Source organism: Triticum aestivum, chromosome 3D (genome assembly GCF_018294505.1).
Source record: "Triticum aestivum cultivar Chinese Spring chromosome 3D, IWGSC CS RefSeq v2.1, whole genome shotgun sequence".
NCBI classification, from domain to species: Eukaryota; Viridiplantae; Streptophyta; class Magnoliopsida; order Poales; family Poaceae; genus Triticum; species Triticum aestivum.
In genome coordinates this window covers 608,249,357-608,321,445 of record NC_057802.1, presented here as the reverse complement: position 1 = coordinate 608,321,445, position 72,089 = coordinate 608,249,357, and the positions used below count along the sequence as shown (strand labels likewise).

Genomic DNA, 72,089 nt, shown 5'->3' with positions numbered 1-72,089 from the left:
GAAGATACCTCACCTATAAAGGGAAAATGATTTTACTGTGTGCTTGTGTGATTAGTATTCCTGCTTATTTGATGTCTGTGATCAAATTTCCTAAGTGGGCAATTAATGCAATTAACTCCCAGATGGCTCATCTTTTGGGGAAATCTAGGAGACCAACACAAATACCACCTAGCTAACTGGGGCTTAATCACTAGAATGAAGGAATTTGGAGGTTTGAGGGTTCCCAATATCAAAGAGTATAATACGGCCTTGTTAGCTTCCTGGGGTAAAAGATTTTTTAATAATCCTGATTCAGATTGGTCTAAGCTTCTCCTGTATAAGTATCGAGTTAATTCTCCAAATCTCCTCTGGGCTAAAAGTGAAGGGGGCTCTACCTTTTGGAAGAGCATTACTTGGGCAATGGCAGCTGCAAAAACTTTTTATAGATGGAGACCGGGGAATGGAAAACTCATTAGTTTTTGGCATGATGTGTGGATAGGGGATTGTTCGCTTAAGGTACAATTCTGGGATTTATTTTGTATCTGTCACCAGACTAACAACACTATAGCCCAAGTTTGGGATGGAAATGATTTGAAACTAACATTTAGGAGATGTGTTGATCACCTTGGTATGAAACGTTGGGATCTACTTGTCTGTGTGGTCAAACAACATCCTCCAGTAGATGAAGTGGGCACCCCAATCTGGGGCTTAGAACCCAATGGGTCTTTCTCAGTTAAATCCTTTTATAAGCAAATCAATTTTGGTGGTGTAGTTCCTGGCATTAGTCCTAAGATGTGGAAAATCTTATGTCCACAGAACATTCATATCTTCTTGTGGCTATGCGTTCACAACAAGATACTTACTAGAGATAATCTTGCGAAGAGGAGGGAAGTGGAAGACCCTTCCTGTTTATTTTGTTCGGAATTTGAAACTGTTCAACACTTGTTGTTTGACTATGTGGTGGCCCAGCAAGTTTGGAACCTTATTGCAGAAATTTTTAATATTGATAGAATATCGTGCTTTGAAAAAATTATGTCCTTTTGGCATATGCATAAAGAAAAAGCTGTTTTGAATCTGGTAACAACTGCTACCTTGTGGAGCTTGTGGAGACTAAGGAATGAATTTTGCTTTAAGGGGCGCAAGTGGAAAAGTGTGAAATGCATTCTAGCAAAACTAAGCTGCTTTTTACACCAATGGAAAGTTCTCTGCGACGATGGGCAAGCAAATCTTCTGCAACGATGCATTCTCCTGCTGGACAAACGGCGTGGGGAACTCCTCTGGATTGCATGGAGGTGAGGCTGGGGGGACCAACTGAAAATCAGGGCGCTGGAGATGGTGGATCATCCCTGAAGATCTGATTTGGACCCATTCTTCTTCGTTTTCTGTATTCCTGTTGGACCTCTGTAATAATTCAGTTTGGGCAACGCTTTGTGTCCTAGCCATTAACTACTATGTTGGTTGTAGGCTTTTTTCGGCGAGTTAGATGCTTTGTGGTAGTCGGTTCGTTCAAACATTGTATTACCTGTGACTGGTTGCGGTCTGCTTCATTCTATAAAATGGGGCAGGGGGGCAACCCCCTTTTTTCAAAATAAAAATAAAAAATAGTTAATTCAAAAAGTTCACGGTTTTAAAAAAAGTTCACAAACTTCAAAAACGTTAACGAAATTGAAAACAGTTCACCTATTTTGAAAAAAGTTTACCGAAATAGAAAAAAGTTCATCAAATTTTTAAAAACGTTCATCCAATTTGAAAAAAAACATCAAATTTCAAAAAAAAGTTTGATTTAGAAAAATAGTTCATCGAATTAGATAAAAGTTCATTGGATTTGAAAGAAAGTTCATCAATTTCGAAAAAAGTTGACGAAAATTGATAAAAGTTTATCGAGTTGAAGAAAAGTTTGTTGTTGTTTTTAAATAACCAATAAAAGCAAAGAAAATAAAAAACCAAACTAAACCGGAACAGAAAAAGAATCGAAAACAAAAAAAGGCTTCAGAGAACTACAGAATAAGAGGGAAAAAACACGGAATATCAACACAAGGGGTGAAGTAGTCCAAGTGGTTACCGCCTTACTAGCGGAAGAAAGAGGTCTCTATTTCGAATCTTCATGTCGCACTTTTTTGGAAATTATACAGAAAAAGACGTAAACATGTAAAAATTGGCCGGCCCATGAAGCAGGGAGGGGTGTGCCATATCGTAGCCTTATTGCCAGCACAAGTGTTATATCAGGCATGACTATATCTCACGTATAGTGTGAAGTAGCGCAACTTTCCCTCAAGCAGTGTCCGAAGGGGCCAGCCAAGCAAGGACCGCAGCACTTGTGATTTTTTATTTTTTTTCTACATTTCTCCTTTATTTCATATTTATTTTTACTTTTTCTTAAATTTCATAATATGCTAAATATATAATAATAATAATAATAATAATAATAAAACTCTTTAAATACAAATTTTAAAACAATATGAACCATGCATTTGAAAATATTGCAGATCATGCATTGCATTTGCTTGTGAGAGAATTTCTGATTTTGGAGAGCCCGCTCCACCACTATTTACAGGAGGAGCAAGGGGTGAAAAGACCAAAAGGGGTTTCGATATTCCACCATGGCCCATAAGGAGGGCTTGTTCTTATCCAACAAATGGTGGAAGGAAGCCCCATGGGGGGCCCTCCAAGGCCCATGGACGAAATTGGCTGCCCCTTGAGGGGGGTGGGGGCACCACCTTTCCATCCACCATATCCTCTCTCCATAAATAGGGAATTCCATCTAGAAGAAAACCCCATTAAAAACAAGAAAAAAAACTGAAGAAAATAGGTGAAGAAACCTAGAAAACTGAAAGATAAAATAAATGAAAACAGAAAACCTAGAAAACGGGACCTAATCAATACGTCAATCGATCAAGCGACAACCAGCAAACGAGTGAACCCGTTACACAGGCCGGGGCAAAATGACGTGCGAGGAAAATAGCTTCACGCGCGCGGAGCGCACATCTTACTGTAAGGGAGATATAGCTCTAGCGGTGTTACACTGTCCAGATCGCTGGTAAATGGACTGTAATAGATGCAGCCCATTGAAAATTATAAAAATTTCCTTTATTTTTTAATAGTTGATCAATTAATAAATTTGAAAAAATATAAGTGTTATATATAATTAATTGGAAAAAATATATATCGAATATAATTACTTGATTTTGAAAATCTTTTATTTAAGAACTTTGTTCGTATATTATAAATTTCTTATTATGAAAATTGTTCATGTTTTTCAATTATAAACTTCATATTTTTACAAAAAATATTTTTCTAACTATGCATATTTTAATCATTCTTTTCTGATAAAGTTATCAAATCATTTTAGGAAATATTCATGTAAATCGAAACGTAGTTACATCTTAAAATATATACTTGTAGTTTCAAGAAGTCCTCTTTCAAGAAAAAGACATGTAACTAAAAAGTTTTGAACTATTTTAAAATATATCCAGGCCATTTTAAAAAGTTTTAAATTCCTTTAAAAATGTTAGTGTTGTTATTAAAAGAAGTCATGAATTTATCAAAAAAATTAACTTGTTTTACTGAATATTTTGCTCAACTAATTTGAAAATAATACTATCAAAAAAAGTTTTGTAAATGCTGAAAGGAATATTCCAAAAAAATATCCACATACATGCACATATATGTTCATGCATATGAAATAAAATATTCATCACTTTAAAAAAAATTGTTCAAAGCATGTATGTGAAATTTTCATATATATCTTTTGAAGTTCGTAGTTTTCGTAAAAATTGATCCATACATGTGTGAATATTTGTTACTATATTGTGGACAAATATTCAAGATTTAAATAAAATAAAATAACAAAAAACACAAATAAATTGCGAAAAGTATAGCAAAACGACAAAAGAGGAGTTGGAAACATAAAAGAAAAGGGAAAATGGAATTGAAAATGTGTAGAGAAGTAAACACAAAAGAAAAAAGAAAGTACAGTGAAAACAAAAATGAGCAAGAATAATGGCGCGAGGTACTCATTTGTTTGTTTGTACGATGCTTTCGGCGTCAGTAGGACTTCCCACCACGAGGTGGCATTACTGACCAAAGCGGAGCAAAATATTGTCGACACAGAGCTAGAGGAGTGCGATCAGGACAGAGGTGGAGAGCAGCATGACAGTGGCTGCCCTTGAGCTACGTCTGGATGACCACGACTTCATTGTTGAATACGGGGTCTATTGGCATCATAGAGATTATGGTGAGGATGAACCCCTTTGGAGTTGGCATAGATCGCCAAGCTTGTTGTTTTCCAAGACTGATTCATGACCATGCTAATTTGGCTGACCATGTGTAGTGCATGGGCTTGTTATAGAGCCAATATGTAGTAGTGTTTTGAACTGGGCTTGCTCCTTTCATTTAAAATACATTACAAAAATAGATGTTGTTGTTGTTGTTGTTGTTGTTGTTGTTGCTGTTGCTGCTGCTGTTGTTGTTCCCCGTCTCTCAATAAAAATTCCAGACAAATTTGGTCTTTCGTATCCCACGCTCCTATAAAAAAAATCCAAATTATACTTTTGACCTTGTAACTAGTCATTTTTTGTTATGAAAAAGTCATAAGTTTTAAGGTTTACAAATAAGTATTCATATTACTCTAATTGACAGTAAAATGGAGTATGATGTTCAATTGTATACTATCCCGTTTCTAATCGTCGCTCAAATCATCCACTATCCATCATCGACCGCCGCGGAAAAAAGACATCTGTCTTGGGACACATCGCACCACATCCTAAGCCCATGAATGCAACTCTATATAGTAAAGTATCGCCTGCGAGTTCAGGCCGACAGTAAACTCTTTTCAAAATTGGAATACTTATAAAATCTTATTTATACTACAAATTTTGACTCATCTATTAAAGGAAATCTTAATCAATATTTTCTATTATATACATCAAATGTCTCAATATTTAAATTATACAATTTCGACTATGTTACCATGGGAAATATTTTTGCGCGGTAGTTAATCCATATTTTTTTGTAGTGAAGAGGTATTAGTTTTTCTTTATGGGTTCACCCTTGAAACTTCATGTAGTTAAATCGAATTTCTATAGATTAGAGAAAATATAAAAGAACCAAATACTTAACCTTTTGGATTAATTTGTGCTATTTATATGAATTGTGTGTGTGTTTGCGTGTGTGCGCCCGCGCGCGTGTATGTGTGTGTGTGTGTTTGTGTGCCAATATTACTACCCAAAGCTTGGGGGAAATATCTGGTACTCCCACCCCTAGGGTGCTCCCAATGCTCCAAAATCGCTAGCACATTTTAAAATGTTCAAAAAATTCTGAAAAAATTCCAGCACATTGACACAACATCAATATATGTTGTTAGAAAAATTCAAATCAAAATTTGAAACATTGCTCGAGATACAAAAATGACAAAATGTACACCAATGTGATAATGGGCCTAATCTAAAGCCCAACTTATGTTGTGTACTATTTACTGTCGAATTTGTCATTTATGTTTCTCAAGCTATGTTTTGAATTTTGATTTCATATTTTTTGACAACATACTTTGATGTTGTGTCAATGTGCTGGATTTTTTTCAGAATTTTTCAAACATTTAAATATGTGCTACCGAGTTTTGGAGCACCGGGAGCACCCTAGGGGTGGGAGTACTAGATATTTCCCCCCAAAGCTCGGATCCTAACAAATAACTTGGTAGAGGTTTCAAGACTGTGTGATTGCCTACGAACTGACAACTAAGTGTAAGAGCAATAAGTTTATTCATAAACGGACTTGTCCTGACTGTCAATTTCTTGGTGAAAATCTTAAGAATAAGAAACACTTGCAACATGCAAATAGGTCAGTATTTCTGTATAACATCAATATCTACAACCCTTGGTTTTAGGGTGATGGTACAATAAATGCTCCTACTGATATCGACCATCTCTCCACAAAACAGAAAATTGCAATGGCTAGCTACTTGATAAGGTGCATGATCAAACATGTTCTTGAAAATGTCAGCAACATGCTTCAATAAATTAGCTCTACCTGGATCACTTCATCCCCTTGTTGGGGAGAAAAGATCTACCCCCCCCCCCCCCCCCCCCCATTCTAATCAAGTTTGGGTTGCAAACCACCCACGAAATAAAGTTGTGTTATTCTTAACCAGGTTTTTTGACCTTGTAACTTATCATTTTTGTGTGACATAAAAGCCATAAATTATATGTTCAAAAATATTTCTACTCTAATTGTTGGTAAAATCAAGTGTTGAAAAAGTGGAAGACGTACAATGTACGTACGGCATACATAGTACCACATATGTGAAGATGGCACACCCCTTGTCGAAAATCATATATGTTGATGAAACTCAAATGCCAGCTATATATGGGCATGGAATATGACTGGCATTTCATGACCAAGTTGTTTCTTTCTTTAATTTTTTCCCGCTCTGACAGCCACTACCCCTTCATTGGAAGCGAAGATACGCCGCGAGTTGGCGTAGTGGTGCAACCCACGTCGTCCCACAACCACTGCTACGTACCCCTCGCACCCAACCACCTCCTCCACGTCCTCCTCCTCCTCTTCTTCTAGGTGGTCTCCATCGGGTCTCCCACCTCCCCTCCGTCCCATCGTGTACGCTACGTACGAGAAACCACCAGCCAATACCGCGTCCTCTCCTCTCCTCATCGCTGCCACCTCAAGGGGCGCGCGCGCGTGCTCCTGCTAAGTAGGTACATAGGGGACCGGACGGATCGGACCAACAGGATGGACGTCGGCGGCGGCAGCAGCGGCGGTGGCGAGGAGGAGGAGGTGGACCGGGCCGCCGGCGCCGGCAGCAGCCAGCCGCAGCGGATGAAGATCGGCTGGCCCACCGACGTGCGCCACGTCGCGCACGTCACCTTCGACCGCTTCCACGGCTTCCGCGGCGTCCCCGCCGAGCTCCAGCCCGAGCCCGCCCTCGCCAAGGCCCCCAGCGCCAGGTACACGCATCTTCCTCCCTCCTCTCGCCGTCTGTCCCAATCCATCTTCCTCCTCGGCATTCAATCATCGATGATCGTCTCCGTGTCCGGCGTGCGTGTGTGCAGCAAGACGGCGTTCGGCGTGTCGACGGAGTCGATGCAGTGCGCGCACGACGCGCGGGGGAACAGCGTGCCCACCATCCTGCTCCTCCTGCAGCGCCGCCTGTACGAGCAGGGCGGGCTCAAGACGGAGGGCATCTTCCGCGTGGCCGCCGACGGCGCGCAGGAGCAGCGCGTCAGGGACCAGCTCGACCTCGCCGCCTCCGTGCCGGAGGACGCCGACGTGCACTGCCTCGCGGGGCTCATCAAGGCCTGGTTCAGGGAGCTGCCGGGCGGCCTGCTGGACGCGCTGCCGGAGGAGGAGGTGGCGGGCTGCGCCACGGAGGAGGCGGCGGCGAGGCTGATCGGTAAGCTGCCGGCGGCCAAGGCGGCGCTGCTCGACTGGGCCGTGCAGCTCATGGCGGACGTGGCGAGCGAGGAGGCGCGGAACCGGATGGGCACCCGCAACGTCGCCATGGTCTTCGCGCCCAACATGACGGAGGTAATTAGTGATGCAGAGTACGAGCTTAATTTTGATCATCTCTTCCTCTGCGGATCTAATTTTGTTCATTTTACTTTACTTTACGACCATTTACATTTGAACGCCCGAGCAATATTCCTATTTCCTAATGAAATCTCACCAAAAAATGTGGGAAAATTCAGTCATTTTACTTGGTATACTGTACACAGATATCTTGCATGCCAACGTGAGTCAATCGGGATTCGAATTTCTTCAAACTTATATTGGATTCCTTTTAAAGTCAAGTGTAATCTCTACTGGAAAACAAGCACATCTCATTTCCAATCAAATCCACCAAAAGATGTTGAACACTGCAGACGTTTCAATATTTGTCAAAATATCTGGTATTTCGATCAAGATACTTGTCAGACTTCAAAACGTTTGTCAAGTTCAGACATACTTGAAAACTGTTGTTAAAAAATTCACAGGCTAGATGGTTGGATTTTCGGCCAAAATTTAGTGAAGATATCCACCCTCTGGTCGAATTCAGAACTGCAATTTCCTCTGACTAACATGATCAATGTAACTTTAACTTACCGGGTGCGTGTATTGCAGGAGGTGGATCCTCTGACAGCGCTCAAGTACGCGGTGCAGGTGATGAACTTCCTCAACCTGCTCATCGAGCGGGCGCTCCGACAAAGGCAGCAAGATCAGAAGAAGAAGCAACCTAAATAGTTAATTGATGGTTTGATTGACGCTTTGGTTAATCGATTAGTCCCGTGGTTAGTTAATTTCGTTCAGTTGGGTGTCCATCGACTAAGCTGACTTTGTATGTACCTGAGCCTAGCTAGGACCCAGCAAATCAGCTAGATGTGTGTGTGCGTCTGTTAATCATGTCGGATTTCTCCTTTGAATACTTGTGCTCTTTGAATGGTTAATTCGGCTTTACTTTTGATTGTGTATTTGTCATCCCACCCGCTTGTTTTCCGATCTTTTTTTTTTGCGAAGTTCGATTTTGCTACTGAGGGCTGAGGTCGATCCACGTCACCCGCTATCCACTAAGGTTGTTCTATAGACCATGGCCCCTGCAGAAAAACAAAGTTGTTCCCATTCTCCCGAAAAAATTAGAATGTGTATTTTCCTTTTGTGGGTAAACTGAGCAACATCGCCCTTGCCTATTGGCCTTACGCCCTTACATCCACACCTTGTTTAGGGTTAGATAAAATACAACATTTCAGCAGTGACTAAAGTACGAGGAGAGGTTGCATTTACATTGTAAACAACATTTATGAACAATAACCAATCTTTTGGCACAAAAGATCTAGTGAAAGGTGGCTTCTCAAAGGTGGCAAAAACATATAACACAATTATTTTTCATAGGGTTTGCTGGTGAGGGGAAATATGCAATATCATCTTGTAGAAATTGTAGGATCCCTAACATTCGTTGTATTGATCTGATCCTTGTGTAGGATATATGTAGAAGTACATGTGAGGGAGAGAGACTTAGAGTTGAGGACAAGTCATACATGATTTAATATGTTCTATCTCTAACTCCAATCTCTATCTTAAACACAATATACTTCTAACATCCCCCCTCAGTCGTAGCGGTTGTGAAGCAGACGATTACGACTGAATTTGAAGTCTTGCACTTCTGTTGTCTTCTCCGCTGCGCCATCATCAACTATGTCTCTGATGGGTCGGCAATTAGGGCTGTGATTGTGTCCCTTTCTAGTGCCTTCCTGTCTTCTCCTCTATTCCCTCCCGCAGTCACAACGGGAGTGGCGTAGACGCTAGTGACGACACAGACGGTGTTGACTGGAGTTGTTGCCGATGAGTTGTTGCAGACGTAGCCATTAATGTCAATGTCGAGGTAGCCGATCATGATGATGTATTAACCGGAAACATAATACATGTGTGAATACATAGACAAACATAGTGTCACTAGTATGCCTCTACTTGACTAGCTCGTTAATCGAAGATGGTTGAGTTTCCTAGCCATGGACATGAGTTGTCATTTGATTAACGGGATCACATCATTAGAAGAATGATGTGATTGACTTGACCCATTCCGTTAGCTTAGCACTTGATCGTTTAGTATGTTGCTATTGCTTTCTTCATGACTTATACATGTTCCTATGACTATGAGATTATGCAACTCCCGTTTACCGGAGGAACACTTTGTGTGCTACCAAACTTTACAACGTAACTGGGTGATTATAAAGGTGCTCTACAGCTGTCTCGAAAGGTACTTGTTGAGTTGGCGTATTTCGAGATTAGGATTTGTCACTCCGATTGTCGGAGAGGTATCTCTGGGCCCTCTCGGTAATGCACATCACTATAAGCCTTGCAAGCAATGTGACTAATGAGTTAGTTGCGGGATGATGCATTACAGAACGAGTAAAGAGACTTGCCGGTAACGAGATTGAACTAGGTATTGAGATACCGACGATCGAATCTCGGGCAAGTAACATACCGATGACAAAGGGAACAACATATGTTGTTATGCGGTTTGACCGATAAAGATCTTCGTAGAATATGTAGGAGCCAATATGAGCATCCAGGTTCCGCTATTGGTTATTGACCAGAGACGTGTCGCGGTCATGTCTACATAGTTCTTGAACCCGTAGGGTCCGCACGCTTAAAGTTTGGTGACGATCGGTATTATGAGTTTTTGTGTTTTGATGTACCGAAGGTAGTTCGGAGTTCCGGATATGATCACGGACATGACGAGGAGTCTCGAAATGGTCGAGACGTAAAGATCGATATATTGGAAAACTATATTCGGACACCGGAAGTGTTCCGAGTGGTTTCGGAGAAAAACCGGAGTACCGGGGGGTTACCGGACCCCCCCCCCCGGGGGAGTTAATTGGGCCTCATGGGCCTTAGTGGGAGAAGAGGAGGGCGGCCAGGGCAGCCGCGCGCCCCCTCCCCCTCTAGTCCGAATTGGACAAGGAGGGGGGCGGCGCCCCCCTTTTTCCTTCTTCTCCTCTCTCCCTTCCTTCCCTCTCCTACTCCAACAAGGAAAAGGAGGAGTCCTACTCCCGGTGGGAGTAGGACTCCCCCCTTTGCGCGCCCTCCTCCTGGCCGACCGCCTCCCCCCTTGCTCCTTTATATACGGGGGCAGGGGGGCACCTCTAGACACACAAGTTGATCTGTTGATCTATTCCAGCCGTGTGTGGTGCCCCCCTCCACCACATTCCACCTCGGTCATATCCTAGCGGTGCTTAGGCGAAGCCCTGCGTCGGTAGCAACATCATCACCGTCATCATGCCGTCGTGCTGACGGAACTCTCCCGTGAAGCTCTGCTAGATCGGAGTTCGCGGGACGTCATCGAGCTGAACGTGTGCTAAACTCGGAGGTGCCGTACGTTCGGTACTTGGATCGGTCGGATCGTGAAGACGTACGACTACATCAACCGCGTTGTGCTAACGCTTCCGCTTTCGGTCTACGAGGGTACGTGGACAACACTCTCCCCTCTCGTTGCTATGCATCACCATGATCCTGCGTGTGAGTAGGAATTTTTTTGAAATTACTACATTCCCCAACAGTGGCATCTGAGCCTGGTTTTATGCGTAGATGTTATATGCATGAGTAGAACACAAGTGAGTTGTGGGTGATACAAGTCATACTGCTTACCAGCATGTCATACTTTGGTTCGGCAGTATTGTTGGATGAAGCGGCCCGGGCCGACATTACGCGTACGCTTACGCGAGACTGGTTCTACCGATGTGCTTTGCACATATGTGGCTGGCGGGTATCAGTTTCTCCAACTTTAGTTAAACTGAGTGTGGCTACGCCCGGTCTTTGAGAAGGTTAAAACAGCACTAACTTGACGAACTATCGTTGTGGTTTTGATGCGTAGGTAAGAACGGTTCTTGCTCAGCCTGTAGCAGCCACGTAAAACTTGCAACAACAAAGTAGAGGACGTCTAACTTGTTTTTGCAGGGCATGTTGTGATGTGATATGGTCAAGGCATGATGCTATATTTTATTGTATGAGATGATCATGTTTTGGAACCGAGTTATCGGCAACTGGCAGGAGCCATATGGTTGTCGCTTTATTGTATGCAATGCAATCGCTCTGTAATTGCTTTACTTTATCACTAAGCGGTAGCGATAGTCGTAAAAGCAATAGTTGGCGAGACGACAACAATGCTACGATGGAGATCAAGGTGTCGCGCCGGTGACGATGGTGATCATGACGGTGCTTCGGAGATGGAGATCACAAGCACAAGATGATGATGGCCATATCATATCACTTATATTGATTGCATCTGATGTTTATCTTTTATGCATCTTATTTTGCTTTGATTGACAGTAGCATTATAAGATGATTTCTCACTAAATTTCAAGATAAAAGTGTTCTCCCGGAGTAGGCACCGTTGCCAAAGTTCGTCGTGCCGAGACACCACGTGATGATCGGGTGTGATAAGCTCTACGTTCATCTACAACGGGTGCAAGCCATTTTTTGCACACGCAGAATACTCGGGTTAAACTTGACGAGCCTAGCATGTGCAGATATCGCCTCGGAACACTGACACCGAAAGGTCGAGCGTGAATCATATAGTAGATATGATCAAGATAGTGATGTACACCATTGAAAACTACTCCATCTCACGTGATGATCGGACATGGTTTAGTTGATTTGGATCACGTGATCACTTAGATGATTAGAGGGATGTCTATCTAAGTGGGAGTTCTTAAGTAATATGATTAATTGAACTTAAATTTATCATGTCCTGATAGTATTTTGCTTGTCTATGTTGATTGTAGATAGATGGCCCGTGTTGATGTTCCATTGAATTTTAATGCGTTCCTTGAGAAAGCAAAGTTGAAATATGATAGTAGCAATTACACGGACTGGGTCCGTAACTTTAGGATTATCCCCATTGTTGCACAGAAGAATTACGTCCTGGAAGCACCGCTGGGTGCCAGGCCTGCTGCAGATGCAACTGACGACGTTAAGAACGTCTGGCAGAGCAAAGCTGATGACTACTCGATAGTTCAGTGTGCCATGCTTTACGGCTTAGAACCGGGGCTTCAACGACGTTCTGAACGTCATGGAGCATATGAGATGTTCCAGGAGTTGAAGTTAATATTTCAAGCAAATGCCCAGATTGAGAGATATTACAGCTGCAAGATGGAGGAGAATAGTTCTGTCAGTGAACATATACTCAAAATGTGTGGGTATAACAATCACTTGATTCAACTGGGAGTTAATCTTCCGGATGATAGTGTCATTGACAGAATTCTTCAATCACTGCCACCAAGCTACAAGAGCTTCATGATGAACTATAATATGCAAGGGATGGATAAGACAATTCCCGAGCTCTTCGCAATGCTAAAGGTTGCGGAGGTAGAAATCAAGAAGGAGCATCAAGTGTTGATGGTCAACAAGACCACCAGTTTCAAGAAAAAGGGCAAAGGGAAGAAGAAGGGGAACTTCAAGAAGAACAGCAAACAAGTTGCTGCTCAAGAGAAGAAACCCAAGTCTGGACCTAAGCCTAAGACTGAGTGCTTCTACTGCAAGCAGACTGGACACTGGAAGCGGAACTGCCCCAAGTATTTGGCGAATAAGAAGGATGGCAAGGTGAACAAAGGTATATGTGATATACATGTTATTGATGTGTACCTTACTAGAGCTCGCAGTAGCACCTGGGTATTTGATACTGGTTCAGTTGCTAATATTTGCAACTCGAAACAGGGACTACGGATTAAGCGAAGACTGGCTAAGGACGAGGTGACGATGCGCGTGGGAAATGGTTCCAAAGTCGACGTGATCGCCGTCGGCAAGCTACCTCTACATCTACCTTCGGGATTAGTTTTAGACCTAAATAATTGTTATTTGGTGCCAGCGTTAAGCATGAACATTATATCTGGATCTTGTTTGATGTGGGACGGTTATTCATTAAAATCTGAGAATAATGGTTGTTCTATTTATATGAGTAATATCTTTTATGGTCATGCACACTTGAAGAGTGGTCTATTTTTGTTGAATCTCGATAGTAGTGATACACATATTCATAATGTTGAAGCCAAAAGATGAAGAGTTGATAATGATAGTGCAACTTATTTGTGGCACTGTCGTTTGGGTCATTTGTAAAGCGCATGAAGAAACTCCATACTGATGGACTTTTGGAATCACTTGATTATGAATCACTTGGTACTTGCGAACCATGCCTTATGGGCAAGATGACTAAGACGCCGTTCTCCGGAACAATGGAGCGAGCAACAGATTTGTTGGAGATCATACATACTGATGTATGTGGTCCGATGAATGTTGAGGCTCGCAGCGGGTATCGTTATTTTCTCACCTTCACAGATGATTTGAGCAGATATGGGTATATCTACTTAATGAAACATAAGTCTGAAACATTTGAAAAGTTCAAAGAATTTCAGAGTGAAGTGGAAAATAATCGTCACAAGAAAATAAAGTTTCTACGATCTGATCGTGGAGGAGAATATTTGAGTTACGAGTTTGGCCTACATTTGAAACAATGCGGAATAGTTTCGCAACTCACGCCACCCGGAACACCACAGGGTAATGGTGTCCGAACGTCGTAATCGTACTTTACTAGATATGGTGCGATCTATGATGTCTCTTACTGATTTACCGCTATCGTTTTGGGGTTATGCTTTAGAGACGGTTGCATTCACGTTAAATAGGGCACCATCGCAATCCATTGAGACGACGTCTTATGAACTGTGGTTTGGCAAGAAACCAAAGTTATCATTTCTTAAAGTTTGGGGCTGTGATGCTTATGTGAAAAAGCTTCAACCTGATAAGCTCGAACCCAAATCGGAGAAATGTGTCTTCATAGGATACCCAGAGGAAACTATTGGGTACACCTTCTATCACAGATCCGAAGGCAAGACATTCGTTGCTAAGAATGGATCCTTTCTAGAGAAGGAGTTTCTCTCGAAAGAAGTGAGTGGGAGGAAAGTAGAACTTGATGAGGTAACTGTACCTGCTCCCTTATTGGAAAGTAGTTCATCACAGAAACCGGTTCCTGTGACACCTACGCCAATTAGTGAGGAAGCTAATGATATTGATCATGAAACTTCAGATCAAGTTACTACTGAACCTCGTAGGTCAACCAGAGTAAGATCCGCACCAGAGTGGTACGGTAATCCTATTCTGGAGGTCATGTTACTTGACCAAGGCGAACCTACGAACTATGAAGAAGCGATGGTGAGCCCAGATTCCGCAAAATGGCTTGAGGCCATGAAATCTGAGATGGGATCCATGTATGAGAACAAAGTGTGGACTTTGGTTGACTTGCCCGATGATCGGCAAGCCATTGAGAATAAATGGATCTTCAAGAAGAAGACCGACACTGACGGTAATGTTACTGTCTATAAAGCACGACTTGTTGCGAAAGGTTTTCGACAAGTTCAAGGGATTGACTACGATGAGACTTTCTCACCCGTAGCGATGCTTAAGTCTGTCAGAATCATGTTAGCAATTGCCGCATTTTATGATTATGAAATTTGGCAAATGGATGTCAAAACTGCATTCCTGAATGGATTTCTGGTAGAAGAGTTGTATATGATGCAACCAGAAGGTTTTGTCGATCCAAAGGGAGCTAACAAAGTATGCAAGCTCCAGCGATCCGTTTATGGACTGGTGCAAGCCTCTCGGAAGTGGAATAAACGTTTTGATAGTGTGATCAAAGCATATGGTTTTATACAGACTTTTGGAGAAGCCTGTATTTACAAGAAAGTGTGTGGGAGCTCTGTAGCATTTCTGATATTATATGTGGATGACATATTGCTGATTGGAAATGATATAGAATTTCTGGATATCATAAAAGATACTTGAATAAGAGTTTTTCAATGAAAGACCTCGGTGTAGCTGCTTACATATTAGGCATCAAGATCTATAGAGATAGATCAAGACGCTTGATAGGACTTTCACAAAGCACATACCTTGACAAAGTTTTGAAGAAGTTCAAAATGGATCAAGCAAAGAAAGGGTTGTTGCCTGTGTTACAAGGTGTGAAGTTGAGTCAGACTCAATGCCCAACCACTGCATAAGATAGAGAGAAAATGAAAGATGTTCCCTATGCTTCAGCCATAGGTTCTATCATGTATGCAATGTTGTGTACCAGACCTAATGTGTGTCTTGCTATTAGCCTAGCAGGGAGGTACCAAAGTAATCCAGGAGTGGATCACTGGACAGCGGTCAAGAACATCCTGAAATACCTGAAAAGGACTAAGGATATATTTCTCGTTTATGGACGTGACAAAGAGCTAGTCGTAAATGGTTACGTCGATGCAAGCTTTGACACTGATCCGAACGATTCTAAATCGCAAACCGGATACGTGTTTACATTGAACAGTGGAGCTGTCAGTTGGTGCAGTTCTAAACAAAGCGTCGTGGCGGGATCCACGTGTGAAGCGGAGTACATAGCTGCTTCTGAAGCAGCAAATGAAGGAGTCTGGATGAAGGAGTTCATATCCGATCTAGGTGTCATGGCTAGTGCATCGGGTCCAATGAAAATCTTTTGTGACAATACGGGTGCAATTGCCTTGGCAAAGGAATCCAGATTTCACAAGAGGACCAAGCACATCAAGAGACGCTTCAATTCCATCTGGGACCAAGTCCAGGTGGGAGACATAGAGATTTGCAAGATACATACGGATCTGAATGTTGCAGACCCGTTGACTAAGCCTCTTCCAAGAGCAAAACATGATCAGAACCAAAACTCCATGGGTGTTAGAATCATTACTGTGTAATCTAGATTATTGACTCTAGTGCAAGTGGGAGACTGAAGGAAATATGCCCTAGAGGCAATAATAAAGTTATTATTTATTTCCTCATATCATGATAAATGTTTATTATTCATGCTAGAATTGTATTAACCAGAAACATAATACATGTGTGAATACATAGACAAACATAGTGTCACCAGTATGCCTCTACTTGACTAGCTCGTTAAACGAAGATGGTTGAGTTTCCTAGCCATGGACATGAGTTGTCATTTGATTAACGGGATCACATCATTAGAAGAATGATGTGATTGACTTGACGATTCTGTTAGCTTAGCAGTTGATCATTTAGTATGTTGCTATTGCTTTCTTCATGACTTATACATGTTCCTATGACTATGAGATTATGCAACTCCCGTTTACCGGAGGAACACTCTGTGTGCTACCAAACGCGCCACAATGTAACTGGGTGATTATAAAGGTGCTCTATAGGTGTCTCCAAAGGTACTTGTTGAGTTGGCGTATTTCGAGATTAGGATTTGTCACTCCGATTGTCGGAGAGGTATCTCTGGGCCCTCTCGGTAATGCACATCACTATAAGCCTTGCAAGCAATGTGACTAATGAGTTAGTTGCGGGATGATGCATTACGGAACGAGTAAAGAGACTTGCCGGTAACGAGATTGAACTAGGTATTGAGATACCGACGATCGAATCTCGGGCAAGTAACATACCGGTGACAAAGGGAACAACGTATGTTGTTATGCGGTTTGACCGATAAAGATCTTCGTAGAACATGTAGGAGCAAATATGAGCATCCAGGTTCCGCTATTGGTTATTGACCGGAGACGTGTCTCGGTCATGTCTACATAGTTCTCAAACCCGTAGGGTCCGCACGTTTAAAGTTTGGTGACGATCGGTATTATGAGTTTTGTGTTTTGATGTACCGAAGGTAGTTCGGAGTCCCGGATATGATCACGGACATGACGAGGAGTCTCGAAATGGTCGAGATGTAAAGATCGATATATTGGACAACTATATTCGGACACCGGAAGTGTTCCGAGTGGTTTCGGAGAAAAACCGGAGTACCGGGAGGTTACCGGAACCCCCCGAGGAGTTAATTGGGCCTCATGGGCCTTAGTGGGAGAAGAGGAGGGGCGGCCAGGGCAGCCGCGTGCCCCCTCCCCCTCTAGTCCGAATTGGACAAGGAGGGGGGCGGCGCCCCCCTTTTTCCTTCTTCTCATCTCTCCCTTCCTTCCCTCTCCTACTCCAACAAGGAAAAGGAGGAGTCCTATGTTGGGTAACGTAGCAATAATTCAAAATTTTCCTACGTGTCACCAAGATCAATCTAGGAGATACTAGCAACGAGAGAGAAGGAGTGCATCTTCATACCCTTGAAGATCGCTAAGCGGAAGCGTTACAAGAACGCGGTTGATGGAGTCGTACTCGCGGCGATTCAAATCGCGGAAGATCCGATCTAGCGCCGAACGGACGGTGCCTCCGCGTTCAACACACGTACAGCCCGGGGACGTCTCCTCCTTCTTGATCCAGCAAGGGGAGAGGAGAAGTTGAGGGAGAACTCCAGCAGCACGACGGCGTGGTGGCGATGGAGCTCGTGGTTCTCCGGCAGAGCTTCGCTAAGCACTACGGAGGAGGAAGAGGAGTTGAAGGAGGAGAGGGCTGCGCCAGGGATGTCGGGCGGCTGCCCTCCCACACCCCCTCTATTTATAGGGGCAAGGGAGAGGGGGCCGGCCCCCTCCAGATGGATCTAGAGGCGGGGCGGCGGCCAAGGGGGGAGGCTTGCCCCCCAAGCCAAGGGGGGCGCCCCCTTTAGGGTTTCCCCCAAACCCTAGGCGCATGGGCCCTAGGGGGGTTTGGCGCCCAGCCCACCTAGGGACTGGTTCCCCTCTATATTCAGCCCATAGGGCCCTCCGGGGCAGGTGGACCCTCCCGGTGGACCCCGGAACCCTTTCGGTGGTCCTGGTACAATACCGATAGACCCCCGAACACTTCCGGCGACCGAATAAGGACTTCCCATATATAAATCTTCGTCTCCGGACCATTCCGGAACTCCTCGTGACGTCCGGGATCTCATCCGGGACTCCGAACAACATTCGGTAACCACATACTATTTGCCATAACAACTCTAGCGTCACCGAACCTTAAGTGTGTAGACCCTACGGGTTCGGGAACCATGCAGACATGATCGAGACACCTCTCCGGTCAATAACCAATAGCGGGATCTGGATACCCATATTGGCTCCCACATGTTCCACGATGATCTCATCGGATGAACCATGATGTCGGGGATTCAATCAATCCCGTATACAATTCCCTTTGTCCATCGGTATGTTACTTGCCCGAGATTCGATCGTCGGTATCCCAATACCTAGTTCAATCTCGTTACCGGCAAGTCTCTTTACTCGTTCCGTAACGCATGATCCCGTGGCTAACTCCTTAGTCACATTGAGCTCATTATGATGATGCATTACCGAGTGGGCCCAGAGATACCTCTCCGTCATACGGAGTGACAAATCCCAGTCTCGATTCGTGCCAACCCAACAGACACTTTCAGAGATACCTGTAGTGCACCTTTATAGCCACCCAGTTACTTGTGACGTTTGGTACACCCAAAGCATTACTACGGTATCGGGGAGTTGCACAATCTCATGGTCTAAGGAAATGATACTTGACATTAGAAAAGCTCTTAGCAAACGAACTACACGATCTTGTGCTATGCTTAGGATTGGGTCTTGTCCATCACATCATTCTCCTAATGAGGTGATCCCGTTATCAATGACATCCAATGTCCATGGTCAGGAAACCATAACCATCTATTGATCAACGAGCTAGTCAACTAGAGGCTTACAAGGGACATGTTGTGGTCTATGTATTCACACATGTATTACGGTTTCCAGTTAATACAATTATAGCATGAACAATAGACAATTATCATGAACAAGGAAATACAATAATAACCATTTTATTATTGCCTCTAGGGCATATTTCCAACATCCTACTCCCGGTGGGAGTAGGACTCCCCCCTTGGCGCGCCCTCCTCCTGGCCGGCCGCCTCCCCCTTGCTCCTTTATATACGGGGGCAGGGGCACCTCTAGACACACAAGTTGATCTGTTGATCTATTCCAGCGGTGTGCGGTGCCCCCCTCCACCATATTCCACCTCAGTCATATCGTAGCGGTGCTTAGGCGAAGCCCTGCGTCAGTAGCAACATCATCACCATCATCACGCCGTCGTGCTGACGGAACTCTCCCGTGAAGCTCTGCTGGATCGGAGTTCGCGGGACGTCATCGAGCTGAACGTGTGCTGAACTCGGAGGTGCCGTACGGTTGGTACTTGGATCGGTCGGATCGTGAAGACGTACGACTACATCAACCGCGTTGTGCTAACGCTTCCGCTTTCGCTCTACGAGGGTACGTGGACAACACTCTCCCCTCTCATTACTATGCATCACCATGATCCTGTGTGTGCGTAGGAATTTTTTTGAAATTACTACGTTCCCCAACAGCCGTGGTTGAGGTAGTCATGGTCGATGGTGTAGTCGTCGTGGATGATGGAGCCCTACAAAGCCGGAGGTGCAAAAAAATATGCTATGTTGTAGATGACAGAGCTGCAGTTGTGGACGATGCACCTTGCGGCTATCAGTGGGTGTCGGCGGCGATGAGTCCACCAGTTTTGCCAGGACGGGAGGAAACTCATCGAGCACACATCGGTTTTACCAGAACCCTGTGGCCGTGTAGGGATCATCACTATAGTGATGCCGTGTCGATGCAGTCGCGTCGTCGTGGATGATGCGATCGATGTCGTCCTCAATGATACGTCTCCGTCGTATCTATATTTTTGATTGTTCCATGCCAATTTTATACAACTTCCATATACTTTTGGCAATTTTTTATACTATTTTTGGGACTAACATATTGATCCAATGCCCAGTGCCAGTTCCTGTTTGTTGCATGTTTTTTGTTTCGCAGAAAATCCATATCAAACGGAGTCCAAACGGGATAAAAACTGACGGAGATTTTTTTGGAATATATGTGATTTTTGGGAAGAAGAATCAACGCGATACGATGCCCGAGGGGGCCACGAGGCAGGGGGCACGCCCTGGACCCTCGTGGCCACCCCGTAAGGAGGTTGGAGCCCTTCTTTCGCCGCAAGAAAGCTAATTTCTGGATAGAGATCGTGTCCAAAATTCAGCCCAATCGGAGTTACGGATCTCTGGTTATAAAAAAACGGTGAAAGGCCAGATCTGAGAACGCAGAAACAGAGAGAGACAGAGAGACAGATCCAATCTCGGAGGGGCTCTCGCCCCTCCCATGCCATGGAGGCCAAGGACCAGAGGGGAAACCCTTCTCCCATCTAGGGAGGAGGTCAAGGAAGAAGAAGAAGAAGAAGGGGGCCCCTCTCCCCCTCTCTTCCGGTGGCGCCGGAACGCTGCCGTGGCCACCATCATCATCACTGCGATCTTCACCAACACCTCCGCCATCTTCACCAACATCTCCATCACCTTCCCCCCTCTATCTACAGCGGTCCACTCTCCCGCAACCCGCTGTACCCTCTACTTGAACATGGTGCTTTATGCTTCATATTATTATCCAATGATGTGTTGCCATCCTATGATGTTTGAGTAGATTTTCGTTGTCCTATCGGTGGTTGATGAATTGCTATGATTGATTTAATTTGCTTGTGGTTATGTTGCTGTCCTTTGGTGCCCATCATACGAGCGTGCGCGTGGATCACACCATAGGGTTAGTTGTATGTTGATAGGACTATGTATTGGAGGACAAGAGTGATAGAAGCTTCAACCTAGCATAGAAATTGATGCATACGGGATTGAAGGAGGACCAATATATCTTAATGCTATGGTTGGGTTTTACCTTAATGAACGTTAGTAGTTGCGGACGCTTGCTAATAGTTTCATTCATAAGTGCATAGAATTCCAAGTCAGGGATGACATGCTAGCAGTGGCCTCTCCCACATAAAACTTGCTATTGGTCTAGTAAAGTAGTCAATTGCTTATGGACAATTTCGCAACTCCTATCATCACTTTTCTACACTCGCTATACTAACTTTATTGTGTCTTTACCTAAAACAGCCTCTAGTTTTTATTTACGTGCTCTTTATATTCTTGCAAACCTATCCAAAAACACCGACAAAGTACTTCTAATTTCATACTTGTTCTAGGTAAAGCGAACGTCAAGCGTGCGCAGAGTTGTATCGGTGGTCGATATAACTTGAGGGAATATTTGTTCTACCTTTAGCTCCTCGCTGGGTTCGACACTCTTACTTATCGAAAGAGGTTACAATTGATCCCCTATACTTGTGGGTTATCACTCAACAGGCAGTCATTTCCATTGTCGTGGTCGCCCCTTGCAGAAAAGTCAGTCAGAGAACACTATGCGTCCATCATGTGGACGAGGTTGTAGAGGCGGCGGCGGTGTGTTCACGAGGTTGCTGATGAAGACTACGTTGATGAAGACCTTGGCGATGATGTTGCAGCGGCATGTCGACGAAGATGCATCGCTTGAAGGCGTCCTTCTGCAGCGATTAAGTGTCGATGTCGTACCGTGCCGAAGAAGTATGTTGGCTCGTAGCCTGGCGTAGTCGTACAGCTTGATGTTGCTCGGCTCGATGCAGAGGCGCCGTTGCAGCCGTGCAGTACAGATCGGTGGTGGCGGTCGAAGCGGCCATGCAGAAGATGATGTAGCTCGGCTCGGGATGTAGCGGTCGGTGTAGATGATGGTGTCATCTGCGTGGTGCGGACTCTCGCTCGCTGTAGTTTGTCGGCTCGGGGCAGATCGGTGTACATCTGGAGGCGCAGCTGACGACTGGAGATTCGATAGATCGAAGCCGCCGGTGCGTCCGTATATGCGTCATGCATGCACGTGTAGCCGCCGGTGCGTCACTAAGACCTGTTGACCCATGTCATGTGCGCGATGAAGTGGCTCGTGGTTGCTGCAGCATACCAGGCTACCTCCGCCTGGGCCTGTGCGCACGGCCTGCCGGCCGCACTCCCCGCCGGAAGCCCAATACGGTTGTACCATGCCGCGGCCGTCGGCTTGGACCTGTAATGTGGAGTTGCTCGAAGTCATGTCGCGCGCGTGCTGGCCGACCCGGCCAGCCAGATCGAAGCACCATAGCCCCGAGGTGAAATAAGTCGATGTAGATCGGATCGTGGTAGCGCCAGCCTTCCGAGTCGGCTTGTAGGCGCGGCCAGAGCGCACGAAGGGCGGAGCTGCGCTGCAGGAACACGCAGCTGCATGGTCTCTGCAGGTCGATGAAGTTTCTGCCGGTGCGTCCCGGCCGACTGTTCAGATTTGCATGTTGAGGTAGATGACTGTTTGTGGCGGTCGACGGCTTGCAATCTTTGAGATCGAGCGCTACGCCGCCGACGTCTTGACGTGGTGCAAAGCATGATTTTTCTGGTCCGTCCGATCTGATCTTTGATCGATCGGGTGTCGCGCCCCCGAGGAGAGAAGATTTATCTCCGCGAGGGCGGCGTGCTGTGGAAGTGGTGGAAGGTCCTAGGATCGGCGTCGTTGGACAAACCGCTCTGATACCATGTAGAAATTGTAGGATCCCTAACATTCATTGTATTGATCTGACCCTTGTGTAGGATATATATAAAATTACATGTGAGAGAGAGAGACACTTGGAGTATAGGGCAAGTCGTACATGATTTAATATATTCTATCTCTATCTTAAACACAATAAACTTCTAACACATCTCTCAAACAAGGGGATGAAGTGAGCAGGGTAGTTATGACTCAATGAAGCATCTACTCATATTTATAAGAACGTAATCGATCCTACTTGACTTTTAACGCAGACTTGAGGATGATGTTTTTGCTAGAGGATGAAAACACGGGCAGAACAAACCATTCAAGGGGGAAATATGGTATCATTACTCTAATACCAAAAGGTTCAAATGATGGTGCTATACATAAATAAGAACATATTTACGTGCTTGTGTTGCTAAAAATTGTTTATCACACACTGGGAGTGCATATCTGGTGATACCGTGCCTGGCATGATACGGGATCATGTGGACCGTTGGATCTGGATGATTGAGTAGCTCAGTTCGCGTTGGAAATTATGCACGAGGCACCCTGGACTATTTCGTAATTCGACGACGAAGTGGATATCACTCTATTCTGTTCGGCCCTTCTTCTCGATACTACTTGTTTCCCCACCGCCGCCGCCGCCGCTGCTGGCCACCATGGTGAGCGCGTCGTCCACTGTTGGTCGCCTTAATTCAGAGCATCCTATACAACAGTTGTGCGCGTGCCCATGGCGATTGGGTAAGAGGCGGCCCCTCCTTTCTCTTCGGTATCTCGGTCATTTTTTGGTGTTTGTATTCCTGATTTGATTCTTTGGTTTTAGGACTGGATATCGGCGCTACAGGAGTCGGTGTCATTCGAGGAGTTCCTATCCGAGCTACTCCAGTGCAATACAATGGCGCATGTCTCGTCGGCCGACGGCTACCATGGCGCATGTCCAAATCGCCGGCGGCAGCTGTAGCAGTACAAGTCAATTTGTTTGCCGGCCGCAGCAGTCGGACCTCAATCTGTCTCCTCCAACTGCGATGTTGTGTGCATTAGCAGTTCTGGACCAACCTAGAGTTGTACGCCGTGCTTTCCCACGGCTTGTTCGTCGGGACGTGCAACACATATGGGAGGAGCCGAGCTCTATATGGTTAGTTCATCCTTTAATCTCGGTGTCCGTGGAGACATCTTGTTTTTAAAATAAACGATTGCCTTGTCAATTGTTGTCCACAATGTAGCCCTTAGTTATAAAAATTTATCTCGCAATTCAGTCTCAATAGATGGTAAAGTTAGTTCAGAGCAGAGATATGTATAAGTATTTTAATCTTTGAAGAACTAGAAGAATGCTCGGTTCAAACGTGGATGAAGTTGTTGTTTAGTCACTGGTTACAACATGTTGCTAATTTAGTTCCGGCATCTAATCATGAGATCTATCAGTGTTATAATGCTGACTGCCACTTCCTCTCCTAACATGTCTATCTGAATTGCCAATACACATAATCTTTCTTATAAAGTTTTCTAGAATGTTTCTTACATACAGTGGTTGAAAATCATATGCTCAACCTAGCGTAAGTGTGCATTTAGACTTATACTGAGTCATGTCTATAGATTGAGTACTTGACAAAATTCATGCCAAATGAGGCTCAACAAAGTTTGACTAACAGAAATCCCGGTAGAACTCTCAGTCAAACCGAGACCACTAAGGAAATCTATGTGCTTGTTCTCACTTCGCAACAGCTGGAAGTAGAAAAGATTGACGGATCAATAGTTTTTCACGGTGTAATAAACTGACTTACTGGCCATTTATGTCCTGATGAGGTTCACGGCACATCAGCTACCAGCCAAAAATCTTTGGGGACAACTACAACTATGCATTGCTTGTCGCACATCATTTTTTGGATTTGAAAATAGTATGGGAACATGTTTCAACGTAATGTATTTGATCTCGCTTATATAATTATTTTCCTACCTTTTCAGTATGACTCTATTTCTCAAGTGAAAAATATACTGTCTTCTTTGACTTTTAACAAATATTATGGGTAAAATAGGAAGTTAGGACTGTTTAGATTCCTAAAAGGGAAACAATGGCATGGAGGGTGAGTAACGACCTTTTTGTACCTAGCACACTGAACCCAATACATGTGCAGTTATCGACTGCTACTTTCTCGGTTAGCTATGTAGAAATAGTTCAAGAAACAGCCGACAACGAGTGGGAAAAGGAAAAGGAGGTGAATATGACTCACTTAGTTGTGAGCATGTCATGGTTTTGTAGTTCAACAAATGATTTTCTTTTACATGTTCTTATAGGTCAAGAAATAGCAAAATCGACCAGGAGAATTAGATGATGCAACGTATATGCAGGTTATTTGGCATGACAAAAGTGTTTGTAGATTTTGTTGGGGAACGTAGTAATTTCAAAAAAATTCCTACGCACACGCAAGATCATGGTGATGCATAGCAACGAGAGGGGAGAGTGTTGTCCACGTACCCTCGTAGACCGAAAGCGAAAGCGTTAGCACAACGCGGTTGATGTAGTCGTACGTCTTCACGATCCGACTGATCAAGTACCGAACGCACGGCACCTCCGAGTTCAGCACATGTTCAGCCCGATGACGTCCGTCGAACTCCGATCCAGCCGAGTGTTGAGGGAGAGTTTCGTCAGCACGACGGCGTGGTGACGATGATGATGTTCTATCGACGCAGGGCTTCGCCTAAGCACCACTACAGTATTATCTAGGTGCACTATGGTGGAGGGGGGCACCGCACACGGCTAAAAGATCAAATCAATTGTCGTGTCTTTGGGGTGCCCCCCTGCCCCGTATATAAAGGAGCAAGGGGGGAGGTGCGGCTGGCCAGGAGGAGCCACGCCAGGAGGAGTCCTACTCCCACCGGGAGTAGGACTCCCTCCCTTCCTTGTTGGATTAGGAGAAGGGGGCAAGGAGGAAGAGGAGAAGAAGGAAAGGGGGGCGCCGCCCCCCCTCCTTGTCCAATTCAGACTAGAGGGGGAGGGGGCGCGCGGCCTGCCCTGGCCGCCCCTCCTCTTCTCCACTAAGGCCCACTATGGCCCATTAAACCCCCGGGGGGTTCCGGTAACCCCTCCGGTACTCCGGTAAAATCCCGATTTCATCCGGAACACTTCCGATATCCAAATATAGGCTTCCAATATATCAATCTTCATGTCTCGACCATTTTGAGACTCCTCGTCATGTCCGTGATCACATCTGGGACTCCGAACATCCTTTGGTACATCAAAACTCATAAACTCATAATATAACTGTCATCGAAACTTTAAGCGTGCGGACCCTACGGGTTCGAGAACTATGTAGACATGACCGAGACACGTCTCCGGTCAATAACCAATAGCGGAACCTGGATGCTCATATTGGCTCCCACATATTCTACGAAGATCTTTATCGGTCAAACCGCATGAGAACATACGTTGTTCCCTTTGTCGTCGGTATGTTACTTGCCCGAGATTCGATCGTCGGTATCTCAATACCTAGTTCAATCTCGTTACCGGCAAGTCTCTTTACTCGTTCCGTAATACATCATCCCGCAACTAACTCATTAGTTGCAATGCTTGCAAGGCTTAAGTGATGTGCATTATCAAGTGGGCCCAGAGATACCTCTCCGACAATCGGAGTGACAAATCCTAATCTCGAAATACGCCAACCCAACAAGTACCTTCGGAGACACCTGTAGAGCACCTTTATAATCACCCAGTTACGTTGTGACGTTTGGTAGCACACAAAGTGTTCCTCCGGTAAATGGGAGTTGCATAATCTCATAGTCATAGGAACATGTATCAGTCATGAAGAAAGCAATAGCAACATACTAAACGATCGAGTGCTAAGCTAACGGAATGGGTCAAGTCAATCACATCATTCTCCTAATGATGTGATCCCGTTAATCAAATGACAACCCATGTCTATGGCTAGGAAACATAACCATCTTTGATCAACGAGCTAGTCAAGTAGAGGCATACTAGTGACACTCTGTTTGTCTATGTATTCACACAAGTATTATGTTTCCTGTTAATACAATTCTAGCATGAATAATAAACATTTATCATGATATAAGGAAATAAATAATAACTTTATTATTGCCTCTAGGGCATATTTCCTTCAGTCTCCCAGTTGCACTGGAGTCAATAATCTAGATTACACAGTAATGATTCTAACACCCATGGAGTCTTGGTGCTGATCATGTTTTGCTCGTGGAAGAGGCTTAGTCAACGGGTCTGCAACATTCAGATCCGTATGTATCTTGCAAATTTCTATGTCTCCCACCTGGACTAGATCCCGGATGGAATTGAAGCGTCTCTTGATGTGCTTGGTTCTCTTGTGAAATCTAGATTCCTTCGCCAAGGCAATTGCACCAGTATTGTCACAAAAGATTTTCATTGGACCCGATGCACTAGGTATGACACCTAGATCGGATATGAACTCCTTCATCCAGACTCCTTCATTTGCTGCTTCCGAAGCAGCTATGTACTCTGCTTCACACGTAGATCCCGCCACGACGCTTTGTTTAGAACTGCACCAACTGACAGCTCCACCGTTCAATGTAAACACGTATCCGGTTTGCGATTTAGAATCGTCCGGATCAGTGTCAAAGCTTGCATCGACGTAACCATTTACGACTAGCTCTTTGTCACCTCCATAAAAGAGAAACATATCCTTAGTCCTTTTCAGGTATTTCAGGATGTTCTTGACCGCTGTCCAGTGATCCACTCCTGGATTACTTTGGTATCTCCCTGCTAGACTTATAGCAAGGCACACATCAGGTCTAGTACACAACATTGCATAGATGATAGAGCCTATGGCTGAAGCATAGGGAACATCTTTCATCTTCTCTCTATCTTCTGCAGTGGTCGGACATTGAGTCTTACTCAACTTCACACCTTGTAACACAGGCAAGAACCCTTTCTTTGCTTGATCCATTTTGAACTTCTTCAAAACTTTGTCAAGGTATGTGCTTTGTGAAAGTCCAATTAAGCGTCTTGATCTATCTCTATAGATCTTGATGCCCAATATATAAGCAGCTTCACCAAGGTCTTTCATTGAAAAACTCTTATTCAAGTATCCCTTTATGCTATCCAGAAATTCTATATCATTTCCAATCAGCAATATGTCATCCACATATAATATCAGAAATGCTACAGAGCTCCCACTCACTTTCTTGTAAATACAGGCTTCTCCAAAAGTCTGTACAAAACCAAATGCTTTGATCACACTATCAAAGCGTTTATTCCAACTCCGAGAGGCTTGCACCAGTCCATAAATGGATCGCTGGAGCTTGCACACTTTGTTAGCTCCCTTTGGATCGACAAAACCTTCCGGTTGCATCATATACAACTCTTCTTCCAGAAATCCATTCAGGAATGCAGTTTTTACATCCATTTGCCAAATTTCATAATCATAAAATGCGGCAATTGCTAACATGATTCGGACAGACTTAAGCATCGCTACGGGTGAGAAGGTCTCATCGTAGTCAATCCCTTGAACTTGTCGAAAACCTTTCGCAACAAGTCGAGCTTTATAGACAGTAACATTACCGTCAGCGTCAGTCTTCTTCTTGAAGATCCATTTATTCTCAATGGCTTGCCGATCATCGGGCAAGTCAACCAAAGTCCACACTTTGTTCTCATACATGGATCCCATCTCAGATTTCATGGCCTCAAGCCATTTTGCGGAATCTGGGCTCACCATCGCTTCTTCATAGTTCGTAGTAGGTTCGTCATGGTCTAGTAACATAACCTCCAGAACAGGATTACCGTACCACTCTGGTGCGGATCTTACTCTGGTTGACCTACGAGGTTCAGTAACAACTTGATCTGAAGTTCCATGATCATCATCATTAACTTCCTCACTAATTGGTGTAGACGTCAGAAGAACCGGTTTCTGTGATCAACTACTTTCCAATAAGGGAGCAGGTACAGTTACCTCATCAAGTTCTACTTTCCTCCCACTCACTTCTTTCGAGAGAAACTCCTTCTCTAGAAAGGATCCATTCTTAGCAACGAATGTCTTGCCTTCGGATCTGTGATAGAAGGTGTACCCAACAGTCTCCTTTGGGTATCCTATGAAGACACATTTCTCCGATTTGGGTTCGAGCTTATCAGGTTGAAGCTTTTTCACATAAGCATCGCAGCCCCAAACTTTAAGAAACGACAACTTTGGTTTCTTGCCAAACCACAGTTCATAAGGCGTCGTCTCAACGGATTTTGATGGTATCCTATTTAACGTGAATGCGGCCGTCTCTAAAGCATAACCCCAAAACGATAGCGGTAAATCAGTAAGAGACATCATAGATCGCACCATATCTAGTAAAGTACGATTACGACGTTCGGACACACCATTACGCTGTGGTGTTCCGGGTGGCGTGAGTTGCGAAACTATTCCGCATTGTTTCAAATGTAGACCAAACTCGTAACTCAAATATTCTCCTCCACGATCAGATCGTAGAAACTTTATTTTGTTGTTACGATGATTTTCAACTTCACTCTAAAATTTTTTGAACTTTTCAAATGTTTCAGACTTATGTTTCATTAAGTAGATATACCCACATCTGCTTAAATCATCTGTGAAGGTGAGAAAATAACGATACCCGCCGCGAGCCTCAATATTCATTGGTCCACATACATCAGTATGTATGATCTCCAATAAATCAGTTGTTCGCTCCATAGTTCCGGAGAACGGCTTTTTAGTCATCTTGCCCATGAGGCATGGTTCGCAAGTACCAAGTGATTCATAATCAAGTGGTTCCAAAAGTCCATCAGTATGGAGTTTCTTCATGCGCTTTACACCAATATGACCCAAACGGCAGTGCCACAAATAAGTTGCACTATCATTATCAACTCTGCATCTTTTGGCTTCAACATTATGAATATGTGTATCACTACTATCGAGATTCATCAAAAATAGACCACTCTTCAAGGGTGCATGACCATAAAAGATATTACTCATATAAATAGAACAACCATTATTCTCTGATTTAAATGAATAACCGTCTCGCATCAAACAAGATCCAGATATAATGTTCATGCTCAACGCTGGCACCAAATAACAATTATTTAGGTCTAATACTAATCCCGAAGGTAGATGTAGAGGTAGCGTGCCGATGGCGATCACATCGACTTTGGAACCGTTTCCCACGCGCATCGTCACCTCGTCCTTGGCCAGTGTTCGCTTAATCCGTAGTCCCTGTTTTGAGTTGCAAATATTAGCAACAGAACCAGTATCAAATACCCAGGTGCTACTGCGAGCTCTGGTAAGGTACACATCAATAACATGTATATCACATATACCTTTGTTCACCTTGCCATCCTTCTTATCCGCCAAATACTTGGGGCAGTTCCGCTTCCAGTGACCAGTCTGCTTGCAGTAGAAGCACTCAGTCTCAGGCTTAGGTCCAGACTTGGGTTTCTTCTCTTGAGCAGCAACTTGCTTGCTGTTCTTCTTGAAGTTCCCCTTCTTCTTCCCTTTGCCCTTTTTCTTGAAACTGGTGGTCTTATTAACCATCAACACTTGATGCTCCTTCTTGATTTCTACCTCCGCAGCCTTTAGCATTGCGAAGAGCTCGGGAATCGTCTTATCCATCCCTTGCATGTTATAGTTCATCACGAAGCTCTTGTAGCTTGGTGGCAGTGATTGAAGAATTCTGTCAATGACGCTATCATCCGGAAGATTAACTCCCAGTTGAATCAAGTGATTGTTATACCCAGACATTCTGAGTATATGCTCACTGACAGAACTATTCTCCTCCATCTTGCAGCTGTAGAACTTATTGGAGACTTCATATCTCTCAATCCGGGCATTTGCTTGAAATATTAACTTCAACTCCTGGAACATCTCATATGCTCCATGACGTTCAAAATGTCGTTGAAGTCCCGGTTCTAAGCCGTAAAGCATGGCACACTGAACTATCGAGTAGTCATCAGCTTTGCTCTGCCAGACGTTCATAACATCTGGTGTTGCTCCTGCAGCAGGTTTGGCACCTAGCGGTGCTTCCAGGACGTAATTCTTCTGTGCAGCAATGAGGATAATCCTCAAGTTACGGACCCAGTCCGTGTAATTGCTACCATCATCTTTCAACTTTGCTTTCTCAAGGAACGCATTAAAATTCAACGGAACAACAGCACGGGCCATCTATCTACAATCAACATAGACAAGCAAGATACTATCAGGTACTAAGTTCATGATAAATTTAAGTTCAATTAATCATATTACTTAAGAACTCCCACTTAGATAGACATCCCTCTAATCCTCTAAGTGATCACGTGATCCATATCAACTAAACCATAACCGATCATCACGTGAAATGGAGTAGCTTTCAATGGTGAACATCACTATGTTGATCATATCTACTATATGATTCACGCTCGACCTTTCGGTCTCAGTGTTCCGAGGCCATATCTGCATATGCTAGGCTCGTCAAGTTTAACCTGAGTATTCTGCGTGTGCAAAACTGGCTTGCACCCGTTGTAGATGGACGTAGAGCTTATCACACCCGATCATCACGTGGTGTCTGGGCACGACGAACTTTGGCAACGGTGCATACTCAGGGAGAACACTTTTATCTTGAAATTTAGTGAGAGATCATCTTATAATGCTACCGTCAATCAAAGCAAGATAAGATGCATAAAAGATAAACATCACATGCAATCAATATAAGTGATATGATATGGCCATCATCATCTTGTGCTTGTGATCTCCATCTCCGAAGCACCGTCATGATCACCATCGTCACCGGCGCGACACCTTGATCTCCATCGTAGCATCGTTGTCGTCTCGCCAATCTTATGCTTCTACGACTATCGCTACCGCTTAGTGATAAAGTAAAGCATTACAGGGCGATTGCATTGCATACAATAAAGCGACAACCATATGGCTCCTGCCAGTTGCCGATAACTCGGTTACAAAACATGATCATCTCATACAATAAAATTTAGCATCATGTCTTGACCATATCACATCACAACATGCCCTGCAAAAACAAGTTAGACGTCCTCTACTTTGTTGTTGCAAGTTTTACGTGGCTGCTACGGGCTGAGCAAGAACCGTTCTTACCTACGCATCAAAACCACAATGATAGTTTGTCAAGTTGGTGTTGTTTTAACCTTCGCAAGGACCGGGCGTAGCCACACTCGGTTCAACTAAAGTTGGAGAAACTGACACCCGCCAGCCACCTGTGTGCAAAGCACGTCGGTAGAACCAGTCTCGCGTAAGCGTACGCGTAATGTCGGTACGGGCCGCTTCATCCAATAATACCGCCGAACCAAAGTATGACATGCTGGTAAGCAGTATGACTTATATCGCCCACAACTCACTTGTGTTCTACTCGTGCATATGACATCTACGCATAAAACCAGGCTCTGATACCACTGTTGGGGAACGTAGTAATTTCAAACAAATTCCTACGCATACGCAAGATCATGGTGATGCATAGCAACGAGAGGGGAGAGTGTTCTCCACGTACCCTCGTAGACCGAAAGCGGAAGCGTTAGCACAACGCGGTTGATGTAGTCGTACGTCTTCACGATCTGACCGATCCAAGTACCGAACGCACGGCACCTCCGAGTTCAGCACACGTTCAGCCCGATGACGTCCCTCGAATTCCGATCCAGCCGAGTGTTGAGGGAGAGTTTCGTCAGCATGACGGCGTGGTGACGATGATGATGTTCTACCGATGCAGGGCTTCGCCTAAGCACCACTACAGTATTATCGAGGTGGACTATGGTGGAGGGGGGCACCGCACACGGCTAAAAGATCAAATCAATTGTTGTGTCTTTGGGATGCCCCCTGCCCCCGTATATAAAGGAGCAAGGGGGGAGGTGCGGCCGGCCAGGAGGAGGCGCGCCAGGAGGAGTCCTACTCCCACCGGGAGTACGACTCCCTCCCTTCCTTGTTGGATTAGGAGAAGGGGGCAAGGAGGAAGAGGAAAAGAAGGAAAGGGGGCGCCGCCCCCCCCCCTCCTTGTCCAATTCGGACTAGAGGGGGAGGGGGCGCGCGGCCTGCCCTGGCCGCCCCTCCTCTTCTCCACTAAGGCCCACTATGGCCTATTAAACCCCCGGGGGTTCCGGTAACCCCTCCGGTACTCCGGTAAAATCCCGATTTCACCCGGAACACTTCAGATATCCAAATATAGGCTTCCAATATATCAATATTCATGTCTCGACCATTTCGAGACTCCTCGTCATGTCCGTGATCACATCTGGGACTCCGAACAACCTTTGGTACATCAAAACTCATAAACTCATAATATAACTGTCATCAAAACTTTAAGCGTGCGGACCCTACGGGTTCGAGAACTATGTAGACATGACCGAGACACGTCTCCGGTCAATAACCAATAGCGGAACCTGGATGCTCATATTGGCTCCCACATATTCTACGAAGATCTTTACCGGTCAAACCGCATAACAACATACGTTGTTCCCTTTGTCATCGGTATGTTACTTGCCCGAGATTCGATCGTCGGTATCTCAATACCTAGTTCAATCTCGTTACCGGCAAGTCTCTTTACTCGTTCCGTAATACATCATCCCGCAACTAACTCATTAGTTGCAATGCTTGCAAGGCTTAAGTGATGTGCATTACCGAGTGGGCCCAGAGATACCTCTCCGACAATCGGAGTGACAAATCCTAATCTCGAAATACGCCAACCCAACAAGTACCTTCGGAGACACCTGTAGAGCACCTTTATAATCACCCAGTTACGTTGTGACGTTTGGTAGCACACAAAGTGTTCCTCCGGTAAATGGGAGTTGCATAATCTCATAGTCATAGGAACATGTATAAGTCATGAAGAAAGCAATAGCAACATACTAAACGATCGAGTGCTAAGCTAACGGAATGGGTCAAGTCAATCACATCATTCTCCTAATGATGTGATCCCGTTAATCAAATGACAACCCATGTCTATGGCTAGGAAACATAACCATCTTTGATCAACGAGCTAGTCAAGTAGAGGCATACTAGTGACACTCTGTTTGTCTATGTATTCACACAAGTATTATGTTTCCGGTTAATACAATTCTAGCATGAATAATAAACATTTATAATGATATAAGGAAATAAATAATAACTTTATTATTGCCTCTAGGGCATATTTTCCTTCAGATTTCTCATATTTAATGTTGTACGGTGGTAATAGAACTAACATTGTGTCTCTAGAGATGTTCCACACACAAGTTGAGGCTAGAGTTTACTCCAAGTAGCGGGATCTAGTTCAAACTTGGTATGCGGTTTGAAGTTGATAGAATGTAGCTGACACGATATGGCTATTTAAATTTCATGTGAAACATGTGGTATGGTGTAGATTCTGTCAGTAATGTTTGTTCTCTTAGTGATTGCTTCCCTTTTGTTTTTTTATACACAGGGATGGTGGAGTACAATGTTTTTTTATGGCTTGTGGGTTGCTGGTCTAGTGGCATCTGAATTTTCTGTTGTACCGGTTCCGTGACAGAAATGGAAAGCTTACTTTGGGCTAACTTGAACTGAATCACCTAAGGTTTGTTACTCTTCTTATATGCCTCTCATTTACAGAAAACCTGTAGAAGTTTGGTTGTTTGTTGATAAGAGCTTATGGTTAATTCTGTCATTTTCTAGGTAACAGGAACATGGTTAGACTGAATCCTTAAAACAGGGTTGGTGTGATGAGTTCTTAAAACCAGGTCACTCATGTGTGTGTGCCCATCATCTGGACCCCAGGAGACCTCACGATATAAGTACACAAATGAATTGGTTCAATATTTTAAATGGTTTAGGGTGAAGAAGATTGGGTTGTTTTCGAAAGGCTTTTTTAGGTTCTAATTCTTGATTTTATCATGTAGGTGTGCATTTGCGCCCACCAATGGATGGCGTACATGGCGCAAACTCCATGGCTCACGGCTCTCAAGTTCTGTTAGTTGTTACTCTACAACTTAGTAGTTCGTTCTAGTGTTGGGCATTGTCATGGTCAATTTTGGTTCTAATTCTTAGACTGTAGCTCATCTTGTAGTAGCTGAATCTGTAACTAGCCCTGGTGGCCATGTAATTCAGCTGGATCTAGTACTGGTGTCTGGTGCTAGTGTTTAGCATGTAAATGATCTAATTATCTATGGAAGTTTCAGTTTCGTTGACCTAATTCTTTTTTTCTGGATTTAAAAGTGCAAGCTCAGATGGAGATCAACGTACTGTGCTTAGGTCTAGGAGAAACAACTACCGGAACTGTGTAAGGCAATTTGTGCAAAGACATGTGACTTTCAAGGGGCAAGGTGCAAATGTTCCAAGGGGCCATGTGTAAATGCATCAGTGACTTGATCCTGCCCCTTTATTTCAGATCTGGCGTACCATGCATCCCTGGAGCAGCGTATCATCCCATGGATGGTAGCACTAGATATTTTCCCCTGCCAATGGTTGCCTATGACATGGTGCTAGGAATGGATTAGTTGAATAGTCCACTGGGGGACACCAAGGTGAATTGGAAAGAGAAAATACATACATGTCTTTACGGCAGGTTCATTGATAGAAATCAACGGGGTAGCAAGCTCAGTGGCAGGAGAGCAGCATGGCTTGATTCAGTTTCTTCTTTCTATTGCTTTTAAGATAATATGAACTCTGTTTGAAGTACTAGAAACCTCTACCAAGATATTTGTTAGAATGCCATATTTAGATAATAATGTTGTCACGAACCTACACACACATATATATACCAACAATTCAACTAAGTAGCGCACATTAATAAAAATAAGCAACAATTTTGTTCTTTTCTATTTTTCTCTCATATAGAATTGGGTTTAACGATTGATATTGAAGCTCAATCTTAAAAAGGAAACAACTAACATCACTTCATAACAAAACATATAACATGTATTGCAACTTCCGCAATATGTAATAAAAATGGCTTTAGATGGTTTGTGAAGAGATAACATATAAATAAGTTAAAAAGTTTAGTACAAATAACAGTTCTATAAATATTATAATTTATATGATAAAAGAGAAGTGCATTTACATATTGTTTGTTGGTTGGCGATGTGTGTGCATGTCACTACCGAAAAGCACATGTTTCCACACTTTTCTTACAACTATGGTGGCATGCTCCAAGGGAAAGAGGTTTCAAACAAATAATCGAAATATCATTGGCTAAAGACTAGGGCTGAAAATGTCAACGTTGTTGATAGGTAGGAGGGGATTCATTGTTAAATGTGCCCTACAAGCTACTCCAAACTACTGTATGAGTTGCTTCCAGAATCCCAAAAAAATTGAGTTGGACCCAGAGTTCTATTCTCATCTAAATTTTGGTGGGGAGGAACAAAATGGAGAATGCAAGGTCCACTGGATATCGTGGGAAAAGATGTGCTTGTCGAAGAAAGCAAGTGGATTAGGGTTAGGAGATTTTGAAGCTTTCAACCAACCATTGCTAGCTAAGCAAAACTTGTGTATACTCATGATTCTAAACTCTGTATGCGCCTAAGTACTCAAAGATAGGTATTTCAAGGACTCCGACATTTTATCCGACACTTGTCCCTAGAGGGGGTCGTTTACGTGGAGAAGTATTTGCCATGAGCAGGATCTACTAAAAGAGGAGTTGATATGGAGAATAGGTTATGGCACTCAAGTCAATGTGTGGGAAGATAAATGGATCATGTGTGCAGGTCCTATGAAGCCTATTAGTGTTTTAAATCCAAGAATTTAGTCTCTTATCTACTTGATGACCATGCCATAAGCTCGAATGAGGACATGGCATGAGGCATGTCATAAGAAGCCTATTGGTGTTTTAAATCCAATATTTATTGCCTATGAAGTCTAGTGCATCTGTTGTATGACAATCCCTAATCACACCTGCATCTATTATAAGGCCTCTCCATTGCCTAATGAAATAATTTAGCTCGATCTCTAAGCAAGAAAGGAAATAATTTCAGTTCCACAATATCATTATCCGCATGTTTCATTTTTTGCATATCACATAATTCAACCAAAGTATTAAGATGGGATGCAACATCTTCATTAGGACTTCCAGAAAATTATTCTTTCACAACAAGATTAATTAAGCAAATGCAGCTTTAATATCATATGAACCAACACTAGTGGCGTGAGGAGCAATAGGAGTACTAATGAAATCATTGTTATTAGTACTCCAAAAATCGCAAAGTTAGTATTTTCAGGAGTAGTCATGATAGTGATTCAAGCAAAGATAGTGACGCAAATATTTTTGGTATTTTTATTTTTTTTCATACAAAATAAAGAAGGCAAAAGGCAAAGAAGATAAAAACAAGCAAATTGATAAGTTTGTGCGAAGGCACCTAGTTTGTCTAGTGAGGTTATCGAACCAGAAGGAGACGACACACAAAAGGAGAAGATAGACAAAAAACTATAGCAACACATGCACACACACACAGAGCAAATGTTTGCAACCAACCAAGGTAAGGGGGTCGTCACCCCCTTTGATCTTGCCAGTTGCAAGTATCAAATCTGGTAGTGATAGATGTAATAACAAAAGTAAAATAAAAGCAAAGTAAAACATCAAATAATTGTAAGATCGCTTGAATATAATTGAGAATTGAACGGGGGGGGGGGCATAGGTTCACTAGAGGCATATCTCTCATAAATAACATTGGTGGGTAAACAAATTACTGTTGGGCAATTGGCAGAAAAGCGCATAGTCATGATGATTATCCAAGGCATAATCAAACCCTGTTCGGAGTTCCACCAACTCCGCGAAATCCAGGGAGCTGCGGAGCCAGGAAACAGGTGCTCTGCGACTTTCAACAGTAACTCTACCTACTCCGGAAGTAGAGTTGTGGAGTGGAGGTTCTCCGAACAGGGCCTCAATATATAGGCATTACGTTTGTGACAAGTAGAACGTTAAACTTACTGGAACATATCTCTACTCCTAATGTCTGAGTTGGTTGAATAGTATGGTTTATTTTCGTCCCGCCACTTTCAACCGTTTTATTTCGCTGGTTTTTTTCGTCCCATCCCCAGCTCGCACCACTCCTACGCTAAAAAAATGGGTACGCCGCCCCTCCTCTCGATCCACCCCCTCTCGCTGCGTTTTCTCTTTCCCTCGTCTCCCACTCCGCCGCCACCGCCGCTGCCCCTACTGCTCCACCGGACCGGCCTCTTCTTCGAGCGCGACGGCAGTAGCAGCTCCACCTCTCCACTCCCCCACGCGAGAACGCTCCTAACCCCACCCCATGCCCGACCACCACTAGGGTTTCTTACCCTCACTGCCCCGCCGCCACCTCTCCTCACTTTCCCCCACCGCCGCCCCACTGTGCCCCCTCTCCTGTTTCGATCTGAAAAGTGGGAAAAAGATGATGAGCAGAGCTCCTAGCGCGATGAGCGGTCAAATCCGTGGCGGGCGGTGCCTCCCCAAGCTCCCGTTGGGCGAGGCACTGGCGGCCGCCACCCTCCCCTGTCACGTGCATCGCGGTTCTAGATCGGCCGCCGGCATGCTCGAGGTGTACCCTTTCCCCTTCCCCTATCTCCTCTCTCCTCCTCCGCCAGAATCCTTCGCCTCTTTTCCTCGCTAGCCTCTTCAGCCTCCTTCTCCCATCTTCTGGTGCCGTCCCATGCGGACGTGGTTCCCTCTGCTGGAAAGCAAGGATTGTTCGCTATAGTTTGCTTGTATTGTTTGTTCATCTTTGCTCTCGTCTTTTTCTTTGTTTTGAAGAATCGAATCCAACGAAAATTTTCCCTCTTGAAGACCAATCTCGGTTAGCCCTATCCAAGTCGCGCTCAAACTAATACTACCAGCACTAGTTTATTTTTGAAATAAACCGGGGATTCCGCCATGCCCTGCGGCAAGTCCGGCTCTGGCGGCAGCTTGTTCTACCGGAGGAAGCACTCATGGAGCCGCGATGAGTTAGTGAGCAGGAGCACCCTGCATCTGGTGAGGGCCTTCTTCATCATCTCCCATCAATTGCTATCAGTTGCCACTGGCCAGTCAGAATCGTCCTGCAAACATTGTTTCTTTGTGCGCATTGGGAAGGTGGCAAAATTGTAATATTGTGTCCTTCGACATTCTCTAAGTCAACAGCATTTTGCTGATATGTATTAGTCTGCTATGCTACTGATTATTATGGCCGCTCTGAATAATCAGAGTCCTTCTATTTTTGTGTATTTTTTATGACATGTTTTGTGTGTTACTGTGAATATTCAGAAGTTGTACCTGTACTAAGACAGTTTATCAGGCTTTATGCAGTCAAGAGATCAAATTTCACGACTAAGGCATCACAGAGTCATGCTAGACTTCTTTTTTATTCGGAAAGGAGTTATTGTTAGTCTTTGGTAGAGCATGTGGCATCATTCCCATAATATGATAGGGATTTGTAAGATCATGTAGTTGCATTAGGATGTTGTTTTTACTGGCCTCATTATTCTGATGTTTCTTGTTGATTTTTATGGCAACACCTGCAGCTGGACCTCGATGACGGTACACCACCAGAAGATGCTTGGAGAAGAAAATTAAGTAGTCACGCTAATAGACTGAAGGAGTTCAATGTTACGTTCAGAGAAGCATTTAAAATGGTATGAAACACTAGTAGAAAAAGGGTCAAATGTGAGACACATTAGTGCCGGTTTGCATTTGAGCCGGCACTAATGTGTCCATTAGTGCCGGTTCAAACGGCTAGGCGGGAGGAGATCTTTAGTACCGGTTCGGGGCGAACCTTTAGTACCGGTTCATGCCACGAACCGGTACTAAAGAGAATGGGGCCCGGCCAGCACCTTTAGTACCGGTTCGTGGCACGAACCGGTAGTAAAGAGGTTGTGGCAGGTTGTTTTTAGTCCCACCTCGCTCCCCTAGCAAGATTTTTACCACCTTAAATATGTTACTTCTCAAACTATCACAAGCACTTGGTCTTCATTGAACTCTATGTGTAGAATTTGTGGTTGCAATATGAGTCTTCACCGGTTTCTAAACCGTTGAGGACTCATATTGACAATTCAGATTGTACACAAAAAGATCATTGATAATCAATGTATTTTTTATGATAATAAATGTTTTTTAAAGTTATTTGAACTCCAGCCTATTTTTGCGTTCAGTATGCATCATTCAAAGCGACGTCATCAATTTCCAACACGTTCTGACATCATTTGCTGTTTTTCAGCCATTTACCAATTTGTTTAGAGAGCTAAATGATGGTGAAATTGAAAATCACTACAAAATGAACTCTGAAAATGTTGGAACTTGGCATGGTATCATCATTTCACCCGCATAGCATGTGCAAAAGAGTAGAGAGGGTCACGACGAAAACTGGACGCACCTCGTGTACAAACTGGACAATCTCTTTCGGAGTATCAGGGTTTCGGACGAGAACTCGTCTGTTACACGGGCACTTCAATGTTTTTTAAACTTATTTGAACTCCAGCCTATTTTTGCGTTCAGTATGCATCATTCAAAGCGACGTCATCAATTTCCAACACTGACATCATTTGCTGTTTTTCAGTCATTTACCGATTTGTTTAGTGAGCTAAATGACGGTGAAATTGAAAATCACTACAAAATGAACTCTGAAAATGTTGGAACTTGGCATGGTATCATCATTTCACCCGCATAGCATGTGCAAAAGAGTAGAGAGGGTTACGGCGAAAACTGGACGCACCTCATGTACAAACTGGACAATCTCTTTCGGAGTATCAGGGTTTCGGACGAGAACTCGTCTGTTACACGGGCACTTCAATGTTTTTTAAACTTATTTGAACTCCAGCCTATTTTTGCGTTCAGTATGCATCATTCAAAGCGACGTCATCAATTTCCAACACGTTCTGACATCATTTGCTGTTTTTCAGTCATTTACCGATTTGTTTAGTGAGCTAAATGACGGTGAAATTGAAAATCACTACAAAATGAACTCTGAAAATGTTGAAACTTGGCATGGTATCATCATTTCACCCGCATAGCATGTGCAAAAGAGTAGAGAGGGTCACGGCGAAAACTGGACGCACCTCGTGTACAAACTGGACAATCTCTTTCAGAGTATCAGGGTTTCGGACGAGAACTCATCTGTTACACGGGCACTTCAATGTTTTTTAAACTTATTTGAACTCCAGCCTATTTTTGCGTTCAGTATGCATCATAATAAAACAGAAAATAAATAAAATAGAAAAGACAAAACTATATAAAAAATTACTTAAAAATAAATAGCAGAAAATAAATAATGCAGAAAAGAAAAAAACTATATAAAAAATTGTTATATTCAGAAAGAAACTAAATACAGCAAAAAAACTACTCAGAAATAAATAGAAGAAAATTATATAAAAAATTGTTGGGGCGCTGCCCAGTGGGCCTGCCAGACCTAGGGTTTGCAAATACAGGCCCAGAAGGGACTAAACATTGTGCACCGCTGGTGGCAGCGCACAACCATTAGTACCGGTTGGTGGCTCCAACCGGTACTAATGCGTGGGCCTTTAGTACCGGTTCAAGCCACGAACCGGTACTAAAGGGGGCCGTTTCCCGCCGCTTGACCTGACGAAAATTGGCCTTTAGTACCGGTTGGTGGCTCCAACCGGTACTAAAGGCCCCTCCTATATATATGGCACTTACGAAAAAATCAGTTTCATCGACCCACTTCTTCTCCAACTTCTTCGCGCGACATCGCCGCCGCCGCCGCGCCGTCGCCCATCGCGCGCCACCCTCGCCGGCCCCGCGGAAGTACTAACTGTCCGTGTTGTCATTCTTCTGAAGTCTTGAGGAAGATGTCCAAATTATGTTTTCCCCTTGACCATCAGATGAAGCTTGGTCTCCGGCTTTGGTCATATGTTCGAGAAGAAGCTTCTCATGGAAGGGTAATGCATTGGCATCCTTTTTTTTCTTCTTAAGCATGCATCTAAGTTCACGTAATTTTGTATTAGAATTTAGAAGAAAGACACCGAGAAGCCTCAGAATACAAACCCAAACCAAAAACCAATTCCAAACAAATAAAATAAAATTATACAAAAGAAGAAGAACATTGAAACAAAGAACATAAATTTCTGATCACGGCAAAACTATAGCAGCAGTTGCTGACACGGGTCCCTGGTCTGGGATGCTGATTGTGCATTTGATATTACTGAATGTTCTACGCAAGGAAAACCTTGTTACATTCAAGTGTACCTTTATTTATCGGCTCCTTTTAACATGGATATTTATCAATTTCCAGAAAACACCGATTGATCCATTCACGAGGGAGAGCAGCAAACCATCAGCCTCACAAGGAGTACCCCTTGGTGGGATGGGACGGGTGTGTGTACCTCATGCTGATAAACTTCACAAACATGCTTCCGTTATTTCTGTTGCCAACAATCACTCCTTATTTATGATTAATTCCCCTTTTCAGGACTGGTAGCATATCAAGAGGTTTTAGAGGGGAGTTCAAACATTGGCAGATAACCCCTGGTTCATGTGATATGTCACCAGTGATGGAAAACCAATTTTCGGTAACTGAGACCTTTTACCCTGCTAAAACATGCTATATCCTCAAAGATTTACCTTTTTCTCAGTTTCATTATTTTTCCTTGCTTCTAATACATATTGTTATGGATCCCAATATTGAACAATATTAACAATATTTTATGATGAATTTATTGAGGTGTACATGTTGATATATGTATTCTATATAATTGTTACATATTGAAAATGGCATCATGATTTTGGATTGTTGAGGTTTGATGAAAACTCACTTGTTCCATACTAAAAACAAATGCCCTTGAAGATTATTCTGCCTCATGTGTTAAGTTATTTTTTCATGACCATGAGTGTTAAGTAAGCTTTGTGATGTATCTTTATCTACACTCTTAAGTTATCTACAAGTGTCAAACCAAGCAGTGCATGATTTTGCTAAAAGTATAATTTCTTACCTAAAACACACCTCTCATTTTTTTAATCATTCTGTTCTTAATTCACCGCAGACCTTTATAACTAGAGAAGGATGAAGCAAAAAAGTACTCCTCAGTTTTAGCTCCTGGTCAACATGATGGTTTAAAGTATGTCTTTTATCCTGTCAGACAACAGATTCTTAATTTCCTGAAATTTTTTCTATGGATGTTCAATGGATGCAAATCTAGAATGTTCTCTTCGGTCTTTGTATGTAAGAATATATATAGTAGTCATGACACAGTACAACAGAAACAATTCCTTTCAGTCCCAAACAAGTCGGGGTAGGCTAGAGTTGAAACCCATAATATCTCGTCATGGTTCTGGCACATGGATAGCTAACTTCCATGCGCCCCTGTCGACGCCGAAGCAAGAAAAAAGTACTACAGAGATCTGATGTAATCTGATGTACAGGTGATCACTGAAGCAAAAAAAAAGTACAGGAGTTCTGGTGCCAGATTGTTCACACAACATATCCTTGCCACTTCTACAGGTAATATCTTGCAATATAGTCTATGATGCCTGATTGTTTAACACATGGATTGACAAACGTGTTTTGGCTTGCCATGTTGTCCGATAATTTCAGTTATTGGAACAAAATAACCAGGGGTACTGGCTAGCTAATGTTTGGTACTGGACTGGACTTTATCAGCCATGATAATGATTTTTTTTCTAAAGAAAACGTGAATTTGATGCTAGGTTGTTCCCACAGGACCACAGAATGCCAGTCACAAAAACCAATCCAGATCATTTTATGCCAGCCACAAAAACCTGTTTGTCTTGTCCTCTCTTCTTCTTCCCGGCAACCTCGGCACAATTACTTTGATATTTTGTGTGTGTTCTTCGACAACCTTTATATCACGTACTGCCTCCACGTCCACCTTCTTCTACGAGCATATATCATCACCATGAGGTGCATACAGCTCATGTGCATTTGAAGTTGATGGAGTGACAAATCAAGTTTTCATTGTGAAATATATTAACTCATGTGTAAGAGATATGCTATCATTATAATTGGTATACTCTAACTATTTAGTTCCTAGCATTTTCGATAATGCATATTAAGTATGTCCTTAAGTAAGCTATCATAGTGTATTAGTTTCTTGTTGTTAAAGACATTGCAATTTATAATGTGTATGGATGGTCAAATTAAGTGCGCCGGCGTGAAAAGGAAATGCCACACCCGAAGATCCTTGTACTGTTTATAATGCGTATGCATTCCTTTACTGTTTTCCCCCATACGATCCTTTTACACTCATTAAAATTTCGCATGTTCTTGCCACACCTTAAGCTTCCATTCTCACTGACTTCACCGGAATGCCTGCACCATGTTCCACGTACCAATTTTCAATCCTGTGTTTAGGTGCTTCTACATGAATCCCGTGCATAGTCTCGATCACTACCCACCGGGGCAGCTACTTCTGCTGGCAGTAGCACTTTCCTCTGACATATGTGTTTTTCTGTTGTTGTGTGTGCTTCTACATTAATCCCACGTCGTTGTATTTAGGTTCTCTAAGGCCTAAACTATGACTTTTCTTAATTGTATGTCCTACAACTCATTTTACTGTACTAATTTATTCAGTTGCACCATTACTAGGTGTGGAGAGTTTGGGTTCGGAAGTTAGTGGGTGGGAGCGGAGGAAGGAAAGGGGATAAAGATATGCTTTCCTCGTTGCAACGCACGGGCAATTAACTATATTGCTAATAAGTATGTGATTTTCTATCTTCTTTGTACAATTCAAATGAATTTTGATAATGATCACACCTAATAATGGATATTTTTAACATGTCTTTCCAGGAGGGCTCCACTACTATTGCAGGTGAAGCGAGAACCAAGTTTCCAAGTTTATGCAGACTACAAGAGAAGGGGGTTTAGTATTTTCTTGATAGCACATGTTGGAAGGTGCCATCTTTATTTCTCTTATCTTGTGGGTTTCCTCACAATAGTTTTCTTACAATGTGCGCAATTTTGCAACAATAAACATTGGCTGGGTATATACACTTGAATGGGTGATCTGGTTAGATAGCATGCACCCCGAGGAGTTTCAGGAATTATGATGTGTTGGTTTTATTTGGTTGAAACCATTAATGGTTGTGTCTGAGTTACTTTACTAGGACTGTTTGGGCATGATGTGTTGCTCTATAACTCCTTCCTATTGTATATTTTTGCTCTCCTTATTGCACATGTTCCTGACAAAAGTGAAGTACTTATGTCGATAGGATGTTGTTTCTCAAAACTCTTAACATCTTGTAGTGTATCGGTAGTGTTAAAATATAAGTCTTATCATCTATTGCATTTCTTCTATCCTTGATTCGGAAGGAACTGTAGTAATTACTTTGCCTATCGACGATGTGTTCAACTCACTTGTGTTATTAAAAATACCTTTATCGGCGGATATTTATCAAGAAGCTAGCTTACACCACTTTAAATACAACCTTAATTATTACATGCATTAGTTTTATAATTACATGTTGTCATTATTATAAGCATCAAAACTATCTTCTACAGTCACAACTTATGCTTATGCCTCCGTTTCAAAAAAAAACTACCTTCTACAGTGACTGGGAGCTAGGATGAGAAACTAAATGTCAACGTGGTTGTGCAGGTCTGCAGGAGGTGCCTTTGAGGACTTGCTCGTCTACTCGGTATCATCGTCTTTCCAAGAGCCCACATTTCTGCATGTATATATTTGTTGTACAGCCTATGCTGGTTTGCCTGCAATAATAATTATCAAAAGGTAATATGCAGCAGCCGAATTCTCTCGACGTTCATTTTGTCATGTGCTTAAGCAAACCTTGCGTGCCATATTCTCAAGAGGTGAAGAGGACAGGAAGACACATGTGCTAAAGCAAAAAAATAAATAGAAAAGCAGTATGTTCGGAATCTACCCCTTAGCTTAATTTACAAGTTGTGTGAGTGTGCTCATATATTGATATTATTCTCATGATAGCAAGAAACCTATTCTTTTATTCTGCTAGATTTGAGTAACCAGCTTTAAAATTCGTAACTGTAACCAAATTACGTATGTGTTCCTATTAAAAAGAGAGAGCAATGCATGTCAGCATCTGTGTCTCGGCGTGGCGTGCCGCAGCGGATCACAATATTCTTCTAGGTACGTATGTGTTGTGTGTCTGTGTGCGAGCAGGCATGGATGCGGGTGGTTGGCGGAGCGGGGGTGCGACGGAGGGAGTCAGAGCACCAGGGTACATCACTTGCCCAATCTTTGTACTAGCCGTCGGCGGCGGCATCCGCAGGCGTTGTTTCCTTCTTGCAGGCTCCGTCGCGGTACTCTCACTCCCTTCGTGTTGCTCTGGGTGAAAACTTGATCCACGGGATCGGACGGCGGCGGCTATCCGTGGTCCTGCCCTTCTTGGAGGCACCGTTTTGGAGTCCCCGCTCCGGCGTTGGCCTTCCCACCCCTCCTCGGTGGATCACTCATGTGGTGGTCCGTCGGCTAGAAGTGGTTCTTCTCTGCTCATTCGTAGTATGCTTGGTAGTCGTTGGGGTGGTTTGTCCGCACCTTTGTATCTTGCTTTGGGTGCGTGTCGAGTGCGGTAGTGGCGTGTGTTAGTACCAGTCTTCTCAGATGTATGAGGTGATGGTTGCTTTATAATATAAAGAGGGGAGGTGGGGGACTTTTTGTCATTAGGGGATTGTGTCCTGGAGAGATAGAGAGGGCTAGAAAGAAAGAGGGAGCGAGGGTGGGAAAGAGAAGGTTAGGAAGAGAGATGGAGGGTGGTAGACAAAGTGGGGAACGAGAGACATATATGCAATGTATTCATAAGTGCAATCAGATTAAAACAAACTAAAAAGCACGTGGCCATATCAACAAGTAAACGTGACATATTTATTACTTGCCATGTATAATTCTATGCACAAGGATGCGCATGATACTTACTTATTTGTTCTATTAAAACTTATTACCGATGCATTTGCTGAATTATATCCAGAATGAAGCCGTGGACAACATCCATCCAACTTGCGTAAGTGTATTAGGAATTATTGGGATAATTACATGCGTAATAGCATAATGCTAAATTATAGTGTTTCTTACATCCGATTGTAGCATCGTCAAGACGGACGTTGCACGTGCATGCTTACTAGTAAGAAAAAATGCCACAAGCCATTCTAATTGTGTGAATGAAATAGGAAATTCCCACTACCTAAAGAAAGGCAAAAAAAATCACTTAGATATCGACATAGGCAAAACACAAAAGACAAACTCACATTACGAGCTCTTGGTGGATGCCGACGACCGGGGAAGAGGTGTGCCTCCTGGTGCACGCGGATGGCTGGGACGTAGGAGGTCCCGTGGGTGGGCCGTGCGAATAAATGGGTTGTGACGGAAAAAGATGGGGCGGACGAAAGAACGATGGAGCAAAACACTAGGCAACGGGAGAGGAGACCTTCCTTAGCATAGAGATTGATAATAACCTAAATAGTTAACGTCTTGTACAAGCAAATCATATTAAAATATGACATTGTATCGCAATCGATTCCCGCAACAATGCGCGAGGCGACGTCTACTCTGTCTGTGGAGAAATACAGCGATCTAAAAGAATCTTATAGGGGAGTATATTTTAAAACAAAAGATCCGGTTCTTAGAAAAGCCACAAGCCCTTCTAATTGTGTGAATGGAATAGGAAATTCGCACTACCTAAAAGAAACGCAAAACAATTTTTTTTTTCGCTTCGGTACCGACATACGTACTAGGCAAAACACGAAAGACAGACTCGCATTTACTGGAAGCAAAAAGAACCGACATTACTGCGAAGCGTAACTAATGAACCGACAAAAGGGCAGGGGGCTTCCCGCAAAACGTAACCCCCGCCGGCCCGCCCCGCCCCTCCCCTCCCCTCGTCCTCTTCCTCCTCAGACAAGCCCTCCCCCTCTTCGCCTCCGCCGCCCCCGCTCCGGTTCGCCTCCGCCACCGCCCCGCAGGTAACGACGGCCCCCGGCCCTCCCCCCCGCGCCCCGAAAACGTCGATTAACTATTTCATTGTATTCAGTACTTCTCGATCTGTGACCCGCCGCCCCGCGAGTACCCGCTGGAATCTAGGGTTCCAACCCCACCCCCCCGCGCGGGTAGTCTAGCTGTTCCGGACAAGGGGGCTGCCACAGTTCGTCCGTTCAACCCGGGCTCTTGCTGTACGGGTCTCTAAGAGAGAGTTAGGGTTGCTGCTGATTTGGTTTCTTTCCCGTCCGCAGGTCGCCGCCAGCTTCGCTTCGTACCGATGGCGGAAGAAGCAGCTGCCAATGTAAGCATCCCGCGCTTGCAATTTCCCCATACTTTTATCCCTGGGTGTATGGATGTCTTAACTAGTGACTGACATGGTTCTGTTTGCGGCGGCAGGTTAAGGAGGAGGAGGAGTTCAGCACCGGCCCCCTGTCCCTGCTCCTGATGAGCGTCAAGAACAATACTCAGGTGAGTCGACTGACTTCTTGCTTGTATCGTCAGCCCAGCTTTGCCAAGGGCTGGGATTTCCCTTTTCCTGTATAATAATGTGATTAATGTCTGTCTGCACCTGTTTGAATTGAACGCTCTGCTGTCCTAGTTGTGCGATATTTTGCCTGAAAATCCAATCGACCTAGTTGCTTGCGATGAATCCTGCTGGGGAAGTCCACGTTGGTTTCGTCAATTGTGTTTGCTAATGGCGCTGGCTGCCCTCGCAGTGCTGTGAAGCTAAATGCCCTGGTGCGTAATATCTGAGTAATCAATTAGTTCTTGTGCAGCTTATAGTCCTAGTGCTATTGCGGCATATAATACGTCCTTTATTAATAACTGACACAAATGCAGCTCTGTATTCTGAAAGTTAATTCCATTGAGTTTGGGTGAATCGTAGTTTTCTGTAACCTGAAACTTAGCACAACTCTGTACATATTGTTGCAGATGAACTGTAGTTTTGTGAATTGCCTTTGCTAATAATGATGTGCTCTTTGCCCTGCGAAATTAAATGCCCCGGTGAGTAATGTGCGAGTAATCACATGGTTTCTGTGCAGCATGTTTCTCTGCAGCATTTGTCCTAGTGCCATTGGTGCATATAGGATACATCCTTTTTATGCAGTGAAACAAATGCAACTATTTAACCTGAAAGCTCTCTTTTGTGCAATTTTGGTTGTATTGACCCTGCTGCGCAAGTGAACAGTTGCTTTCTTGAATTGTGTTTGCTAATAGTTCCTGTGCAGCATCTGTCCTAGTGTTATCATTGCGTATCATAGGCCCTTTTATTAACTGAAAGAAATGCAACTCTGTTACCTGAGAAGGAAGGTGATGCAATGGTTCTCACTTGATAGTATTGTGTTGTATTTTGACAAGTGCAATTCTGTATTGGTCATATTGCTGTGTGTTTCTTGCATGTAGCACCGCTATGGTATTATATGGTTACTAAATTGAAAATGTCTGGAATTGGAATTGTTGTTGTCGGTTGTGTTGTCATGTACTCCTACTTAACTAGGTCGGTCTGTGTAGTAGCTACTGTAAAAATGGCTGCAAGATTAGTTACTGACTGTTTAATGAAGTCTCAATGTTTGAAATGTGTAGCCAATTATTAATCCTTGGGTGAGCCCAATGCACACCATGAACCTTGATTAGCACATGTATGGATGCAAACAAAATAAGTGCTATTAGCTGATCTGCCTGATAGCTGCTACAAGTCTTATTGTGTATATGTCTGCGTGCTTGATGTGATTCTGTACTTCTGTAGGCAGGCTGTTTTACGTAAATGTTTCATGCGTGTAACCTTACACCTTCGCTTGCCACAAACACACCTGTTACACTCTTCTATGCAGTAAAATAAATAATGAAGAAGTGGATCTCTAGGTGACTGCATGTCTGCACTTGCACCGACTGCAGATGACGTTTCCCACATTAGCCGTTGTACTGACACTGTATGCTCTCTTCTTCCTCAGGTGCTTATCAACTGCCGGAACAACAAGAAGCTACTTGGTCGTGTGAGGGCATTTGACCGTCACTGCAACATGGTTCTTGAGAATGTTCGGGAGATGTGGACTGAGGTATGTGCACATTACCCCAACTTCCGCGCTGCTTCCTTATCTTCGAGTTAATTATTGTGACTGTTCACTAACGTCCCCTGCTCTCGTTACAGGTTCCAAAGACTGGCAAAGGCAAGAAGAAGGCCCTTCCAGTGAACAAGGACAGGTTCATCAGCAAGATGTTCCTCCGCGGCGACTCGGTCATCATTGTTCTAAGGAACCCGAAATGAGTTAGACGACGACGACACCTCGTACTCCCAGAATAGTCTCTTTGCTATGTAGTCCCTGTTAAGTTTGTAATACTGTATACTCTAAAACAGTGAGTGTTTAAGAGATGATATCAAGCCGAGATTTAGCAGTATCGATTACTGGTCCAGTGTTGTAGTTTGGGATGTTCTGAGTTTTGCCTGTCCTGTATCTAAATTGCACTCGTAGTTTCTATTCAGATCATCAATATATCAGCAGAGGACAATTTAATTTTGAGAAATGTTTGATTTGCCATTGATTCCGAGTTCAGAGAAACTGTAATTGCCCATCTTAACTTGCACCAGCGGTTTCTGTTTGGATCATCTATATATCAGCTGAAGACAGTTTAACATATCAAATATGTTTGATTTGCCATTGGTTTTGAGTTTGTGAATTTGTAATTTTTGCCCATCTTTGTACAGGGCTTTGTCGTTTGCTCGTCGTTTTAATCACTTTATATACATGATTTTGTAAATATTTAGCGAGAGAACCAAAAGAAGCGGTCTAAAATGCAAAAGCACGGACTAAAGGATTAGTACGTGAATTGTTCTGTTGAAGCATCATAGGGTCCATAGCTCAGTGGTAGAGCAATTGACTGCAGATCAATAGGTCACCGGTTCGAACCCGGTTGGGCCCTCCTGCCATGATTACTTTTTCTTTTTTCCATTTTTTTTGCCTCAGCCATATGCAATACTTCTGTCGTTATTACCTCTTCAGTTTTTACCCTCAGCCATATGCAATACTTCTGTCCTTATCACCTCTTCAGTTTTTACCCCATGGCTTCCAAAAAGACGCCAATATATAAAGGCACGAAGGTGACAACATGCATGAACTCAACTTACAACAAAGTTTAGATACAGTTGAATTCATAAATAGTGAGACAGGAGCACGAGGCTATCACAAGACAATTTAGATAAAATCAAGATTTGTTCTTCCACTTTTGTTTTGAAATCCTTGAGATATAATTTAAATCAAAAGCAGGAAGAAGGGATAGATAGCGGTCTTTTAAGTACTACTAGTAAATCATTTCAAGCAATTTAATTAAGAAACAAAATGATTGTTCCATTTTATTCCCTCTCTTGCAACACCTGCTCGGAAGGGGCATTGCCTTGGTTGTTATGTTGGTGGTATGATGCATCTGAAAGCACGAAAGACGTGGCGCCCAACTGAACTTAGCTCACCCTTTTAGCGTGATCAAGTCGGAAGCTAGGAAATGGGTGCTGGCAAGCGCGAAAGGGGCAGATGGCCACACTGCCAGCATATGAACCGAAGGATAGAAACTAGGAATGTTGTATTGTAATCTCTCTTCCATCGGGACAGAAATCATAGTGCTAGAAAAACTCACATTGCACATGCTCTTACATCAGTTGATTCTATTCGTATATCGCATTCGCACTGCTGTAGATTATTTAAGCCAGTTCAAGTTCCATCTTTTTTAAGCATCGAGCAATTCATTCGCCGGGGGGGAACTCCCAAAGATCGTTTTCGGTCGTTCGATGGGGTGGCAGGCAAGGGCAACTCCGATTGACCCAAAATGCCTAGTTAGCTTTTCTTTATATTTTAAAAAATGCCATGAACCCCCCCAAAAAATTATCTTATAAAAATACATATAAAATCTAAAATTTAAAAATTACATGCTCTGAATCTATTTTTTTAATTAAAAATGCCATCCTCTAATATCAGAAATTAACCATGGATGTTAAAAATATATTTAAACTTGACGTGGTCCTATAATTTGAGTTGCCAAAAGAAAATAAAAAAATAATCCATGATAAAAAAAATCTCCTCTTAATAAACAAAAAATGCCATCTAAAAACAACATTGCCATCTCTTACTAAACAAAAAAAAAGCCATGTCTTCCTATGCATAGGCATTTTATAAGCAAACAAATTTGCAAGGCAAGCAAAAACTAGCATATGCAAGGAAGAAGAAAGTGACGATAGCAATCTCAACATAACGAGAGGTAATTTATTATCATGAAAATTTCTACAACCATATTTTACTCTCTCATAATAATTACATGTGGGTTCATAAGCAAATTCAATAAAATAACTATCACATAAAATATTTTCAACACGATCCACATGCATGCAAAGTTGACACTCTTCCAAAATTTTGGGATTAACATTAACTAAAGTAATGACCTCTCCAAACCCACTTTTATCAAAAATACCATAAGATCGAACATTTTCCAAATATGTGGGATCTAAAGTTGACACTCTTCCAAACCTACTTTCAATATTATTGCAAACACTATTATCAATCTCATATTCATCATGGGGCTTGAATAAATTTTCAAGATCATAAGAAGAATCACCCCAATCATGATCATTGCAACAAGTAGTAGACATAGCAAAACTAGCATCCCCAAGCTTAGGGTTTTGCATATTATTAGCACAATTGACATCAAGAGAATTTATAGTAACATCATTGCAATCATGCTTTTCATCGAAGGAACTAACAAGTATGGGTGCAATAGCAACGATCTCATGTTTAACATAAGGGACTATAGCAAATTCATCTTCATAAATATTGGCATCATGGCCACAAGAATACCAAGCATCATGTTCATCAAGGGATATTTCAATCAAATCATCGGAATCATCACTATCTATAGATTCATGCATATCATTATTTTCTTCCAAAGCAACGGTCATTATCTAAATAAATTCTTTGACATGGACATTATGAGCACAGTTTTCATAGCAATATTTAAGTATGTCGGAATTTTCAGATTTGTAGAGAGTAATATCATACTTTTCAATCAAAGAAGCAACTTCATGAGCACCCTTAAAAACAACGAATTCTTCAATTTGTTCGATATCATAGTAACTATAAACACCCTTTCCATAAGAAGATAAGATTTCATTATCATTAAACTCACATAGGTAGGGAAGGTGTTTTTTAGGGTTCTTAGAGCAACAAGTAAAATCATAAATTTCACAAAGATTCCAAGCATAGCATAGCAAACTATTTATATGATACCATAAGAGCTTCCTTTCAGACAAACGATGACGCACAAAATGAGCATGCTCATCTAAAGATTTCCCATCAACTAGGCTAGTTGGGGTTTCAGCACGAGCGCATAAGGATTGAAGATGATCCAAGTAGTACACTTTAAGTGGATCCATGTCAAAAGATTTTTAGCAAGCAAAGATGCCAGCAAATAGAAGGCACATGGTAATGCAAGATCAAACGGAAGAAGGGCGAATAAAACAGCAAAGGTGAAGTGGGGGAGAGGAAAACGAGAGGCAAATGGCAAATAATGTAATGCGAAGGATAAGAGTTTGTGATGGGTACTTGGTATGTCTTGACTTGACTTGACTTGGCACGAATCTCCCCGGCAACGGCGCCAGAAATCCTTCTTGCTACCTCTTGAGCACTGCGTTGGTTTTGCCTTGAAGAGGAAAGGATGATGCAGTAAATGTTGGGGAACATAGTAATTTCAAAAAAATTCCTACGCACACGCAAGATCATGGTGATGCATAGCAACGAGAGGGGAGAGTGTTGTCCACGTACCCTCATAGACCGACAGCGGAAGCGTTATCACAACGCGGTTGATGTAGTCGTACGTCTTCACGATCCGACCGATCAAGTACCGAACGTACGGCACCTCCGAGTTCTACACGTGTTCAGCTCGATGACATCCCTCGAACTCCGATCCAGCCGAGTGTTGAGGGAGAGTTTCGTCAGCACGACGGCGTGGTGACGATGATGATGTTCTACCGACGCAGGGCTTCGCCTAAGCTCCGCAACGGTATTATCGAGGTGTAATATGGTGGAGGGGGGCACCGCACACGGCTAAGAGATCTCAAGGATCAATTGTTGTATTCATGGGGTGCCCCCTGCCCCCGTATATAAAGGAGCAAGGGAGGAGGAGGCCGGCCCTAGGAGGGGGCGCACCAAGTGTGGAGTCCTACTAGGACTCCCTAGTCCTAGTAGGATTCCACCTCCCATATGGAATAGGAAAAGAGGAAGGGAAAAAGAGAAGGAAGGAAGGGGGCGCCCCCCTTCCCTAGTCCAATTCGGACCAGACCAAGGGGAGGGGTGCGGCCACCCTTGAGGCCCTTTTCCTTCTTTCCCGTATGGCCCAATAAGGCCCAATACGTATTCCCGTAACTCTCCGGTACTCCGAAAAATACCCGAATCACTCGGAACCTTTCCGAAGTCCGAATATAGTCGTCCAATATATCGATCTTTACGTCTCGACCATTTCGAGACTCCTCGTCATATCCCCAATCTCATCCGGGACTCCAAACTCCTTCGGTACATCAAAAATCAATAAAACTGTCATCGTAACGTTAAGCGTGCGGACCCTACGGGTTCGAGAACTATGTAGACATGACCGAGACACGTCTCCGGTCAATAACCAATAGCGGGACCTGGATGCCCATATTGGCTCCCACATATTGTACGAAGATCTTTATCGGTCAGACCGCATAACAACATACGTTGTTCCCTTTGTCACCGATATGTTACTTGCCCGAGATTTGATCATCGGTGTCTCGGTACCTAGTTCAATCTCGTTACCGGCAAGTCTCTTTACTCGTTCCGTAACACATCATCCCGCAACTAACTCATTAGTCACAATGCTTGCAAGGCTTATAGTGATGTGCATTACCGAGTGGGTCCAGATATACCTCTCCGACAATTGGAGTGACAAATCCTAATCTCGAAATACGCCAACCCAACAAGTACCTTTGGAGACACCTATAGAGCACCTTTATAATCACCCATTTACGTTGTGACGTTTGGTAGCACACAAAGTGTTCCTCCGGTAAACGAGAGTTGCATAATCTCATAGTCATAGGAACATGTATAAGTCATGAAGAAAGCAATAGGAACATACTAAACGATCGGGTGCTAAGCTAACGGAATGGGTCAAGTCAATCACGTCATTCTCCTAATGAGGTGATCCCGTTAATCAAATGACAACTCATGTCTATGGCTAGGAAACATAACCATCTTTGATTAACGAGCTAGTCAAGTAGAGGCATACTAGTGACACTCTGTTTGTCTATGTATTCACACATGTATTATGTTTCCGGTTAATACAATTCTAGCATGAATAATAAACATTTATCATGATATAAGGAAATATATAATACTTTATTATTGCCTCTAGGGCATATTTCCTTCAGTCTCCCACTTGCACTAGAGTCAATAATCTAGTTCACATCGCCATGTGATTTAACATCAATAATTCACATCACCATGTGATTAACACCCATAGTTCACATCGTCATGTGACCAACACCCAAAGGGTTTACTAGAGTCAATAATCTAGTTCACATCGCTATGTGATTAACACCCAAAGAGTACTAAGGTGTGATCATGTTTTGCTTGTGAGATAATTTTAGTCAACGGGTCTGTCACATTCAGATCCGTAAGTATTTTGCAAATTTCTATGTCTACAATGCTCTGCACGGAGCTACTCTAGCTAATTGCTCCCACTTTCAATATGTATCTAGACCGAGACTTAGAGTCATCTAGATTTAGTGTCAAAACTTGCATCGACGTAACCCTTTACGATGAACCTTTTGTCACTTCCATAATCGAGAAACATATCCTTATTCCACTAAGGATAATTTTGACCGTTGTCCAGTGATCTACTCCTAGATCACTATTGTACTCCCTTGCCAAAATCAATGTAGGGTATACAATAGATCTGGTACACAGCATGGCATACTTTATAGAACCTATGGCCAAGGCATAGGGAATGACTTTCATTCTCTTTCTATCTTTTGTCGTGGTCGGGCTTTGAGTCTTTACTCAATTTCACACCTTGTAACACAGGCAAGAACTCTTTCTTTGACTGTTCTATTTTGAACTATTTCAAAATCTTGTTAAGGTATGTACTCATTGAAAAACTTATCAAGCGTCTTCATCTATCTCTATAGATCTTGATACTCAATATGTAAGCAGCTTCACTGAGGTCTTTCTTTGAAAAACTCATTTCAAAAACACTCCTTTATGCTTTACAGAATAATTCTACATTATTTCCGATCAACAATATGTCATTCACATATACTTATCAGAAATGCTGTAGTGCTCCCACTCACTTTCTTGTAAATACAGGCTTCACCGCAAGTCTGTATAAAACTATATCCTTTGATCAACTTATCAAAGTGCATATTCCAACTCCGAGATGCTTGCACCAGTCCATAGATGGATCGCTGGAGCTTGCATATTTTGTTAGCACCTTTAGGATTGACAAAACCTCCTGGTTGCATCATATACAACTCTTCTTTAATAAATCCATTAAGGAATGCAGTTTTGTTTATCCATTTGCCATATTTCATAAAATGCGGCAATTGCTAACATGATTCAGATAGACTTAAGCATAGATACGAGTGAGAAACTCTCATCGTAGTCAACATCTTGAACTTGTCGAAAACCTTTTTGCGACAATTCTAGCTTTGTAGATAGTGATACTACTATCAGCGTCCGTCTTCCTCTTGACGATATATTTATTCTCAATTGCTTGCCGATCATTGGGCAAGTCAACCAAAGTCCACACTTTGTTCTCATACATGGATCTCATCTCAGATTTCATGGCCTCAAGCCATTTTGCGGAATCTGGGCTCACCATCGCTTCTTCATAGTTCGTAGGTTCGTCATGGTCTAGTAACATAACCTCCAGAACAGGATTATCGTACCACTCTGGTGCGGATCTTACTCTGGTTGACCTACGAGGTTCAGTAATAACTTGATCTGAAGTTCCATGATCATCATCATTAACTTCCTCACTAATTGGTATAGGCGTCACAGAAACTGGTTTCTGCGATGAACTACTTTCCAATAAGGGAGCAGGTACAGTTACCTCATCAAGTTCTACTTTCCTCCCACTCACTTCTTTCGAGAGAAACTCCTTCTCTAGAAAGGATCCATACTAAGCAACGAATGTCTTGCCTTCAGATCTGTGATAGAAGGTGTACCCAACTGTCTCCTTTGGGTATCCTATGAAGACACATTTGTCCGATTTGGGTTTGAGCTTATCGGGATGAAACTTTTTCACATAAGCATCGCAACCCCAAACTTTAAGAAACGACAACTTTGGTTTCTTGCCAAACCACAGTTCATAAGGCGTCGTCTCAGCGGATTTTGATGGTGCCCTTTTTTAACGTGAATGTAGCTGTCTCTAATGCATAACCCCAAAACGATAGTGGTAAATCGGTAATAGACATCATAGATTGCACCATATCTAATAAAGTACAGTTACGATGTTCGGACGCACCATTACACGGTGGTGTTCCAGGTGGCGTGAGCAGTGAAACTATTTCACATTGTTTTAACTGAAGACCAAACTCGTAACTCAAATACTCTTCTCCACGATCAGATCGTAGAAACTTTATTTTCTTGTTACGATGATTTTCCACTTCACTCTGAAATTGTATGAACTTTTCAAATGTTTCAGACTTTTGTTTCATTAAGTAGATATACCCATATCTGCTCAAATCAGCTGTGAAGATCAGAAAATAATGATACCCGCTACGAGCCTCAATATTCATCGGACCACATACATCAGCATGTATGATTTCCAACAAATCTGTTGCTTGATCCATTGTTCCGGAGAACGGCGTTTTAGTCATCTTGCCCAAGAGGCATGGTTCGCAAGCATCAAGTGATTCATAATCAAGTGATTCCAAAATCCCATCAGCATGGAGTTTCTTCGTGCGCTTTACACCAATATGACCTAAACGGCAGTGCCACAAATAATTTGGACTATCATTATTAACTTTGCATCTTTTGGCTTCAATATTATGAATATGTGTATCACTACGATCGAGATCCAACAAACCATTTTCGTTGGTGTGTGTGACCATAAAAGGTTTTTATTCATGTAAACAGAACAACAATTGTTCTCTAACTTAAATGAATAACCGTATTGCAATAAACATGATCAAATCATATTCATGCTCAACGCAAACACCAAATAACACTTATTTAGTTTCAACACTAATCCCGAAATTATAGGGAGTGTGCGATGATGATCATATCAATCTTGGAACTACTTCCAACACACATCGTCACCTCGCCTTTTACTAGTCTCTGTTTATTCTGCTACTCTCGTTTTCGAGTTACTACTCTTTAGCAACTGAACCAGTATCAAATACTGAGGGGTTGCTATAAACACTAGTAAGTACACATCAATAACATGTATATCCAATATACCTTTGTTCACTTTGCCATCTTTCTTATCCACCAAATACTTGGGGTAGTTCCGCTTCCAGTGACCAGTCCCTTTGCAGTAGAAGCACTTAGTCTCAGGCTTAGGTATAGACTTGGGCTTCTTCACTTGAGTAGCAACTTGCTTGCCGTTCTTTTGAAGTTCCCCTTCTTCCCTTTGCCCTTTTCTTGAAACTAGTGGTCTTGTCAACCATCAACACTTGAAGTGGTCTCGTCAACCATCAACACTTGATGTTTTTCTTGATTTCTACCTTCGTCGATTTCAGCATCACGAAGAGCTCGGGAATTACTTTCGTCATCCCTTGCATACTATAGTTCATCACGAAGTTCTACTAACTTGGTGATGGTGACTAGAGAATTCTGTCAATCACTATCTTATCTGGAAGATTAACTCCCACTTGATTCAAGCGATTGTAGTACCCGAACAATCTGAGCACATGCTCACTGCTTGAGCTATTCTCCTCCATCTTTTAGCTGTAGAACTTGTTGGAGATTTCATATCTCTCAAATCGGGTATTTGCTTGAAATATTAACTTCAACTCCTGGAACATCTCATATGGTCCATGACGTTCAAAACGTCTTTGAAGTCCCGATTCTAAGCCGTTAAGCATGGTGCACTAAACTATCAAGTAGTCATCATATTGAGCTAGCCAAATGTTCATAACGTCTGCATCTGCTCCTGCAATAGGTCTGTCACCTAGCAGTGCATCAAGGACATAATTCTTCTGTGCAGCAATGAGGATAAACCTCAGATCACGGACCCAGTCCGCATCATTGCTACTATCATCTTTCAACTTAGTTTTCTCTAGGAACATATATAAAACATAGGGAAGCAACAACGCGAGCTATTAATCTACAACATAGATATGCTAATACTACCAGGACTAAGTTCATGATAAATTAAAGTTCAATTAATCATATTACTTAAGAACTCCCACTTAGATAGACATCCCTCTAATCTTCTAAGTGATCACGTGATCCATATCAACTAAACCATGTCCGATCATCACGTGAGATGGAGTAGTTTCAATGGTGAACATCACTATGTTGATCATATCTACTATATGATTCACGCTCGACCTTTCGGTCTCCGTGTTCCGAGGCCATATCTGTTATATGCTAGGGTCGTCAAGTTTAACCTGAGTATTCCGCGTGTGCAACTGTTTTGCACCCGTTGTATTTGAACGTAGAGCCTATCACACCCGATCATCACGTGGTGTCTCAGCACGAAGAACTTTCGCAACGGTGCATACTCAGGGAGAACACTTATACTTTGATAATTTAGTGAAGGATCATCTTATAATGCTACCGTCAAACAAAGCAAGATAAGATGCATAAAGGATTAACATCACATGCAATCAATATAAGTGATATGATATGGCCATCATCATCTTGTGCTTGTGATCTCCATCTCCGAAGCACCGTGCTTGTGATCTCCATCTCCGAAGCACCGTCATGATCACCATCGTCACCGGCGCGACACCTTGATCTCCATCGTAGCATCGTTGTCGTCTCGTCAATCTTATGCTTCTACGACTATCGCTACCGCTTAGTGATAAAGTAAAGCATTACATGGCGATTGCATTGCATACAATAAAAACGACAACCATATGGCTCCTGCCAGTTGCCGATAATTCGGTTACAAAACATGACCATCGCATAGAACAAATTATATCACATCATGTCTTGACCATATCACATCACAACATGCCCTGCAAAAACAAGTTAGACGTCCTCTACTTTGTTGTTGCAAGTTTTACGTGGCTGCTACGGGCTTAGCAAGAACCGCTCTTACCTACGCATCAAAACCACAACGATAGTTTGTCAAGTTGGTGCTGTTTTAACCTTCACAAGGACCGGGCGTAGCCACACTCGGTTTAACTAAAGCGAGAGAGACAGACACCCGCCAGTCACCTTTAAGCAACGAGTGCTCGCAACGGTGAAACCAGTCTCGCGTAAGCGTACGCGTAATGTCGGTTCGGGCCGCTTCATCTCACAATACCGCTGAACCAAAGTATGACATGCTGGTAAGCAGTATGACTTATATCGCCCACAAATCACTTGTGTTCTACTCGTGCATAGCATCAACGCATAAAACCAGGCTCGGATGCCACTGTTGGGGAACGTAGTAATTTCAAAAAATTTCCTACGCACACGCAAGATCATGGTGATGCATAGCAACGAGAGGGGAGAGTGTTGTCCACGTACCCTCGTAGACCGACAGCGGAAGCGTTATCACAACGCGGTTGATGTAGTCGTACGTCTTCACGATCCGACCGATCAAGTACCAAACGTACGGCACCTCCGAGTTCTACACGCGTTCAGCTCGATGACGTCCCTCGAACTCCGATCCAGCCGAGTGTTGAGGGAGAGTTTCGTCAGCACGACGGCGTGGTGACGATGATGATGTTCTACCGACGCAGGGCATCGCCTAAGCTCCGCAACGGTATTATCGAGGTGTAATATGGTGGAGGGGGGCACCGCACACGGCTAAGAGATCTCAAGGATCAATTGTTGTGTTCATGGGGTGCCCCCTGCCCCCGTATATAAAGGAGCAAGGGAGGCGGAGGCCGGCCCTAGGAGGGGGCGCACCAAGTGTGGAGTCCTACTAGGACTCCCTAGTCCTAGTAGGATTCCACCTCCCATATGGAATAGGAAAAGAGGAAGGGAAAAAGAGAAGGAAGGAAGGGGGCGCCCCCCTTCCCTAGTCCAATTCGGACCAGACCAAGGGGAGGGGTGCGGCCACCCTTGAGGCCCTTTTCCTTCTTTCCCGTATGGCCCAATAAGGCCCAATATGTATTCCCGTAACTCTCCGGTACTCCGAAAAATACCCGAATCACTCGGAACCTTTCCGAATTCCGAATATAGTCGTCCAATATATCGATCTTTACGTCTCGACCATTTCGAGACTCCTCGTCATATCCCCGATCATCCGGGACTCCGAACTCCTTCGGTACATCAAAACTCAATAAAACTGTCATCGTAACGTTAAGCGTGCGGACCCTACGGGTTCGAGAACTATGTAGACATGACCGAGACACGTCTCCGGTCAATAACCAATAGCGGGACCTGGATGCCCATATTGGCTCCCACATATTCTACGAAGATCTTTATCGGTCAGACCGCATAACAACATAAGTTGTTCCCTTTGTCACCGGTATGTTACTTGCCCGAGATTTGATCGTCGGTATCTCAATACCTAGTTCAATCTCGTTACTGGCAAGTCTCTTTACTCGTTCCGTAACACATCATCCCGCAACTAACTCATTAGTCACAATGCTTGCAAGGCTTATAGTGATGTGCATTACCGAGTGGGCCCAGATATACCTCTCCGACAATTGGAGTGACAAATCCTAATCTCGAAATACGCCAACCCAACAAGTACCTTTGGAGACACCTGTAGAGCACCTTTTAATCACCCATTTACGTTGTGACGTTTGGTAGCACACAAAGTGTTCCTCCGGTAAACGGGAGTTGCATAATCTCATAGTCATAGGAACATGTATAAGTCATGAAGAAAGCAATAGCAACATACTAAACGATCGGGTGCTAAGCTAATGGAATGGGTCAAGTCAATCACGTCATTCTCCTAATGAGGTGATCCCATTAATTAAATGACAACTCATGTCTATGGCTAGGAAACATAACCATCTTTGATTAACGAGCTAGTCAAGTAGAGGCATACTAGTGACACTCTGTTTGTCTATGTATTCACACATGTATTATGTTTCCGGTTAATACAATTCTAGCATGAATAATAAACATTTATCATGATATAAGGAAATATATAATACTTTATTATTGCCTCTAGGGCATATTTCCTTCAGTAAAGTAGCGTAAGTATTTCCTCAGTTTTTGAGAACCAAGGTATCAATCCAGTAGGAGATCACGCACGAGTCCCTCGCACCTACACAAACAAATAAGAACCTCGCAACCAACGCGATAAAGGGGTTGTCAATCCCTCAACGGTCACTTACGAGAGTGAGATCTGATAGATATGATAAGATAATATTTTTGGTATTTTTATGATAAAGAGAAATAAAGATGCAAAGTAAAATAAAAGGCAAAAGAAATAACTAAGTGTTGGAAGATTAATATGATGGAAAATAGACCCGAGGGGCATAGGTTTCACTAGTGGCTTCTCTCAAGAGCATAAGTATTACGGTGGGTGAACAAATTACTGTTGAGCAATTGATAGAATTGAGCATAGTTATGAGAATATCTAGGTATGATCATGTATATAGGCATCACGTCCGTGACAAGTAGACCGACTCCTCCCTGCATCCACTACTATTACTCCACACATCAACCGCTATCCAGCATGCATCTAGAGTATTAAATTCATAAGAACAAAGTAACGCTGTAAGCAAGATGACATGATGTAGAGGGATAAACTCATGCAATATGGTATAAACCCCATCTTGTTATCCTCGATGGCAACAATACAATACATGCCTTGCTGCCCCTGCTGTCACTGGGAAAGGACACCGCAAGATTGAACCCAAAGCTAAGCACTTCTCCCATTGCAAGAAAGATCAATCTAGTAGGCCAAACCAAACTGATAATTCGAAGAGACTTGCAAAGATAACCAATCATACATAAAAGAATTCAGAGGAGATTCAAATATTGTTCATAGATAAACTTGATCATAAACCCACAATTCATCGGTCTCAACAAACACACCGCAAAAGAAGATTACATCAAATAGATCTCCACAAGGATCATGGAGAACTTTGTATTGAGATCCAAAAAGAGAGAAAAAGCCATCTAGCTAATAACTATGGACCCGAAGGTCTGAGGTAAACTACTCACACATCATCGGAGAGGCTATGGTGTTCATGTAGAAGCCCTCTGTGATCAATGCCCCCTCTGGCGGAGCGCCGGAAAAGGCCCCAAGATGGGATCTCACGGGTACAGAAGGTTGCGGCGGTGGAATTAGGTTTTTGGCTCCATATCTGATAGTTTGGGGGTACGTAGGTATATATAGGAGGAAGAAGTACGTCGGTGGAGCAACATGGGCCCCACGAGAGTGGAAGGCGCGCCATGGGGGTAGGCGCGTCCCCCTGCCTCGTGCTCTCCTGGTTGATTTCTTGACGTGGACTCCAAGTCCTCTGGATCACGTTTGTTGCAAAAATCACGTTCCCGAAGGTTTCATTCCGTTTGGACTCCGTTTGATATTCTTTTTCTGCGAAACACTGAAATAGGCAAAAACAGCAATTTGGGCTGGGCCTCCGGTTAATAGGTTAGTCCCAAAAATAATATAAAAGTGTATAATAAAGCCAATTAAACATCCAAAACAGAATATAATATAGCATGGAACAATAAAAAATTATAGATACGTTGGAGACGTATCAATCGGGTTCAATGAAAATCTTTTGTGACAATACTGGAGCAATTGCCTTGGCGAAGGAATCCAGATTTCACAAGATGACCAAACACATCAAGTGATGCTTCAATTCCATCCACGATCTAGTCACGGAAGGAGACATAGAGATCTGCAAAATACATACGGATTTGAATGTTGCAGACCCGTTGACTAAGCCTCTTCCATGAGCAAAACAAGATCAGCACCAAGACTCCATGGGTGTTAGAATCATTACTATGTAATCTAGATTATTGACTCTAGTGCAAGTGGGAGACTGAAGGAAATATGCCCTAGAGGCAATAATAAAGTTGTTATTTATATTTCCTTATATCATGATAAATGTTTATTATTCATGCTAGAATTGTATTAACCGGAAACTTAGTACATGTGTGAATACATAGACAAAACAAAGTTTCCCTAGTATGCCTCTACTTGACTAGCTCATTAATCAAAGATGGTTAAGTTTCCTAACCATAGACATGTGTTGTCATTTGATGAACGGGATCACATCATTAGAGAATGATGTGATGGACAAGACCCATCCGTTAGCTTAGCATAATGATCGTTTAGTTTTATTGCTATTGCTTTCTTCATGACTTATACATGTTCCTCTGACTATGAGATTATGCAACTCCCAAATACCGGAGGAACACCTTGTGTGCTATCAAACGTCACAATGTAACTGGGTGATTATAAAGATGCTCTACAGGTGTCTGCGAAGGTATTTGTTGGGGTTGCATAGATCAAGATTAGGATTTGTCACTCCGTGTATCAGAGAGGTATCTCTGGGCCCTCTCGGTAATGCACATCACTATAAGCCTTGCAAGCAATATGACTAATGAGTTAGTTACGGGATGATGCATTACGGAACGAGTAAAGAGACTTGCCGGTAATGAGATTGAACTAGGTATGATGATACCAACGATCGAATCTCGGCCAAGTAACATACCGATGACAAAGGGAATAACGTATGTTGTTATGCGGTTTGACCGATAAAGATCTTCGTAGAATATGTAGGAGCCAATATGAGCATCCAGGTTCCGCTATTGGTTATTGACCGAAGATGTGTCTCGGTCATGTCTACATAGTTCTCGAACCCGTAGGGTCCGCATGCTTAACGTTCGATGATGATTTGTATTATGAGTTATGTGATTTGATGACCGAAGTTTGTTCGGAGTCCCGGATGAGATCGCAGACATGACGAGGAGTCTCGAAATGGTCGAGAGGTAAAGATTCATCGTCGGTCGGAGGGCGTTTGAAAGTTTGTCTTTGGCGAATCGCATGGGATTCGGCTGGTGGATCCACACGGATCCGGTCTTCGTTCATCTTTGTTTGTGTGTCTACAGGTTGGATACTTTCGATGTACGCTTCTCTTCATCGTCGGCGGTTGTTGTTCTGGTGCGCTGGTCCTATAGGGCCTTAGCACAAAGCTTCCAGACTGTCTACTACAATAAGGTTTACCTGACTCTCATCAGGGAGGGGGCAGTGATGGCGGCGTGCCTTCGGCTCGCTTTAGTGATTGTAGTCGTCGCTAGTGTTGGGGAACGCAGTAATTTCAAAAAAATCCTACGCACACGCAAGATCCATCTAGGTGATGCATAACAACGAGAGGGGAGAGTGTTGTCCACGTACCCTCGTAGACCGAAAGCAGACGCATTATGACATCGCCATTGATGTAGTCGTACGTCTTCATGATCCGACCGATCCTAGTACCGAAAGTACGGCACCTCCGCTATCTGCACACGTTCAGCTCGGTGACATCCCACGAACTCTAGATCCAGGTGAGTGTCGAGGGAGAGCTTCGTCAGCACGATGGCGTGATGACGGTGATGATGAAGTTACCGACGCAGGGCTTCGCCTAAGCACTACAACGATATGGCCGAGGTGGAAATCTGTGCAGGGGGGCACCGCACACGGCTAAACAATCAACTTGTGTGTCTATGGGGTGCCCCCTCCCCCGTATATAAAGGAGTGGAGGAGGGGAGGGGCCGGCCCTCTCTATGGCGCGCCCTAGGGGAGTCCTACTCCCACCGGGAGTAGGATTCCCCCCCTTCCCTAGTTGGAGTAGGAGAGGAAGGAAGGAGGAGAGAGGGAGGAAGGAAAGGGGGGCCGGCCCCCCACCCAATTCGGATTGGGCTTTGGGGGGGCACCCCTCCTTGGCCGCCTCCTCCTCTCTCCCAATAAGGCCCATATACTCCCCGGGGGGTTCCGGTAACCTCCCGGTACTCAGGTAAATGCCCGAACTCATCCGGAACCATTCCGATGTCCAAACATAGCCATCCAATATATCGATCTCTATGTCTCGACCATTTCGAGACTCCTTGTCATGTCCGTGATCACATCCGGGACTCCGAACAACCTTCGGTACACCAAACACATAAACTCATAATATCGATCTTCACTGAACGTTAAGCGTGCGGACCCTACGGGTTCGAGAACTATGTAGACATGACCGAGACTCATCTCCGTTCAATAACCAATAGCGGAACCTGGATGCTCATATTGGTTCCTACGTATTCTACGAAGATCTTTAGCGGTCAAACCGCATAACAACATACGTTGTTCCCTTTGTCATTGGTATGTTACTTGTCCGAGATTCGATCGTCGGTATCTCAATACCTAGTTCAATCTTGTTACTGGCAAGTCTCTTTACTCGTTCCGTAATGCATCATCCCGCAACTAACTCATTAGTCACATTGCTTGCAAGGCTCATAGTGATGTGCATTACTGAGAGGGCCCAGAGATACATCTCCGTAACACGGAGTGACAAATCCTAATCTCGATCTATGCCAACCCAACAAACACCATCGGAGACACCTGTAGAGCATCTTTATAATCACCCAGTTACGTTGCGACGTTTGATAGCACACTAAGTGTTCCTCTGGTATTCGGGAGTTGCATAACCTCATAGTCATAGGAACATGTATAAGTGATGAAGAAAGCAATAGCAATAAACTAAATGATCAAGTGCTAAGCTAACGGAATGGGTCAAGTCAATCACATCATTCTCTAATGATGTGATCCCGATAATCAAATGACAACTCATGTCTATGGCTAGGAAACTTAACCATCTTTGATTCAACGAGCTAGTCAAGTAGAGGCATACTAGTGACATTCTGTTTGTCTATGTATTCACACATGTACTAAGTTTCCGGTTAATACAATTCTAGCATGAATAATAAACATTTATCATGATATAAGGAAATATAAATAACAACTTTATTATTGCCTCTAGGGCATATTTCCTTCAGTCTCCCACTTGCACTAGAGTCAATAATCTAGATTACAGAGTAATGATTCTAACACCCATGGAGTCTTGGTGTTGATCATGTTTTGCTCGTGAGAGAGGCTTAGTCAACGGGTCTGCAACATTCAGATCCGTATGTATCTTGCAAATCTCTATGTCTCCCTCCTTGACTTGATCGCGGATGGAATTGAAGCGTCTCTTGATGTGCTTGGTTCTTGTCGTGGTTTTGTCACGGCAGATGTCCTAGAGAAAGGACTTAGTCGTGGAGCCATCGCTACGGGTTAGCTTAAAGGGGTTAAAGCGGACAAGGGACGCAAGAGAGTTTATACTAGTTCGGCCCCTTACGATGAAGATAAAAGCCTACGTCTAGTTGTGATGGAATTGATGGGGTTTCGATGACCAGGGAGCGAATACGCTTTGCCTGAGTCTCGAGTTGTTGTCTGTTGTCCCTGAACTGCCGCCGGGTCGTCCCCTTATATACATGGGTTGACACCCGTCGGTTTACAGACTCCGAGGCCGGCTCATAATCGTGTCCAGCTCGGTCTCTGCTACTTCTACCTTACAACACAAGTTTACATCTCAGTGCCGGTTTGTGCCTACAGGCCTTAAACCGGCTTTGGGCCCAGGGCCTTCATGAAGCGTCATCGTCTGTCTTCATGGGCTTCAGATACAGATGAACTACTTATGAAGTTAACCCGGCCTCTCCTGGCCGGTTTATGCCCAGTGATAATATCCCACACATTAGGCCCCAGATTGATTTGAACTGGTTCATGTCAATCCTCAATACTTAAGAAAATTTCTTCTTCAACATCTTCACACAATCTTGTAAACCGCCATGACATCATTTTCTAGGAGCATGGTAAACCGCCGTGACGTCACCTGTCATTAACGAGCCTCCGACAATCGAGGCGACAGCATCACCTTATATCAAAAAATCCGGCTCCTCGATTTTCACATTTGTCGTTTATCTCCCTTATAAATAGGGCCAGGGGGTCTTTCCATTTTCCCCCCGTGCCTCTTCGCTTCATCTTCATCCTCGCGACGCCCGACCCTTCGACCTCGGCCGCCGCCGTCAACCTTCGACTGCTACACCAACCTTGGCCGCTACATCGACCTAAACGTACCAGAGCTCCTCCGCGCGCCGCCGCTATTCAACAGCATCCGTAAGTCTCCCCTTTCTCTTACCATATATCTGCACTTTAGGGTTTCTGTCGTTCATCAGTGTTCATCGCCGCCCTTCTTTTTCCTTATTTATATCCATGGATTAGATCCAAAAACCACGTAGATCTCGCGCGGTGGTAGTTTAAGCCACATAGATCTCGCGCGGTAGTAGTTTCAGCACTTGTTTGATATCCAACTCATCTGAGCTTGGTGAACTTTTAGTACGCTGGAATTTAGGTCAGGATATATTTTGTTTTCCTACGCGCGGTAGATCTGAAATTACCATAGCAAGATGTGAAACTTGTTTCTTCCTTCACTTACACACTTTGAATACCAGATTGGCCGGTTTAACTTCACAGAAAAAATGATGACCCGGTCGATACCATTAGTCCCCTGTTGAACCGTCAATGCATTATACTGTTCCATTGTCAGACTCCGGTTTACGAATAACCAAATCCGGTTTACCAATATGCTTGTATCCTCATACCGCTGTATAGTTGTCCACTGTAAATCTTAAACCGGTAATAATCCTTTTTCATATTTTCCTTGTCATGGCTAAACAAGTCTATGAGTGCAATTGGGCTCCCTCTCGAGTAACCGAGGAGCAGTTAAACAACCTCGTTAAAACGGGCGCTTTAGCCAAGAAAGATGTCATCCACTGGAGGGTCCCTGGCCCGGAAAATCCTCCTACACCCAAGGATGGAGAGGTAGTCGTGTTTGCTGATCATCTCGGACGAGGTTTTAGCCCTCCCGGTTCAAAAAATTTCCGAGATGTGCTAGCCAATTTTCAGCTGCGCCCTCAAGACATCGGTCCCAACTCTATTACCAACATCTGCCACTTCCAAATATTCTGTGAAGTTTATCTGCAAGAGGAACCTACAGTCGAACTGTTTAGGGATTTCTTTCACTTGAACCGTCGCAACGAGTTCTCAGATGGACCCAATACGGAACTGGGCGGAATGGCGGTTCAGAAGAGGAAAGAAGTCACCTTCCCCCATCCCAAACTCCACAGTCACCCCAAAGAGTGGAACCAAACTTGGTTTTACTGCATGGATACCTCTCCATCTGACGAAAAACCCCTGCCATGTTACCACCCTGAACGCCTGAGCAACACACACCCGTTTCCTCAGAGGTTGACAGCAAGAGAACGGGCCAACTATGCTCCCCAACTATCAAAGCTTAGAGCCTTCATGGCGAACGGTTTGACAGGAGTTGATCTTGCTCGTTGCTGGATAAGCTGGAGCATTCTGCCCTTAAGCTGGCGCCCCGGTTTGATGTGTGAATACACGGGGAGTTTGAAGGATGCTCAGCGGCACATTGACATTCAGCTTACAGACGAAGAAGTCACTGAGGCTGTGAAGAAAATACTGAACGAACCGGAGGCCGTCTGTGCCCAAACCGGACTACTCCCTTTCTGCACCTTCAACAAACCACCAGCTGTAAGAATCATATAATCCTTTGTATCTGAATTTGCTTCTGTCCAAATATTCTCTGAAAGTGTGATTATTTTCTGACAGGGTGATGATCCGTTCTGGAACAAGAAACCATCACAAGACAAACCGGCGAAGCCGCAAGACAAACCGGTCAAGCCAGTTCGTCCAAAGACCAAGGTTGTTAAAAAACCTGCCAAAAGAAGGACCACCGCATCCTCTGATCTACCCGCTGATGACGATGTGCGTAATCCGGAACCAGAGGTAGAACTTGACTCTCTTGGTTCATTTTTCGTACATCTCATTGACAATGATTATTATCAGGACGACGCTGAAGGTAGTCAAGCTGAGGACGTAGAGGTAACCATTCTTTCCTCCGATTCAGATCCTCTGCCAACACCAAAAATCCGTCAAGCAAACCGGAAAGTAAAATTTTCTCACCCTCTTGCTTACTTGGACCCAAACTTTATTTCGAAGACGCAGCAGCACGAAGCTCGCCGTACAACCCGGCATAGCGGCCAGGTAGTTACCTCCGCCGGTTTACCGAACAGTCCGGTTCGGAAACGCCGATCAGAGGTCTCTTATCCCATTGATACTTCATGCCCAAAAGCAGGTTGTTTTCGCCAGCCTCTTAACCCGTCTGATTCAAATTATCAGGGTACTTCTCACTCATCCTCTGGCGAGTCATCGGCCACACAGCTTCCACCCCTCAAAACAGTTCCTGGGTGGGCTATGCACATGTCTTTACTCTTGATGTGTTTTACATACTGTACTGATCCTTATGTCTATATTTTCTCAGTGCCAAGCCAAGACCTAGCAAGAAAGCTCGGTTAAACAAACCGGCTGATGATAATGTGGCTGCTGAACCGGAAACAACTCCAGAGGCGGAAGAAACCAATGTTGACGCCATGCTTCACGATCCGCCACCTCAAGACCATGACTTCCTTGCTGAACAAGTGCAAGTTGACACTACCAGCCATGCAGACCGGCCAGCCAGCCCTGTCCGAACTGATGACAAACCGGTCAGTCCAGTTAAGGACACTGATAAACCGCCAACTCCGGTGAGGGCTGCTGATGAAGAAGATGTGGATATTATGATTACTAGCACTGGCCACACCACTCCTAGCAATCATGTAGCTTTGTCAAAGCATACTGCCAAGGATGATCTCTCTGCTATCGGCAAAGGCAAATGGAATGCCGATTTATCAAGCTACGCCCATCTCAATGCTCAAGACATTCACTCTGGCTTCTTGAACCGTCTGTATACCAGCCGTGATTATGAACACTACTAGATTTTCCATTATAGCCGAGGGTCCAATCACCGTCGGATATATAAGTTCACCGTCGGATACCCTAATAACCGACGGGTCACCGTCGGCTATCTCCCGTCGGTCTTGCTTTGTCGGCCATTACACATATATCCGACGGTACCGTCAGATAATATCTTTTCCAACGGTAATAGGCCGACGGTTAACCGTTAGACATAAATTGATCATCAGAAGCTCGACGACACTTATAGCCGATGGTTCCCCGTCGGATATTTATTTTCCTACGGTTATTGCCCCCCGTCAATTTTCTTAATAGTCGACGGTATATTTGACTGTCAAGGTTATTTATAACCGAGAGGAGTGCCAAACCGTCAGTTTATATGATTACTGATGGTGCATAGAACCCTTCGGGGATTCCTTTAGTTGAGAATTTTCTAGCACCATCAATTGTATAAATTCACCAATGTTCTGAAGTTCCTATGGTCATATTGTGTACCCAAGATGTTTGTTGCACCGTAGGAAATAAGTCACCCTTACAAATTGCTTGTATCAAGGGTTGTTGCATACCAAGAAATTGTGATTCATGACAATAGTATTTCAAAATATTGGCCTTTCAAATACATCTCAGAATCACACAACTACACATGATCGAAGAAAATATATTTTGTTTAGCATAACAACAAGAAGTATAACATGTCTAATGAGTTGAATCAATATTACATTGGCCATGCTGACGCATCTAAGAAGTGTCAAATGAAAAACAAAATAATGACTAAGATATAATGGTCCAAACATTGTGCATAAGCTAAATTGTCCATGAACTTCATAACTTCACTTGGTTGCATGACTCGAAGATCATCAGACTCATCACCATTATCGTCGTCTTGATCGTAATGCCCATCGCCATATATATAATCTCCCACATTGCCATAGGTACCATTGTCATCATTAGTATCATAGCATTATCACAACTCAATTTATCTCCAATATGACTTACCAATACCTAAGAAACTATAAGACTTGTTATAAGAGAGATGAAAAATGATATAATGCAGCTGACATTTAATTGAGCTAAAAGGAACAAACTTACTTGTTCATGAATCATCTACACATTGACATAGAAATCACATCTTAGTAAGAATTATTAGTGTTACACCAGTACTTCAATCCTTTTCCAACCATACGTCTTGCAAATGGAAACTGAAAAGTAGAAATGAACAAAAATAAAATGACTATTGTTTTGCACCTTTTATGCACAGGGTTATACAGACTAGTACTTCTAGATCTTTGAATACAATTCACTGCTATTTGTGATAACTTGCTTTAGTAATCAACTCTACAAGTTAACCAAGAGGAACGGTTTATCAACTTAAAGTAAAGACTAAGTAAATCTAAAATCCACATCAACGCCTATGTGTTCATAAATCATTATATGGAGAACTAAAATGCCAAGGCGACACATACAACATGATTCAGGAACAAGATAAGATGGCAAATCTACCATCAGTTAAAGAAAAATCTGGATATGTGCCATTAAATCGACACAACTTTGAGAAAATATCATGGTAAGATCTTATTGTAGATATATAGAATTGAAAAGAACA

At 43.4% G+C, this 72,089-nt stretch overlaps 2 protein-coding genes and 1 non-coding gene across 5 annotated transcripts; all 3 read left to right on the top strand.

Annotated features, from left to right (window-relative positions):
- The first annotated feature begins 6,557 nt into the window (after positions 1-6,557).
- Positions 6,558-8,425, top strand: LOC123075880 (rho GTPase-activating protein 2). 2 transcript variants are annotated; one of them, XM_044498383.1, is made up of 3 exons: positions 6,558-6,935; positions 7,041-7,515; positions 8,089-8,425. In XM_044498383.1, exons 1-3 carry the CDS (start codon positions 6,721-6,723, stop codon positions 8,206-8,208), a joined length of 810 nt encoding a protein of 269 aa, XP_044354318.1. In that variant the 5' UTR covers positions 6,558-6,720; the 3' UTR covers positions 8,209-8,425. The 2 variants fall into 2 exon arrangements, with proteins under 2 accessions (XP_044354318.1, XP_044354317.1); XM_044498382.1 differs by having other exon boundaries at positions 6,558-7,515.
- Positions 8,426-47,424: 38,999 nt separating this feature from the next.
- On the top strand, positions 47,425-50,065 carry LOC123080932 (small nuclear ribonucleoprotein Sm D2). Of its 2 annotated transcripts, none has more exons than XM_044503880.1 (5): positions 47,425-47,526; positions 47,794-47,843; positions 47,939-48,010; positions 49,495-49,599; positions 49,692-50,065. In XM_044503880.1, the coding sequence occupies exons 2-5, from the start codon at positions 47,820-47,822 to the stop codon at positions 49,806-49,808; spliced, it is 318 nt and encodes a 105-aa protein (XP_044359815.1). In that variant the 5' UTR covers positions 47,425-47,526; positions 47,794-47,819; the 3' UTR covers positions 49,809-50,065. The 2 variants fall into 2 exon arrangements, with proteins under 2 accessions (XP_044359815.1, XP_044359816.1); XM_044503881.1 differs by lacking the exon at positions 47,425-47,526 and adding an exon at positions 47,686-47,705.
- Positions 50,066-50,389: 324 nt separating this feature from the next.
- Positions 50,390-50,461, top strand: TRNAC-GCA (transfer RNA cysteine (anticodon GCA)). Its single transcript has one exon. It is a non-coding gene; the product is annotated as a tRNA-Cys (tRNA).
- The last annotated feature ends 21,628 nt before the right edge of the window (positions 50,462-72,089 follow it).

Coding starts and splice junctions, on each gene's coding strand:
- LOC123075880 (XM_044498382.1), top strand. CDS start 6,721: ATGGACGTCGGCGGCGGCAGCAGCGGCGGTGGCGAGGAGGAGGAGGTG. Junction 7,516..8,088: donor TCGCGCCCAACATGACGGAG/GTAATTAGTGAT, acceptor CGTGTATTGCAG/GAGGTGGATCCTCTGACAGC.
- LOC123080932 (XM_044503880.1), top strand. CDS start 47,820: ATGGCGGAAGAAGCAGCTGCCAAT. Junction 48,011..49,494: donor GCGTCAAGAACAATACTCAG/GTGAGTCGACTG, acceptor CTTCTTCCTCAG/GTGCTTATCAACTGCCGGAA. Junction 49,600..49,691: donor TTCGGGAGATGTGGACTGAG/GTATGTGCACAT, acceptor CTCTCGTTACAG/GTTCCAAAGACTGGCAAAGG.